Source organism: Ciconia boyciana, chromosome 1, assembly GCF_034638445.1.
Source record: "Ciconia boyciana chromosome 1, ASM3463844v1, whole genome shotgun sequence".
NCBI classification, from domain to species: domain Eukaryota; kingdom Metazoa; phylum Chordata; class Aves; order Ciconiiformes; family Ciconiidae; genus Ciconia; species Ciconia boyciana.
The window spans coordinates 84,033,770-84,105,071 of record NC_132934.1 but is presented as its reverse complement, the minus strand read 5'-3'; the positions used below and the strand labels follow the sequence as shown (position 1 = coordinate 84,105,071).

Genomic DNA, 71,302 nt, shown 5'->3' with positions numbered 1-71,302 from the left:
CAAAATAAGGCCCCCTGTGTTTCTTGCTTTCATTGAAATTGTTCTGGAGTTAGCGCAAGGTCTGTCCTGCTGACAGCATTTAAAATAATCTTTTTTTTCCTATATATGTATATATACACAATATCTCTTTATCTACAACGTCCAAGTTGTTATGTTAGAAAAGTCATAGGGCCTGATTCTGCTGTTAGAATAGTTTTCCTACGTGGAGTGATTCCTAATTCATGTAAGTTCTTAGGAGCACAGGACAAGCCAAATGATTAGGATTAGACCAGGAGTTCTGTCTCATAATTTGTTGGTTTTCATCCTCTAAACTCATCATGTTTTTGATTAGTTTCAAAAGGAAAGGAGTGATTCTATGGGATTTAGGAGAATTGCAGGGTGGTCGGATAGTTGTGTATTTTCTTGCTTATTCAAAATACAGCAAGATTTTTTACCTTGCTGCCTATACAGTGGAGAGGTGTGATTTTATTTATATGTTCTAGTTTAATAATTTTACTTGATTCCTACACAATTCTTCTTGGCTTTTGCTCCTTGAGAACTCTGGACTGCAATTACAAAAACAAAGTTCTCATTTTGCATAAATTGTTGTAAGCTCCACAGAGCTCTCTAGGACCCTGAGTCAATGGACCTACAACAATTTGAATCATGAAAAGTTCTGTCTCGATCCGTATCAAACTTTGATGAGAAATGTCAGTGGGGTTAAATCTCTATACCATCTCTATATTCATACATTAGAACAAAGTAAGAAGGGCTGCTCACTCCATCAGATTTAGTCCCTAAGCTAAGAGTGAATGCTCAGTGGATTTTGCATCAAAAAACATATTTGTAACTATAGAGAACTGTATTGAAATGTCAAAAGAATTAATTCTTCAAAGGAGATGCTGGCCATCACTAGCTAGTAAGAAAGCATTACTTATTTATATTGCAATATTTATTTATTTATTTGAGTGGGTCTCAAGTCCCACAGAATATTTATAAATATTTATAACAATGTATTATAGAAGCTGTTTCCTTTTATAAAAGTACCAATAAACTTTTCCTTCTCTCCAAATGGTGGATTCTGCATCATCTGTTCAAACTCCCCATTCCAGAAAAACTTGAGTGAACAAATGGTACTAGCTGTGTCTGAAAATGTTTGTGTCCCACTATCCCCTGTGATTTTCAGCCTCATGGGTTGCAGCTTCCTGGGTGTTTCATGCACCACAACCAAGAAAGTTCTGTGAAAGACAATGAGCAAAACAAAGTCTTAGTAGGTCTAGACTGACCATGAAGCGATTATCACCTCTACTGGGAAACTTATTCCGCAACCCAAAAGGAATGGAAAATCATTGGTCTAGCAGTTCAGTCCTGCTAGGAAGTATTTGTGATCCTGGGTCCAAGATCTTAGGGTAAAAGATACTTGGTAAATAACCATTACTGCTCGCTTATTGCTGCTGTCACAAAATATTCTAACTCCATTCCTAGGGCTATACTAAGCTCTGTTTTGCAGCGGACAGGTCAGAGATTGAATAAATAGCAGATACCATCCTCATAGTTCTTTCCTGCAATGGTGCCCAGGCCCACCAGGACCCATCAGAGAGCTGCAACATGGCAAGTGCCCATGGGTCTGACAGATTATCTCCCGGCAGTGCTTCCCCTCACCGCAGATACTCTGTGGAGCTCTGTCATAGTCAGTAGCATCATTGGCATCTGCTATGGTGCCAATACCAAGAGAAGCATCATATTACCACCAGGTACCACAGTACTGTTGCACTTTGTCAGCAAGAGGACAGTGGTCTTCAGTGGGAGGGTGGTCAGATAGGTGGGGAACTCTCCTCTCTTCTCCAAGATCTCTTTCTCCTCCCATTGCTAAAGTTTAGGTCCATGGACTTCAAAGGGGGAAGAGGCACAGCAGGAATGTGCAACAGAATTGAAGCATATGAGAAACTTAATAGATGCCAAGGTATCATTAAAAAAATCAGCTGTTATCTTTTAGTCTCCCACACACTTGAATTCTCAGTACTGCCTTGGGACTGTTCAAACTCATTCACAGTAAGCTGTGCACCGTGAAATAAGAAGAAAGCATGCTGCAGAGCAACCGTGGCCCCAGAAACCATCTCTGACACCTCTCTCTTTCCAAGAGCAGGAAAAACACGAAGGTTTGTTCAGTTGTTGTCTCTCCTTGTCCAGGAAGCTTGCTCTGTTGTGAACTGAAACTGCAACTGGATCTTAAAGCAAGGAAAAAATGCTGAGAAAGAAGAACAATCCAAAGACTGTCATTTTATGAATCATTAGGTGTTGTTAGAAATAATTTCTGAGACCGTTTTCTCCATGGAGTAACCCAGATAAAACACCAAGCATCTGCAAGGTACTTTAGCACAGCACTGAAGGCGACAGCACGGATGATAATGGTAAAGGACCATCAATGAAATCCAGACTGCCTGTTCCTGGTGTCCTTCTAAAAGCAGACGCTTCCTAAAAAAACCCCTTGATCCCCATCTCTAGGCCAAACAAATTCTGGGAAATGCAACTGAAAAGTGAAGCGACTTTTTCTAGAAGTGTCTGTAAATGGTGACATTAAAGAACAGTACTTGGACAGCAGTGTGAATGGAGATTCTTGAAGGGCATCTCAACAGATTTAACTGGGCCTTGTTTATTTATTTGCTAAATACAGAAAGCTTTATCATCTAACTCTTTAAGCCTACATTGCTACAAAGGACCAGCAGAAAGCTGGACTGCATGTAAACTAGTCCATGTATGTACACATTTGAAACATTTTTTTGTAAAGACATTTTTCAATTTTCTTTTTTCAGGTAAAACCAAATTAAAGAGTCAGCAGAATCAGGTGCGTTGGCCTTTTTGTGGCTAACATGTGCCTGCAAAGTGAGGGGAGCAAAACAACCACAAAGCGTGCATTTCTCACGACTGAGAACAAAGTGCCAGGTAGATGTCACCTGTCTGTGTTTCATCCCTGCTTCTTTTGCCTGGGTGGGGTTTTGGAATGACAGTAGCTTGTTGCCCTGATGTAACCTTCTACTTTCCCTCCAGAGATCCTCACATTGCCTTTGGCCAGTGCTTTCTCCTTCCAGAGCTGCTGAAGATGCAAGGACAAGGGGCAGAGGGGACTGATCTGGCCACTTCAAGAGCCCCCAGCTATTCCTTCTCTTGCTAGATTTTATGTCCTTGCAAACTGTGTAATTTTACAAACTGCCCTTCAGTAATAATCCTGTTTGATAACAGTACCAGACAGTAGTGGTGTCCAAAGCCCAGAACAAAAGGCTTTTGCAAAACACTGATCAGCCCGCAGGATTTCCTGTGGCATGGGCTAGGCTGTTGGTGGACTTGCAGCACAAGCTCAAAGGTTATTAGTGCCTTAGGCGTAACAGGGAAGCACTAAGTACCTTCTAGCACAAGCCACACCTGCTGAGCATAACACAGGATCATGCAGTCACTGGTTCTGCTCTCCTGCCTGCTGCGCGGGCTGTTGCTAAGCTCTTTTCATCATCCACCATCCTGTCTTCCCCTACCCTTGTCTTCATCCCTTAGCTTGATTTAACAGGGATTCATCCTCTTTTTGTATTTCTTACCTGATTCTGTGTTTTTTAGAAAGTCAGAGACATTCAGAGAAAGTCCATGGCTAGGAAAGAAAGGGGTTCATATGGAGGATTTATGCTGAAGTTGAAAGACAAAAACCATTTCTGTACCCTTTTCACCCAAATGCCCATGTTTTTCACAAAGATGAATGAAGTTTTATTTTTATAAGTCATGTATGCTTGCAAAAGAAGCATGAAAAAACAGCAGGGTGCTAGTCACACACAGGTCTCAGACACTACCAGGAGATGAAGATTATGAGGCATATTTGGCTACTCAAAGAAATAAGAGACCCCTTAAGTTTTTTTACCTGAAGTTGTCGTTCTAACAGAGGAAGACAGGACATGAAGGGTCACACCTGGTCCAGACTCCTGTTCCTGACAGTGACCAGTACCAGCCAACTGAAAAGGACAGTCCCAATAACAATACCATAGCACCTGTTTTTTTCCAAGCCTTGTGACACTGTTTTAGATCCCAAAGCATGAGGATTCATGCATCTTCCAGCACTCTTGTACTTCCTTTTAATCTTTACTCCTTTAAATCTGCAAATCTTCATTAACCTACCACGCATCCCATTCTACTTTGTGTCCTGTTAAATGCTTGATCTGGATAATATCTCACAGAAATCTGAGTATTTTGCTTAGTAACTTAGTTGAGGGCTATGTGGTTTTGCTGAAGCAAGGGAAAGCTGCACACTGCGGACAGCAGGTTGAATAAGACCACAAACCCGTTCCAGAACTCTGGGTGGTAAATCCTCATCCCCAACAATTCTCTGCATTCGAACAACCTCTGGTGCATAAGCCAGGAGTCTATTTGCTGAGGCAAAGGCACAATCCTAGACATAGCTCAAATGTTTTCAGAAGGGAGAAGAACTGATTTTAAGACTCAGGAAGTAGTAAGATTGGCAAGTTAACTAAATTTAACCTCAATTTCTATGATTATTTGGTGGTTTACTGAGCTTGAAATCCTTCTGTAAAGTAGGTTGCCCCTTCTCTTGCCCTACTCTGAGCATTTAAATGAGATGCAGGAATTGTACCATTCATCTGCCCAAGAGCGAACTTAATTTCTATCTATCTGTTAGCTTTCAGGGTAAGCAACATGCCTAGGAAGGCGCAGGTTAGAAAGAGCAACTTTCTCAAGTGAAATATTGCCTACTCGTTCCCCCAGAACTAACCATGCATTAAACAGCAACTCCTGGATCTATTGGTAAGAGGAAATCTTTTACAAAATGCTGTTGGTGCTTACCTGAATAACTCAAGGTTTTCAATTTATTTAACTCAGGTCATTGTCTTCCATTTTCAAGGTAGAGTTACATCTCCCAGCTCCTCCTTGAAAGTGGCAAGAATTACACATAGTGCTGCAGGTGAGATCTCATCAGTGCTCGTACAACAGCATTAATGACTCCTTACCTTGACCAGAGACACCTTTCAGGATCAGGCTTGTCTTTCTAAATGCAATACCACCAACTACCCATAGTAAGTCAAAACTTAATATTACCCCAGGTTATTCTCTTCCTTTGTTGTTTTCAACAATTATCTTCCAGCTTGTAGTGGACATTATTGTCATTAGTAGCAAAGTGCCTGAGCTTGCAGTCTGTAGTAGCTGGTTTCATGCCATGTCTTTAATTTCACTCCTCAAATTCATCATTTCTTCCTCTGCATTGTATTCTGACCCACATAATTATTGATGATGCTTCCTCACTAACATTTCCACATTCCTATATTTTTATTCGGAGTCTTTACCGAAAAATTGCCCCATGAGGAACTTAAATATTAACTTTACTCCCGCTCGGTGCTTGACCTCGGACACTACTACCTACTCATATGCCCATAAATTGCTTGCATACCTACTTCACCTTTTTTTTTTCCCTAGTAACTTTTATCTTTTCCAGTTGAGTTGATGGTTTCCATCATGGCATTGTACCAAGTGTTCAATTAAAATTCACCTAGATCATATTCCATCATTTTTCCCTTGCCTAGACGTCAGTTATTTCCTCAAAGAACTATCAGTTTAGTCTAGTGTAAACCCTCATTTAATTATATTCCAGGTTTCATTTACCTCTCTTGTCTGTAACTACATTCTCCTTCAGAATTTATTCTAAAGCCCTGAATGTTATTAAGGTCAAACTAACAGTTCTGTAAGACTACTTTGTCCTCTCTTCTCAAATAAAAAATATTTTATTTCCTATTCTCTAGTCACACGGTTCCACACCCAACTTGACAGATCTATTTAAAATACTTGCTTACGGATGTGTAATTTTAGATGTGCTTTCAGAATTCTGGGATAAAGATTAGTCATTTCCCCTGACAGAAGCATATTAAATTCTTTAATTCTTGGCTTTAAATGTGGTATTTTCCCTATCCTCATTCCCATTATCCATCCTCTTTTACCCTTATGTTCAATACTGCTGTAAATGAAGTAATTAATTTTGGGGATATAATTTAAGACTATCTAATCTCTATTCCATCCACACACTGCAACATTTCTGATACTCCTTTCCTTGCTCGCTATTTTGATATACACATATCTCAAGATCTTTTCGCTACTTGTTTTAATTTATTTTGCAAATTCTCATCATTTCATATCTAAGATACAATGTTCTATATGATATAACTTTCTTTCTACTCCTTATAGGCTCTCTTCCCAGAATCAGTAACTTGGTCTGAGACTGTTATTGAACTAATTGGGCCTAGAGACCTTCCCTGTAATTTTTGGGATGTAACTTCTAGATAATTTTTACATCTCTGATTTAAACAAGCAAAGTTTCCTCCCCTTTCTTCCATATTAAGTCCATTTATGGCTCTTAAGTATAGCTGACCTTACTAACTAATTTTGTGATTCTTGCCCTTCTGAAATAAAACCTTCTTTTTTACCTCATCTTTTAACTTAAATTCACTTTTCAATAGCTAGCTCTTCCAAAATATATTCATGATTTATCACAGTCAAGTCTAGTGCATCACCCCTCTTCAGTTTAGCTATGGCTTGATCAACCAACTGGGCGTCAGAGGAGAAGAATATCACATCAAATTATGCCCCAAAAGGGCTTCTGCCTGGACCTCAAGTGCATTCCTTTGGTGACCACTAATTGCCTATTCATGATTTGTGTTTTCATCCTGGTATCCTCCTGTGCCCAGATTCTTGAGGCCTCTGCTGTTGTTCTCTGATTGTGCTCTCAGGGGCCCCACTACAGGCTCCTGGTGTTCAGGTAGGACATTCGTAGACTCACATAGGGCTTCCTGCATTCCAGGAAGTCCCAGAGATGTTTGCAAGTGACACTAGAGCTGTCTCAGCACTGAAGACCTGCCCGAACAGCACTGGATTTACCACGCACAAACAGATCATCCACACAGCAGGTTTGCCATATCCACAGATGTCAGGGAAACAGCTCACATACTGTGCAGTTGATTTGTGCTCATGCAGCTGCCATTTGCCTGGGATTACTATATATCCAAAAACCTCAGGCTCATGGCCAAGGCTCTCACAAGAGGGACACATCTGGGGAAAATCTGACATATATTAAATCCAGGCATGTGGGCTGTGGATCTGAGGCAGTCTCATGAAATACCAAAAGCTTGGACAGAGAATTCATCTGATCTAAATTCTGTACTTAAAAAAAAAAAAGGGGGGGGGGGAATAAAACCCCATCTCCTCCTATTGCAAAGGCAGGGCTACGTCTGGAAAACATAAACCCAACAGAGAACTGTGGGAGTAGAGCAAATATCTTGAAAAAGGGCTGATACTTTAGAGGAAGGAAACTGTGATACTACCAGAGCACTCTGCCAACATGCATGCCCGATGACTGCTAGACATTTAGCAGATCTGCCAGGAGATGATGTTGGTGGAGTCAAAACTGAGGAACAAGTGTGCTACCATGCAGGGAGCTTCGAACTCCTCTTTGTCTCTCCTGTCACCTTTTCCAAATCAAGCCCGGCCTGGTAAAGCCCTACTTAAACACGAATAACGACTTTACCAAAGGAGGTCACAACTCCTGTACCTTTTGCAGCATCACTTTTTTTGGGAGCAGCATACCACTGGACTCTTCAGCAAAAGAAAACATTAGCTTAGAAAGGAGGGGACCGAGTTTCCTTTTGATCTTGGTGTTCTCCAGTCACCTTTTCTTCTCCTATTGTTCAGCTGAAAGCCTGCCAAGACAGCTTTTGTTTTAACCTTCACCAGTTTAAAAGATAATTTTAAAGTATGCATTGGTTCCCTCAGATTGACTACAGGCCATCACATGGGCAAGCTGACATGTTTCTAACATTTATTTCAGCACTATTTTTCTACAAAGGTATTGAAAAGGAATGTACCTTTTTCTTACCACTTGAAATTCTTATCATCCTCGTAATATGGTTAACAGCTTGATCTGCTTTCACAGCCTCTCTTACATCTTGGCAGCTACTGCTGAAAATCCACCCTGTAGTTAAGGCCTTGTCTCCTGCTGCTAATTACAGACTGGCATTTCACAAGGATAAAACATTCATTGCCCACTACTGAGTAATCCCTCAAATATTTATGTTCTGCTACTATTCCTAACAGAACCATCTATAACTGCAGCTCTCCTTTCCCATGATCCCAATAAACTGTACGGAATTGCTGTAGAAATGTGCAAGAGTCACTTTATTAGAAGAGCAAGAAGACAGATTTAATCTCAGTGTCGATTCAAAGACTTAAAGAGACCAGTGCTATACAGAGGCCTAAAGAAAAAAAGGGTTACAATTAACTTCAGAAGTTTCCAAAATTACTGATTTACTTTTTAATGCATAGAGAAGCTTACATCTGATATAACAAAGGTGAAATTAAAAGTGTAACTATATTAGGACAGGATATAAGATCACCTAAGCCAGTATCCTGTCTCCAACAATGTCAAGCGCAGATACATCGGGAAAGAATATAACAGGGCAACTGCAGAACGCACTTGACTGCTTATACTCCCCCGGCCACTGGCAGATGTGTTTGCACCGACTTAGTGCGTTTTACAAAGTCTTAATTAGGAGATTCTGGCTCATAAGTTTGTCATTGAAAAATGTTACCTCATTAACATAGAAGCTGTTTAGAAAACTTGAATGGTTTCACCCTTTGATATTTTTCATGGTTAGACACTATCATACCTGCTGCTAGCCCTATGTAAGAGTTAACACAAGATGAAAGAATCTGTTAACAATAACTTAAAGAAAACAATCATAAAGACAGGTTTCTCAGGATGGGTCTAAATTTTAACCACCTACAAATACATTAAAGAAGGTAAAGCATATTATAGAGGAAGAGTCAAAAATCCCTATGGGAAGAGTATTACCCAAGAAGTGGCAAAGCATTTGACAAATAAATAGATGTTCCCATAAGATATTTACCTCATCAGCAAGAATAAAATGTTAATTAACTTGCTTGAGGGTAGGCAAGGAAGAAAAAGAAGCCTTTTAAACCAAGGGAAGCACAGAAATCACTAGTGTGTTTTGAAATATTTGACAAAAGTTACTGACTTAGGAAGGAAAATGTATTAGGTCTCCACTCATGTTCTAGCTGATGAAGGATGCACATTTTCAACTTGGTTACTCTGGTTCCAAGAAGTATTAATGGAATGACTGACCAAATTCAGGACACAGCAAGTACAGAAAAGTTCAAGCTATTTAAAGCACCAACAGGATAGTCTCCTGTGATCTAACTAGCCTTCCTGAAATAAACAGGCAGTACCAGTGACAAGCAAATTAAGAATGAACTCCCATCCCACCCTCTGCCATTAACTCTGTTAGCAGTCATAATGAAAACTTTTTTACCGTCTTTGGCTGTGATCATCAATTTAGTATTCAGGAGCCCTCTAGGAAAATGCATTTCACAAGAAGCTCGAGAAGCCTGTGCAAAAGCCCACATTCCCTTTTTTACTTCCTGTGTACACAACTTATTTCTTTTAGTATATTAAGAATGAATTCTCTTATTTGTGAAAAATCTATGGACACTTTTAAACAAAAGTCTTGCGCAGTTCCTCAAGCTACCAATGTCACCTCTGTACCTTTGAGCTGAAACAGACCCTTTTTAATTTCACAAACACAAACTTACTGTTTGGGTGGTAATCATGCATAATGTCAATAACGGTTGGCTACCAAGGATTTTTCCAGCTGGCTGGCTTTCTCAAAAAAAAAATTTTACTAATTTTCTAAACATTTTATTGTGACTATTTGAATTCAGAAATTTTTGCTTCTCAGTAACACTGAAACACTTTGCTTAAGAATACCTCTGTTTTGAACAAAGACTGCTTTTATAAAATTAAACTTGAAATAGAGCCATTTTGACCAAAGCTTGTTTTTATGTTATCGAGAAATCTTAAGTTTCCCAGGATTCTGTATTATGAAGATTTCATGTTTGCTGGAAAATCCTGAGTCACAAAACTTTGCCCAGATACACTGTACATTTATGACTTGCCTCATATGGGGAAAGAGGAACCATAATGAAGCTGCTTTCCTCTGTATCTGTAAAGAAATGAAAGGAAGCCAGCTGATCAATAAGTAACAAGTTTAGCCTATCAATGCAGAAGTTCAGTTTAAAACTCTAATTTAAATTTGCCAACCCAACTTAAGAGCATCCAGTTCTTCATGTTATATAACATTAGAGGTTGAAAGACCAATCTTTGCTGACACCAGTTACTAGTATCCATCTTTACACATCAGGTAAGCTGCTTTACTCTCTATGGACTAGTCTTCAGACACAGCAGCAGATGATTTCATGGTCATCTGCTAGATAAATAAGCCCCGCTGCAAGTAAAAAGCCTTAGACTCTTTTCCAGGTTCTGGAGAGCACTACCTTAGAAGCCTACCTCTGGTCACCACAGGGCTGAACACTTCCAACTTCATCCTCTACATTCTAGCAGTATTAGCATTGGGCAAACAGCACAGAGAAAGGAGGAGATCCCTGTTCTGTGTTCAAGTAGGAATCATGAGAACTTTCCTACTGAATCACAGTTACAGGAACGGAAGAAGCAAAGTACAGTCACTAGAGTCAGATTAAATAATTCTGTTGCTGTTTTTTAGTAGGGCCACAGTTAAGTATAGGTACCCACCTCTTCAAGGAAACAATAGCAACCTCTTTTTCCTCCTCAAAATTCAAGTCTCTGCTTCAAGGCAAAGAAGCCAAGTAGTTTAAAGTACACAGGACAGCATATTTCTTAAAATTACAAAAAATTAAAACTTCAGTCAAACAGTTAATTTGGTACAGCTGCAAGCAATTTAAGTATGTCCGTAACATTTTAACATCAGCAGTTCTTCCAGGTAAGAGTGAGGATAGCACTGATCCATCAGCCCTAAAAAGGGTTCTTTTTCACAGTAAAAGACCAGCCTGGGTTTTTCAGGAAAAAAAAAAAAAAAAAAAAAAAGAAGTTATATGATCTGAGCAAAGCTTCATAGAGTAATATTAATAAAGATTTCTACCTCAAAAGAGATACACATGACACTGAGTTCTATTCAGGAACCTTTAATTTTTTTTTTTAAACAGGCTTAAAATATGCAAATGAAGAAAAAGTATGTGGATATTATAAATAACATCAGTCAGATAAGCTTACACAGTAACACTACAAACACCCCAGTGGGGAAAGAATGCAGTACTAACAGCAACTATAAGCAATCATCAAGCAAACTTGCCTAATTCTAGGCAAAAATATTCATCCATCAAGTGTATGACTGCAATTGACAACCGGATTCTAGTTGGGTACAACTCACCCTATTGAGAAGGTTCCTTTTCAGAAGAGAGACCATTATTTCAACTATGTGCACATGAGGTTCCTCATCCTGCTTACAGTTAAAAATAAATACTTTATGTCTGTGTACAGTGCTCTTCAACAGAGGTCTCAACAACACTAACAATTTCTTACAAAACACTCCTGCGAGGTAGGTATATCATCATCCCCATTTTACAAGCAGAAAAGAGATTTGCCCAGAGTCTCACAGTTACTTAGTATCAGAGCCAGGAACTTGTCCCCTGACTCTGTACCAAACCTTTTCCACCAGGCAATGCTCCTTTTTAGGTTATACTATTGCATTCAAAAAAGTTATTTTAAGACAACGTATATGTTTAATATTACAATATAGCATTTTGTAATAAACCAAGAATACAGTATAGCTCATCTTTGAGGTACCATTCCTGTCCCCTCCTCAACTCTTTTACCTGGAGATAACCAAAATAATTATGGACTAATCAAAAGAAGTTTTTAAAAATACGCACTCTAGGAGCAGATATGCAAGTGACTGAAGTATGTTTCTGTTCATAAAACACATTTGTGTTATTTCTCTAGTGCCAACTTATATTGTGCACTAGAACCATGCAAATTGTGTTATTTTAAGATGGTAAGCAGTTGCATGTCTTCAACTTTGCAGTTTAGTGTCAATAACTCCAGTCAATCTCAGTAATTACTACAGATACTTTTCCCAAGCTTAGTATAATGGTGATCTAAAACCACTTCCCCCTACAAAGAATCTTAAAACACTTTTGAAGCTACACATTCAGCTCCCACATCCACTAAGTGAGAGTCTTGATTAAGACAAACACATGTGATTTCAGGTGTTAACAAATTTCCATTTTCAAGTTTTATAATGAAGTGACTAACTCCTGTATTGGGACTGACAGAAGACAACTGAGACTTTGTTAAATTTGTTGGTAAAGTACAGTTGAGATCTGAAACAAAATAACCAATCCAGTTCCTCATGTAGGCTCCATGACTCACCACTAATATATTGGCATCTAACATGTTAGAAGCTCCACCATTACCAGAGCTAAGCTCTGATTCACTGCAGTGGTTTGTCCAAGGGAAAACTAACTGTTCTCCAGATGTTCCTGAGCTTCTGTTCGCTGCACCATGCATGTCTTGCTCTTTCTGTTCCAATTCAACAGCTAGCCGACACAGAAACTCAAAAAAATCCCTTGCACGTTCTCTTACCTAAAGAGAAAGGTCAGAAGAGTACATTGTGAAGAATGCAAGAGACACTGGCTTTCAGAAACCTGAGCTATAACTACTTCAGTTAAAAGATAAACATTTATCACAGACAAGTCTCAGAAATCAATGATAAGTTACTGCATGCTGTAAAAACTCCTCTGCCCTCCAAAGCCAAGGCTGAGAGTAACTGCCACCATCCTTCTGCAAATGAGAGCTTCATGAGGAGTCAGTCTCAGAATCAATATTTTAGTTCTAAAGAGGTTCACTACTCAGCAGCCACTGCAATCACATCAGGTAGCATTTTTAGCTTGGAAAATTAACTACCTTTGGTTGGGCTAAGCTCTCAATAAGATGTTCCTAAGCATGCAATAGCTGCATCTGCACTGATGAAATGGCCTAGAAACTAGAGCACAAATAAATAAATACCATACTTCATCCAGTGTTTCTCCTCCAGAAGGTGTGAATGAAGGACATTGCTCTCCAGCAGCCTTTGCCATAGCCTTGAGGTCAGTCAAAGGCCTTCCTTCTGCAACACCATATTTCTGTAAGAGGCAAGTTACAAAGAGCGGGTTTAGCAAGATACATCAAGTCTCCAGTACTGCTTCCAATGCGAACATCTCTTAACAGCTTCGTTTTCTTGGATCCTCAAGTGTAATGTGCAGGCTTAAGTACCTTTTACATTTTATTCCAATGTTGGGGAGGAGGTATCTTTATATCTGCTATTTAAGTTAAAGTGTACATATATATTGCTGGGTAGAGAAATACATTAAGAGCAGCATCTCATTTAAAGTACTAAGATTCAAAACCTGACTTTTGCCTTGAGATTTTTTCCTACATTCTTGACACTCATTCTTAGCATACAAAATTCAAGTGTCTTTGTAACTGAGGTTACATTGCAAACACCTGTGTATGTAGCTGTTCACACAAGGATAAACTCAATTTACTTTTCATTTGCAGAAAGACTACAGGGAATTATTTTTCACAAGTAAGAAAAAAATATTTTCTCTACAGACCTCTGAAATCTCCACAACAGAGGAGGAGTCCATTTTAAAATCAGAATTTTTTAAAAACAAAACAACAACAACAAAAAAAGTAAAAAAACCACAAGTACTCTACCTATTAATAAACAATAAGGCCTCCCTCCACTTTTTCAGGACGTACATTATTGCTGTGGACAGTGTTTTCAGAAAACAAAAAAAGGCAAAAAAAGATCTTAAAAACATATGCTAATGGACTCAGAGAACATGCAATTAATTATCTTCAGTGACATGCTTACTCCTGAGACCTCCAAATACACGGCCCATATGAGAAACAGTAGTAAGAACCCATATATACCAGCTAGTTATTCTGGATCACTAGAAGTCCCATTATAAAACATGATATTTATCATCTGTAATGTATTTTACAAGATAGATATACTTGGATGTACATTACCATTTTTGACCTTGAAGATCTTTCCAAGGCACATCTCTAACAATGGTAAAACAGATTAATACTTCTCCCTCTGAAGATGAATACTTCACTACCACTAACAGATGAAAAATATATTCAAGTGGAAAGCTTCGGTCCTTCCTTGGAACGTCCGAAGACAGTGAAAACGCTGCAGTTATGATGAGTATTTTGAGAAAGTAAGAGCTGATGCTATACTGTCAAACACTCAGTTATACACATTACAGAAATCCAGATGTTGATGACTAGGATACAGACACATACTCATACTGAGGCTTTTTTGACTTCTATGTCACTATCCACTTGCTGTGGATATGCTATTACATGCCGTAATAATTAAATTACAGTCTTCAGAATTGAAATGTACTGAAACACATTTACTTCAGCCTCTCAATCCCTTTCTATAAAGCAAAATATTGGCAGTTTAAGAACACTAAGAAAGACATGAAGAAATAAGTGCTCTGAAGCCACTGAAAATGAAATCCTAATCTTAAAGATTTTTCCAGACTTTTCTCATGAAAGCAAGGCAGGAGAGAATAAACCTGCTTAATAGGGTCAGTGACATAGGTTCTTTTAAAGGACTTTGCTTCTATTCATGCAATTCAAACTTTATTCCAGTTATCCAGAGTAGTGAATTATAACCTGTGGCCTGCAGACACTGTATTGGCATTTCTATACATCCATACAAACACCATGAAAGGGAAAAAAAAAGTGTAACAGAGACTTAAGATTATTCTTTCTAAAATTCTGTATCATGAACTGTAATATTTTTAAAAACGTCAGGTGGTAAAGCAACTAAAGAAGTTTGGGAGGCATTTAACTTGCTGATTTCAGGGAATTCCAGAAGAACTGGAATTTCAGACAGAAAAAGAGGATCCAAATAGGAAATGCTACAATCATGTTCAGCTCCTTAAACACTTATTTGCCTGCTGGCAATATGCCATCCCACTTTTGGTTTTGTAACATTTCCTTATTTAAAATTCAGCTGACACTCTCAGTGTAGCATCTGAAGGGTGTTTCATACTAGCAGAAACAGCCAGCATCCGAGTTTATTCTGATCAAGACATATTTAAAAACAGACAGGAGGTACAATAATGCCTGTTATCAGGCAGAGAGGCTAATCAGGAAAGCAGATTGTTCCATGGACAGCAGAAAGCTTTCCAGTAGTCTTTATGCAAATGAAAAGGTATGAACAGCTAAAAAGTCAACATTGAGTTGTGCCAGCAGGCTAGAGAAGGTAGGCAGAGGGAGTATATTTAACACTTTGCATATGGGGTTAGAAAACAGAGCTAAGCTGTTTATTACATTTAAGATAATTCCCTCTACATGTAAATCTCACCTTACTTAAATCATTAAAGCATCACAATTACAGCACTAATCACTAAACTTTGGCTTTGCTTCACAATTCTGCAAACCATTTATAGTACCTGATGTGAAGAGTTCAGTTTTCAGTGATTAAAAACACAGCAAATAGTGCTTCCCCACTGTTAAATATACCATTTAAGAAGCCAAGATATCCATCAGCAGTAAGTTACATTTTCAAATTGTTCAATGTTCAATATTAAAACAAACTCTTTTGGCACTTACTCTCTCTCGAAGTCTTGCATCATACTTGATTTCCAAGTCTTTGCAAAACTTATTTTTTCCTAGAATTGTGGCAGCAGTCTAAAAAGTGAATATACAGTCACATCAATAAGCTGTTTTCTCATGGGACAGCTAGAGCACCTTACACCACCGCAGCCAATGTGAATCACATTAGTAGTACCCAACAACCCAAACAAACAAGAAGTTTTTCAGCTAGTAGTGCCTGCCAGAATCGGATATATGGCCTGCGTCAGGCCACAAAAGGCAGAAAAGCTGCAATCTTCTGAAAGTTCTTTCACAATTCAAAGTCCAGAACAGTTGAACACACTTAGCACCCATGAAAGGTGGGCAGCAAGACGCACGGCAGCAGCAGGATTTACCGGGATAAAAGCCACATATCTTGAGTATACTGCCACTCACAAAGCAATCATGCCAACACATTCTTTACATGTAGCACGTGGGTCAGACTCACAAGCAGCACATTCCTAAAAACTGATGAGTTAATCTGACTGCAAAAAACATTGCATCTAACAAATGAAATTACTTTCTGGCAAGTGGCTACTTAATGCACCTCAGAAATCAAATACTCTTGAAGCAGTTAAGAGGCAGGAGAGTGTTGCTGGCAACATACTGAAGTGTCAGCCTCAATGTTATGAGGGAAATGCACTGGATGATACACTTGGGAAAAAAAAAATAATCTAGCTTATTGTATTCACCTGCCTTTTAATAGCATGGCCAAGAGACAGAGAAAACCCAAAGGGCTTAGTTTGCTTTTAACAATAGTCTGGATGTCTTGATTTTTGTGCTATGTATCTCTTTTTCTTCCAAGGAAGCATGTGATTTTGGGGGTGCAGGGAGGGCAAGACAACTGATCAAGAGGAAATTCTGATACCACTTTGGAAAAAGCATTGCCTAATACAGGCTCTAGCGTGTTGGATATTATACACCTGTCTGACTGCCACAGCCAATAATGGGAACTAAAGGATGGCTAACCTGCTCCTGCTCTTATATGCACCAAAGTGTGAAGGCTGTACTGGATTCACATGCAGTTTTGACTGGTAATATCAGCTGGAAGTCTTGTGCAGATGTCCACATCCAATCGAACTGACATTGAAAGAACTCATTTTGAAAAGGCTCCTTGGATTCTGACAAATAATAAGCAGCCTTGCTGTACTAACAAGATTTTACGACTTATTTAATGTATTGCTTAGGAAAGGCTTTATGTTGCAACTTTAAATTTCTGTCACAGAATAATGTCAAAATTCAGATAGGGTTGAATCAACTTCCTTGTATATATGAATAAGCATAGTTAATTGTATGATTATATCCTGAAATTTCTCCAGGACTGAGATCTCGTTCAGTACATAGAATAGACAACATTCACCTACTGAGCACTAATTCATAGTCTGAACTGTAAATATTAAACATGAAGCCTCATTTACTGTGCTGAAACCAAAATCTGCTCTGAAGAAGAGATTAACTTCCTCATACTTTTCCTACACTATCCATTACTAGAATACCAGCATGCTTCAGAAATGTTCCTGAATCTTCACAGTACCACAGTGAGAGAAGGGATATTAGCCTCACTTTACATATGGAAAAGACTCAAAAAAGATTTTCTCTCGTCCTTCTCAGGGCCCAGCCTGTCCCAGTCCTGAACCCACCTTGACTGCTACAGAGTTCTTGTCCCAACAGCATGAGCATCTCACAGTAGGCCCCATGTCCCCCTGCAGACTTTGCTCTGTTAAGCTTACAAGTCTTACAGAGTTATGCTCTGTTCACACCACATCCCGGTCTGCCCAACCAGTCTTTTTTTTATTTTCACATTGCAGGTCTGCCTGCTCTCTTCTACACTGCTAATTTCTGGAGCTAGTCTTTGACTCTCCCTCCTAGGCTCATTCTCTCAAACAGGCTTCCCTGCAAAGCCTCTCTCTGCATTTCCTATGCCTGCTCACTTTGCATCTCCTGTAGCTCTCAGAATTCCTACCCAGCTACTACAACTCTCTTTGCACACATCCCTGTTTTCTCTTATCCTGCTCAGGCCTGAACATTCAGCTGTCAGCCACGGGCAGTAGACAGAGGACTGCGCACCACTCCCGGTTCCAGTAACCAGTACACACCCTGACCACAGCTGATGCAGGAGACATTGCAAGGAAAACTAAACTTTACCGCTAACAGTTTCTTTAGAAAACATTTTTTCTCTTTGGCAAGGAAACTTGCACATTCCTCTCATACTTGAGTTATGAAGTGACAGCATAGTAAAAGACACTTCTTCATAGATTTGCAGCTGCCAAAAAAGGGAGTTCCAAGCAAATGGGAACTGCAGCTTTACACATCTTTGGAAAAGCTTCCACAAAGTCTGGATAGTTTGTCAAACAAATGGCAAAACACAAAGGACAAATTCACGTCTGTCTTCTACATTATGAGAGTGCAAACGCTTCTCATGGAAAAGGCTGTCTCTAATATAAGGAAAATAATAGCAACCTCACTCTCAAGTGGCTGAGCACTCAAAAACAATTCCCCTAAGGCAGGCACATAGCACAGTCAGTCTTATGAACCTTATAAAGCACTGTTAATGTTTTTACATATAATCACTGCCATTCACACGCTTAACGGAAGTGACTTTGTCAGGCAGTTATTATACATTTTCAAAACATCTAATTATTGCAGTCCTCCCTCCCTGTCTCTCTGGTTTGTTTTCTGCCTAAGTTGTACTGCTACAGCACACTCAGTAACTGGGATTACACTCAGTAATCCCACTCAGTAAGTAACATTTTTTCCTCTTTAATTAACCTATTAAAATAGTGCATCAAGGTGAGAGATGTGCTATTATGTTCCTGCCAAAATCCAACCTCTCTGCACATTTAATGATCCTTGTACTGACTTTACAGCAAAACTTGAACTTGCCTATATTGTTCTGCATTCCTCAGAAAAACACAGTATACAGCCGCAATGCATAAGACAGTACAACAATATCACAGGCAATTTGTTTTTCTTCTTCAAAGAAAAACTGACTTCAGTCTGTGTTACCTCTAAGTCCCGATTACTCCTTTAGCAAGAACCTATGCACATAGAAAATAACGCCAAACCCATAACAACAACACTGCGTGACATCCTGCAAAGCAAGCTGGCCTTCATCGTTTCCTAACCGTGGGCTTTCTTGAATTCTACATAACTTAAACTGCAGTTCTAAGTCCATCAAAATAGCTTTTGGCTCTCTGTCACTGTATTATTTTTGCATCATCAATAGCAAATAAATGTCAAATTCTGAAGCTAATATTTACATTCAGTTGTTTCAAGAAGCACTTGCCTGCTTTGCTCGAAGGAGGTCACTTGAAAAGACATGAGTAAACTTCACGTTACTGAGAAATAAACCAGCAGCATCTGCTTGTCTGAAACCGGTTGCAGAGAGCGGCTCATCCACTCCTTGACCTACAAAATAAAAACCCATCAACATTAAGACACGCAAATTTTAGATCATTTAGCAGCTGAACAAGCACAGCAGCAATAAAGAATCTGCTCAGTCATAATAAAATACTTCTCCTTCAGTAAAGCCAACCATTAGTAACTAAGTCACTGTTCCTCTGGTCTTCCCTAAACTCAGTCACACATACTGTATGAAAAAAGGGAGTACAGGCTAGGAAGACAGAAGGATCGTTATCAATGATATTTATATTAATGTATACATAAGACAAATTTAAACGTAAACCAGAGGCCTGTATTTTCTAAATGTGAGTAGTCATTTCAAATCACTTGTTCTTTTTAGAATGGTCAGTGGTAGGCTGCCTGCAGGAGGAATCTCACACTGAAACTGAAACTCTATGAACAGGTTTGCTGATTGTAAATAAGAAAAAGGACAATAGAATTGAGATAATGTTGTTGATACTAAAATACATATATAGAAAAAACATGCACATCAGGAGAGTCAAGTTCTGACAAATATGAAATGCCTGGTCCTCCCTCTTCCCTAACGTTAACAATGCCTTGAAGAAATGAGACAACAAGAAGGGATTCTGTGTAATATGGAAAGCAGCATGCACTCTTTGCCAAAGACACAGTTTCACAAGAATTTTATAGCTGATGTAAACACAATCTGTTGCGGTCTCTTCCTCTCCCCTACTCCACCTTGCACATTGACACTAATGCTCATGCAGCTGCATAGTGAGCGTGTTGATGGAACAAACCTAGCTGAAAAGCAGCAACACTTCCAAAAATTGTTTTCAGCCAGAGTAGTCTGTGAAACTAGCTGGTCACAGAGCTCTAGGACAGCGTTGAGAGAACCAGCACTGTGGTAATCCAACTTGAATGAAATAGGTGTGCTCCTGTCACGGCTCAGAGAGTCTGTAGGAGAACCAAGAACTGTAGCAGAGGGACAAACCTGTAACAAATTGCTATGCCCACACTTGTATCACCTATTTCACTTTTGTAGGAAGTCAAAGCAGAGAGTGTGCAATTCTCATCAGATCCAGAACAACAACAAAAACAATTCTCACCAAGCAAGTGCACAGTCATTTATATGCTTCCAATAGCAAAAGACAGGACACCAGAAGTGCAGAACTTGAGTTCCAAGCACCTCGTCTGTAATTCAGCCATGTGAGACCTCACACCCCACCATGCTGGTATAGGTCTTACACCTCTCAAAACACAAGGCAATGTTCACTTTCTACACTGGAGACGGGAGAGGAACCTACTACATGTCAGTTGACACAGAAGGCTAGGAATTTAAAAGACATCATTGGTACTTTTAAGAACATAAAGCAGGAGAATATTCTTTATTCCCTTTATTAGGAGCACAAAGCCATGTTGCAAGAACTGTAAATTGCAATGTCAAAACAGAAGTAGGAAAATCTGGAAGCACAATTCTTCCTCACAGCACATAGCATCGTATAAAGTTTATTTATTCGGAGTACAACCCCACTAGGTTCCTTGCAGTGGCGAGCCTCAGTTTTCCTACAGCAGATATCCAAGCAGCTCAGCATTTTCAGTTCTGGGTGTACAAGTCAGCAGTCACTAAGGAGAAGTCTGGTTTTAAATGTTTTGTCTAAAGACTGCCGTCCTAGAAAGAGCTGGGACTGAACAATTCAAGCATTTAAACAATCTTTTCTTTTCATTCTTCCTTCTCTACCATAGGCTTTTTTTGCAAGTGACAGATTACTTTCTTAAGGCAATAGCCTCCTTTACAACATGACCTTTACCCATCCTTCTGCAGCTCCTTACCAACTCCATCATACAAACGTGCACCTGGCTGGTTTTTCACCAGGGCTGCAGCTCTCACTTCTCATCTGAGCCCCACAAGCCCCTTTGCAAGGCTTCATACTACTGAGATTTAACACAGTGCTATGGGACATTCTGGCATCCTTAGTAACAGGTGCTGCTATCGCTTTATTTCATTACAGGTAACATTTTTTTCCCCCGTTTAGAAAAAGGAACTATTCTAATACTCCCGTTGATATCACAAATGCATCACTACTTGTTGATATTCTGTGGAGACTGACTTAGAATCTTCATAGTTCTGTAAAGCTATTGAGCTAACATCCTGGCTTACAAATGAAGTCTCTTAAGGTTTACAATATTATGCTGTAATAATACTTAACATTTCAGCTGTTGGTTACAGGACTTCACATTTTTCAGGGATGAATAATTTTCCATCTCTAACAAGCTAGCAGAGTAACTGATACTAACCTTGCAGTATCTTGTCTTTGTTGTATCTTGTTTCTCCACTGAAAGAGATTATAAACAAAAAAAGTTAACTCACAATAATTTTACTGAATGTTCCAAAACATTATTATGCTAGAAACCAACAGGAGACAGCAGAGTCTGAATATGAAAAATTAAAATGAAATACAGTACAGCACAGCGTCTTTGCAAAAAGACGTATCTGAAGACTTTACAATTAAAAAAAAAAAAAACACCAAACATTTTCAAGTAGTCAGCCCCAGTCATGCCGACAATATTTACTAAGACAAACCTACCTGGGATAAAAGGAAGGGAAGTAATTTCTTAAATGTATCATAAATGCAGCATAATTTATCTAGTAGAATAACACCTCTATGCTGGAGAGAGGGAAGATGCAGGAAGACTCCGGAGTCCTCTTATGAAAAGCATGTGCCAGCCAACTGGACCTCTGTGCTTTAAAGGGAAGCCAATTCAAGAGCTTATCAAAGATAGCAGCAGAGCACGCTGCACACCTTGAAGTAACACAGCATAAGGAAGCCAGAGCTATAGAAAAACTACTAGCATGAACATCAGCTTCTTTAAGAATTAGAATATTCTACCTTGAAAACCCTAACTGACAGTATTTCAAGAGAAGAGTGACTAAAACCGTGTGCAGATTTATTCAGGAGGGAAAATCTAACAACTAAACTTGACATGAACAAAGTTAAGCATGCTAACTTTGTTGAAACTCCTCACCTGACTGAAATGTCATGTGCTTAAGTTTTTTGCAGTACTAAGGACAAGTGTACTGCTTGGTTTTTACACAGAGACCTATCAACACTGCTGTGCAGAAGTTCTCAAGATGAGCCCCAAACAGGTAACTGATCACAGAAGGCCAGTACTTTTAAGAGAAAACACTGTATCTTAGTACACTTTAAACTCTTTCCTGCACAGGGGGCAGCAACTTAATTCTTCAGGCTCACCCCATGTCCTGACAGCTACTTCCAGCCTCCTGAAGAAAATGCAGCAGGCTGGATGGAGTCCATCCTGCTGGTCATCAGTGGGGGTGCAGGTGGGGGAAGAGCAGAATGTACAGTGTTCCAAGTAGCACTAAGATAGCACAGCATATGCAAGCACAGTGTGATGGATGATCTCCCATCCACTTGCTGGTGAATGAACTGAGATCTTTCTTAAGTGTCTGCAAGAGTCCCACCTGAAGATTTCAAGTTCAACAAATTATTTCAGGCTCACATGTTTTCTAGGTGATGTAAAAGTTAGGCTGCAACTGCAGCACCAAGTCAGCAGATCCAGGCCTTTAAGGGAAGTCAAGAGTAACTCTTAACAGGAAGAAAATCAGACGGCAAAAAAAAAAGACGTCATTGCTCCAGTTGCACTGATCAAGTATTAAACTGTATTATGCCAAAGGGGAAAAAATATTTCATTAATTTCATAAAAATTAAACAGTTAACTACTGTCAGTTGCAGGAAGCTGGATCTACTTAATCTAGTTAATGACAAATCTTTGTCAGTATCTACTGTAGCTTGAAAGAAAAACTCACTGTAACAGTTTTAACTAAGACACAAATGCCAATTCTTTAACATTTCACAGTAGAAATGTTAGACTACCATCCCTACACGAGCTCTTTGCCCCACCAGAGAGCTTTTGGCAGAAGAAAGGTCTTATAAGCAGTCGCCTAGGAGTTCACAAATAGCGCTTACCAAGGTTATGTATAACCCCGTACTTCCATCAGTACCAAACTATACCGATATGGCTTGGCTTATCTGGTTAACTAAAGTACAGTAGGCTCTACTAAAGTATAACAGGCTCACGTACTCAGCCAGACCTAGTAACACCAGAGGGAGTAACTACACAGCCCCTCCAGGCCAAGCGCCTCCCTGCCCAGCCCGCAGCGATACCTCCGAGGCGCAGAGCCTCCCTCAAGGGCCGGGCCAGCCCAGCGCTCACGCCGCCCGCGGGCTACCTCAAGGCGCACCTCCACCCGCCACGCCTGACTGACTGACTGACTGGAGCCGCGCGCACCTAACGGACCGCCCCGGGGGGGGGGGCGGGGCGCGGAACTCCGCTGACGTCACAGCCCGTCCGGCACCAGCGGGGGGGGCGGGGGGAGGGCAGCGGGAAGATGGGGGAAGGGCAAGGCCCGGCGGGGGCGGGGGGGTCCTGCGGTACTCACTGCCGGACGACGGTCAGCCCGAAGCGAACCATAGCGCGGCCGCACAGGTGCGCGCAGGCCCAGCCTCCCCCCGCCGCCGCTGGCGCCTCCTGCCCGCACTGCGGCGCCCGGCCGCCCCGCGCCCGGCGGTGACGTCACGGCCCCGCCTCCCGCCGTCCCGTCGCGGCGGTGGGAGGAGGCGGGGGGGGCGGGCCCGCGCCGGCAGCCGGCGGCAGCGCGTCCCCCCCCTCCCGTCCCCCCTCCCCGGGGCGGCTCTGGTCGCGGTGCGGTGGGCGGCGGCTCCCGGGGGACACCCGTAAGAACAGGTCCCGGGGCCGGCCGTTCGCGGACCTGCCGCTCGTGCGCGTGGAAGCGTCGCTGCGGCGGGTTGGCGGGAGCTCACGTCCAGCGCAAAAGGGCCCGGTTTGTTTCAGACCCCCCAAAAATAAAGAGGTTTGTGCCATGCAGCTGCAAAACCGCCTGCTGCAGGGAGTTTCTCTTCTCAAAAGCTTCGCTGCGTCCACTCCGAGAGCTCATCGCGACGACACGCGGATGTTCAGAAGCGCGATTACGTGCCCGCTTTCCTAAAGGATGACCTTTTTCCACGTTAAATACGTTTGAAGCTGCAGCGCACGCGTTCGTCGTCTCAATATTTGGCAGAGACTGTGGGGAGAGATGCAAGTTCAGTCTGCGTTTGGCAGAAGGATGTGTGGGGGGGGGAACTGCAGCTCTGTGTGGCTGCAGGTGTGGGCAGTGTGCACCAAACAGACCTAAAAATCTCTGTATTTAGAATATGCATTTTTAAAAATTAAAGGGAAGGTATGTCCGGTCTGAAGCATTTTTTAAGGTCTCGAGGCACATGTTGAGAACAAGTCCTGTGAGGAGCGGCTGAGGGAACTGGGGTTGTTTAGCCTGGAGAAAAGGAGGCTGAGGGGAGACCTTATTGCTCTCTACAACTACCTGAAAGGAGGGTGTAGAGAGGTGGGGGTCGGTCTCTCCTTCCAAGTAACAAGCGATAGGACAAGAGGAAGCGGCCTCAAGTTGTGCCAGGGGAGGTTTAGATTGGATATTAGGAAATATCTCTTCACCGAAAGGGTTGCCAAGCATTGGAACAGGCTGCCCAGGGAAGTGGTTGAGTCACCATCCCTGGAGGTATTTAAAAGATGTGTAGATGTGGTGCTTAGGGACATGGTGTAGTGGTGGACTTGGCAGTGTTAGGTTTATGGTTGGACTTGATGATCTTAAAGGTCCTTTCCAACCTAAATGATTCTATGATTCTGTGTTCCTACTTTACAATTATAATCAGATGACTTTCACCTTAAAACTCTAGTTTTCACATAATCTCATGATTCTGGGACCAGAGAGAATCACATAGAATTTTAGAATCACATAGAATTTTATTTACCACATAGAATCATAGAATCATTAAGGTTGGAAAAGACCTCTAAGATCATCTGGTCCAACCATCAACCCAACACCTCCATGCCTACGTTGCAGAAGATGTAATATTTGATGATGTTCAGTCGTGTTATGTCAACTGAATTAAGAACACTAATCGGCAACAGGACTTTGCTCAGAGTAATATCAGTAGTTGGATAAATTATGCTAGTTGGATAAATTATGCTAATTACAAGTCAATTAGAAGTCTTGGAAGCCAAATCGTACCTCTGAGTGATCATCAGCAAAGATGGGAGCCATTTCACAGCAACAGTTTCAGACCAGCAATTTACAAGGCAAAGCAGTGTGTGGTGTAGGCATCCACAATGCAGATATCCACAACGAGCTGGGGCCATGCTGGCCTCGTGTGGCAGAAATCCAGAGCCTCCATGTATTTTCTGAAAAATGGGACAGATTGTCATCTTCTTCTTCAGGTCCTGTTTACCCACATCATTTCAGCTCTTGGGATCTAGATGGGAGATCGGTGGAATGCAATTTTGGGATCCAGTGGGTGAATGTAATTTTTTGATCCAAATTGGATCCGATGGGTGAGCTTCGTATTAAGACTGTTGCAGATTGATTTGTTGGACAGAGGCCACTTTTGGTCCACAGCCACCATCATACTTGCGAAATAACAGAGAGAGGAATTAGGGCAGTTGGGGGGAGTGAGAAAAGCAAACCTACACCTACACTCTCTCTGTATCACAGTGATGTTTTCAAACTCAGGAGTAAAGCTGACGTTTGAGCTAGATACAATAAATCACTTCTCTTTTGCATAGCAGTGTTCTTTCTGGGCCAACTGACAGCATTTGTGGAAAGATACAAGACACATCTGCATTTTGTAGTTCACACTCTTGTTGCCTATGCATTACTTGCTGTGTGAGTAAGGGGATTCTTCCTTCAGTTGCTAGGGTTTGACATTCAGACTCTCACTTTCCCTAGTGAGAGTGAAAAAGCAAAGCAAAAAAAAAAAGTCTTACAAAAGTAGAAATTTATTTTGCTGTTCCTTCCCCACTTCCCGCTTTTGAAGATTCATGAAAAAACACACGTACATCTTGGCAAACTGCAAGGATATGGCATAGAAGATGTTTTCCTCAACACAGAAATGCAACATTCACCTCAGGAAAGGTCCTGCTGGCCAGAAGTATTAAGGATTCAAAATGGTTGATATTTTAGGAAATTAACCATAAAAATTTGGTAAAATCATCACTGTGTTATTGATGTAGAGTACAATAACAGGTAATACCTATTTTACGGTTGCAAAAAGCAAGGAAAGAAATAGGAAAGTCACTTAAGGGTGAACAAAAGTATCCAAGGAGCTATAATAGCACACAAGAACTAAGAAAATAGCATTTAAAATTAATATTTTAATCATTTTGCTAATGGTGATTTCTAATAGGCAATGAGAGCAATGACCCAATTGCTATTATTAAATAACAGCATTATGAAATTACTGCTGGTAAAATAGACAAAGTAACAGAAGAAGCAACCACAAATCATCCTTTTCCCCTCAGAAAGCTGAAGTTTTATGAATTATAGACAATCTGATTAACCAACATATTAGTTGGTCAGATAGCTGAGCATACTTCCTTTAGGATTTCACAACCAGACAGAATAAATGCTATCTATCTAAAAATCAGTAATTTGAGAAATTCTTCTGGGTTGCCCAGAGATCTGACCTAACTTTGAAACTGGTTTGTGCTTTAACACCAAACAAATTCTAAATGAAGACTAAAACATAATTTGTTTCATTTGATAGCAGTTTAAAACAGATGCTAAATTAAAGATTTAATGCAATGGCAGGTCTGTTTTGTTCCCTTTTTATCTTGCTTTGGCAGTGTGGCACAACCCTGTATTTCTGCAGTGCCTCTCCTCCACAGATTTCAGAACTGACATTTTCAAAGGGTGAGACTAGTGACATGTCTAGCCTCTAAATGAGCCAGTGCCAAATGACTCAGTTCTGACCTATTTCTATTGTATCACCATTAAAAACAACTGTGTTTTGCTACAATGATAAGACACCAGCTGTGTTTCAAGCATGTTTTAGAAGGACAAGAAACAAATATGAGCCAACACTGGTAGCGTCTATAATCTTATAAGTGCATGGTTTGATACGAGTCCCTTTGCAAAAGTGACAGCCCTTCAGGCAAAGTTTGAAAGAGACTTTGTCTGAAGTCACACAGTTTGGGTTTGTGAGGAAACAACTCAAAAGGCCTGCAGCTTCTGACTTACAGCCTCATGGTCTGACTACTAGATCATGTTTCCCTTTTCCATTGTTTAGTCCTCTTATCTTTGCTCCTGTCTCCTTTATCTTTACAGCATGTGCATATTTTTTCCTGAGCATTAAAATTCTGATTTTTCATTTCTTCCTCCTCAGCAATTTCTCTGATCTGCTGTAGCACATCATGTCAGTCTGTGTTCATGAGCCTATTTTTTTAAATTGTCCCATTGAAACAAAGTGTTTATAAAGCACAACTGCTAACACAAGCGCTATTCCCTCATCAGATGATGAATAGTATTTTGAGGAAGTCATCTTAGGAAGAAAAAGCTTTTGTGGAGCTGGAAATTAAACATTTTTTAATGAGAAGGTTTTATTCTAATATATTTTAAACTCGAATCTAGTAAATTCAGCATCATATGGATTGCATATCACAAACATCAGACAATATCATCAATCCAGGGAGAGTTATCTAGTCAGAAACAACAGTCAGCAATTAGGAACGCAAAACTGAAATCATCAGCTGGGCTATATTCCTGGCAGCCCACTTGTCATTTGGGATCTGATCTTGCTTCCTGCTCTTAAAAGTACACCAGCCCAGCAGAAACCTGAGCTGAGTTTCTTCACGGATTGTTCCTCCCCCAATCCTCTCCCTGTGTAATATGCCTGTAAAGGATGTACTGGCGCGAAGAAATTCGTAACTTGGTCAAACCCAAGCACAGAGATCGTGCTGTGGCCAGTTCTCTAACTGGACAGGCTGGAGAACACGGCTGTGCAGTACCTTTGCAGCAACTACATCAATCGCTTTCATGGAAAAGTAACTTTAGACAAGTGTTTAATTATTTTTAAGATGATTTTCAGGGTGGTGTACTGGTTGCAAACAGGGAGCAGAGTCAGGCCCTTGTGACTGTCCCGCTGAACAGAAACCTTCCATGCTCCTGCAACAGCACTTCACACCAATATGCCCAAACCCCCAAGTGTAAAAGTTCAAGTCACGGCTGCAGGCTTTCAGGTTGATGAAGGCGTTCAGGTGAGCTGTCGGAGAAGTGAGAAGGTTCAGTTAAACCTTTTACTTTCCAGAAGGCTGGGAAACCCCAGGCAGCTCTTAGAGGAACTCCAGGAATAGCTGCAGCTGTAGGAGTTACGTTACCGTCATCTAGTGGTCCTCCTGCAGTCTGCACCCTCGGGTTTTACAGTCCAGTTTTAGTCAGTGCCCATTCAACAAGCTTTGCATTTCGCTCAGATTACATATTTAATCTTTTGCTCTGGTGCTGCTAGCCATCAAGGAGAATCACATCCAAATTTTATGCATTTCTGTTGCAAATTTCTGTAACGTTAGGCCAAGCCTTAATACCTAAACTTGGGAAACTAAATAATACCATCAGGGCACTCCAGAAAGATCAATACTTTGTTGTATGTAAGAAGCAAATCCAAAGAAACTGAATAAAAAACTTCTTGGAGAAGCAAAGAGGTTGAACTTGAGGAAGCTGGAAAAATTGAGGGAAATTTTTGTTCAGGGGTGCTGGATAACAATCCTGAATTCATTCCTCATCCTCCAGCCAGTTATGTCCCACTGACAGTTTTGTTCAAGTTCTGAAAACCATAGTCATCAGAAAGGTCAATCTATTGCTCTTCAGCGATGCTTGCTAGTCTCCTGCCAGATGAACCAGAGTTTTTGCTCTAAGAAGCATTACCAAGTAATCTGAGGAGCCGCAGCCACAAACGCAGCCAGTCTGCTGACCTTTCTCTCTCTCCTTCACCGCTCTGTCCTAATTCTTCTTGTAGTTTCTGCATGTTACATTTTGGAAGAGCTCAAATAACATCCCAGTTTATTTTTAGAGAAAACTCAATAGCAAGACAGAGCTATCACCACATCATTTCCACAGAAGGACAGACATTTAAGGAGACAGACATTTTCCCCTTTTAATTTTCCTTTTCTTTTCTTACTGTGGTTTGCGTCAGGTCCTTCATCTCTCTAGCAGGTTGCAGCAGAACTCAGAGCAGTCCTTCATGCCAGACATATTGCATATGGAGCTCATACCTAAGCATAAATACCTCAGCTTTACTCACCTTAACTTGTAAGCCTAACAAACAGGTCTTCATTTAACATCTCCGCTACTGAGGACCCTTCCCCACAGTGCACCTGAAGCCCATGCTGAGCGCTCGCCTGATGTTCTCCCTGACAAGCGTCCCTACTAAGAACCCCACGATTTTCACTGTTGTCCCCTGGCAGCATCAGCAGTAACATCAGCTGCCATGCACTCTTTTTGGTGTGAAAATATTGTGGTACCTGTGCCCCTGCGGCCGCACACAGCTGAAACGCAAATCACCTTTGAGAACCCTTTTAAATATACCCTTATATTAAGAAAAATGAAAGAGTGTGGTTTGGTTTTTTTTTAAGATTTCAAGGAGGTACAAAGTAAACGTGGTACAGCCAGCTTTCTCCAAAGATCTAAAGGGATCCCCAAAGTCTTTTTAAAATAAACTTTCCCTTAATTGGGAGAAATGATTCAGTGTGCTGTGGGGAGCAAAGAAGTAGAGCATAGCCTGTTTCCCTTCGTGCCAGCTGGCTGGCTTCAATTTGCAAACAGCGCAGAGAAGTCTCTAATATAAGTCTCTAAAAACTGAATGCAACTACTCTGTGTTTATGCCTGCAAGTGACTACAGAAGGGTGTGAAAGTATCTCAGCAATAGTTGCCTGCATGAGCAAAGCCATACTCTTTCCTGGCCTGTTTCTTCCCTTTGAAATGTAAGATTAAAATACACCTTTTCTACCTTATTATCTACATTGCCATTAAGCAGTCTATGTGTTTGATAGTGCATGCGAGGTGCCCTTCGTCTCTCTTGCTTTTTACCCATGGGATGTTCAAGTTACAGTATGTTTGAAAATGCTTGTCATTTTTGCATCCTCCTGTGCATCCTTCCAGGCAGAGCATGGATGACTGATGAGCTGTAACTGCAGACAGCAGGCTTCAGCGACCTAGGGAGTCCCGTGTGCTGATTTTAATAGGATAAAGCATCGATGTAATGCTCAAGGGTTAACATCATATTGAGAAAGATAGACTCCACGCCTCTCATACCTCTTGGCAGCTAAATCCTGACTTTTTCTGCTGAAAAAAAGGAAATTACTTGGCCAGACTTAGAAATTCTACCTGCCTTTACATCAGCTTCACATTTATTGATGTGCCTGGTAATTTACCGTACGAGGCAAGAATGAACTGGAGTTGGTGGGAAAATTATTAAACCTATTAAAAGCCAACAGCGGAGTTCCCACTGTCTTCAGCAGGGAAAGAATTTCATTCTGCTTGTGCTGGTTGCATTAGATGTGTAGCGCTTTCTGCTTCTTTACAGCAGCACAGAATGAAGACTGGCTACATAGTTCATGGATAAATTAAAAAATACAGCAGTTGCAATAGAAGTTTTTGAAAAGACTCCTGAAACAAGCAGTAAGGATGCCTTATTTGAAATGCAAAGGAAAATTCCCTGCTTAGAAGGATAAACTGCATTTCCAGTCCCTACAGAAAGATTTGGGGAAATATAAAATAAAACATGATCTAACTCTTATACTGAGATTGGAAACACTGAGGAATTGTGTGGTGGTTTTCTCTTCTGAAATCTCAATGCTAAAGCTTTCTTTCTCTTTGCCTCCACAGTCTTCTTAAACACAAAAGTCAGTCCAGCATGCAGTTGTTTTAAAGAATGATTTTGCTAAGTTGTCCCTCCTTAAAATCCTCAGGCTGTCCTTATGTAAAGTATAGGATCATGATGGGCAGAAATTGTTTGCAGATGGTAAGAAGATGACAATATAAAACAGTTTCACAGGCCACATAATAATGGAACTTAACCCTATTGTATGTGGCTTCTCAGCATTGAGCCAGCTTTCTTTAAAGGAAGGGAACAACAATTAATTGTTGTCCAATTAATTTCAATTTTAGCTTCTGCGCCCTATATCCACTAATTCTGAAAATACACATTTACTTAAATGACAACAGAAAATGTCTTTTCTGCCAAATCTAGATTTAGTAAAACCTCTTAAAACACAAAACTGCAGAGCACATCCCTGCAGGACTATTGGTGACACTGTGGTGGGAAAGGAATTAATGCCCTGAAACCTGAAATTAGGCCAGAGAGCACCACTTTGAGCTTTAAACCACAAATGGAAGGTGTAAGAACCCTCACAAGGTCCAGTTCTTTATAGGCTCTAAGTTACACCTATGAAATGCTGCAGATTGCTGGCCATGTTGTTAAATGGTGGCCAGAGGAACATGAGGACTCGTGATGCTGTAAAATCTCTACCTTTGCTGCAGACAACCTGTGAAATGAGGCTCACAGGTCACTTTCCAGGGTAGTTTTGAGAGCCTTTGCCTAAAGCCACAGCTCCCAAGTTTGTGTGATTATGACTAGAAAGATCTGTATCTCCTGACTCACAAACTGAAGATTTAGTTCATATCTCCTAATCCATCCATGATTTTTTTTCTGTTTGTTCATATCTATTTATTTTTGCTTGTATATTTCTTCACTTTAGCAACACGTTTTTCCTTTTGAATATTTTTCCTTCTCCCTGTTCATTACATCTTTTTTCCTTTTTTTTTCATTTCTCTTCTCTGTTTTCGGTTGTGTTATTCACTTCATGATGGTGTTACTTTTTCCTTGGTGTGTCTGCCCAAATACCTCTTCTTCATTCTTCAGTACCTCTTTGCTCTCCCCAGGGGTGCCCAAAGGCCTGAAATTCAGTAGGAGAAGACTGCTGCTGGATGGCAGTGGAGGAGAGAGCCTGAAGTCAGGCCAAGCACGTCACGAGAGGTTGGTCAATTCACAGCAAGCATCCACGAGCGACAGACGTGGAAGAGGGCGAGGGCGAGCGTCCCACCTCCGGGGCGCGGGCTGAGAAGGAGACTTGGTGCAAGGAGGCTCATTTCTTCCCACTGGCTTCACCACAAAGCCCTCTCCTTTTACTCACAGTTCGCCCAAAGCTGATTGATAGAAAAAAAAACAACAGAATTTTTGCAGTAGCCTTTAAATGCAACAAGTAACTGAGTGGAGGTTTAAATAATATTTCAATTAGTTGCAAAAGTGTGCACTCTGTGTACTTACGAGGACTTCTCCACCAGCTCCATTTAATTTCCACAAAATGTTTTGATCCAGCAACTTACCATTTTTAGGATTTTGTTCTCCTTAAATCTCACAGGACCGTTTCACAGAAGAAACATGCCAGAATTTGCCTACCCAGTAGGCAATGAGCTACGTTTTAGAGGAAAACTTGTTCTGTGACTGTAACATTCAATAGTTCATGTTTTATATGCCTGCTAACACCATCTGCCTAGAATCACAGAATCACGTCTCCTTTTGCACCATCTTCACACTGAATGAATAAAACCAAGACAGGCAAATTTAGGTCAAGGTGAGTTTATTGTCCGTACAGCATACCTAATCCCGCCAAAACACTTTTCTTAGAACCATCTTTAAACTAGTCAAAACAACAGGTTATTAATAAAAATGACAACACTGAACAAAGACGACCTTTTAAAAGGTAATCAAGACTACACTGTATCAGAGTCTTATCCATCAAAAACAACCTCGCATACTTTCTAAATACTTTTGTTTACACTGATCATGTCTACTACCGCACTTTCTAGCATCCCCTGACCATATAAACATCCACACCTCTTAAAGAGCACGTTGTGAGAGAATAACGTTGACTTGATATGGCATCACACTCGATAAAGCAAAAAAAAAAAAAAAAAAAAAGAAGTTTGAGAACAGAAACTGTGCAACCGAGAGTGATTTCTGAGGTACATGAGAACATGGTAATAAACACAGTGGAAAAAATCCAGTGGCCAGGTGGTTTGCTGAGTAATTAAGAGCCGTCCGATTATTCAAGCATAAATCAACATTGAAATGGGATTAATAGTATATTTCTCTTTCACAAGCATGTTGGGAATATAAATAAATTGATTACGAGGTGCTCCTACACTACAGTAACGGGAAGGAGGGGAAGATCATCGAAGTACCATCAACAGGAAGCTGAGAGAGAAAGGCTTTTAGCAATTGTGCCAATCCTGTGGCACTTGTGAATCAATGACGTGGGTTTTTTTAATTAATCAATAGGAAGGTTTATGATTTCTGCAATTCAGGGGGGAAAAAAATCTTACACCTCATCTACAATAATTGTATTAACTTTTTAAACGTCTGTTAAAAAGGCGTACTATGCAGTATTTTAATTTTGAATGCTACTGTGAAAATGCTCAAGTTCTAGGTTTTCCAGACTTCAAATACAGTACGTTTCTGGGTGTAACCAGATGGTTAGTATTTTTTGAGTACGTCACTGCAGCCGAAGACACTCTTACCCCCGGCGGTGACATGCGCAGACCTGCCAGGTCCTGCGAGGGACCGGGGCTGCTGAATGGCGCTGCTACTCCCACGCCCGCTCCTCGCCCCTCCGACCGCCGCGCGAGGAGCAAACCTCCGTGGGGGACCTCACCCCTCTTCTCCGTCAGCACTGTGGAGCCCTGGGGGGATGATACTGCAGGAGGGGATCCCTGCATGGGACTGGGGCACCACAGGAGGTGGGATGAAGAGCAGGGGCAGGCACCCTAAATACTACTCCTGCCTACACTCGACCGACAGCACGGAGGGGAGCAAACCAAGCAAATGCAATGGACGCAGTGTCTACGGTCACTGCGGGCAGCCGTGCTACAGCCCACCATGCGGAGAGGGCATCCCACCATCTGGGGACCCTCTGGCATGCCTCCCCGTGAAGCCAAGTTTGCTAACGTAGGACGGCTGTCACGGAATGATCTGATCTGTCACGTATATGCATGTGCTCCAGAGTCTTGCTTCCACAAAATTAACTATTTTTTTTCCTCCAGGAGAGACACCATCGCTGAACTTCAGGTGCTCCCAACGTGGAACATCAAGGCGGGAGGTGACGGGTGTGAGAACAAGGCTGTCCCCACCACCGGTTTTGGGAAACACGGACCTGCTCTGGCGAAGCCGCCAGCAGAGAGTCAATGCATTTTTTCCACTATGAAAAGGATACCGAAGACCAAAAGGGAGCCAGCGCCCCGGCTGCCTGCAACCTCTCCCCGGTGCGGCCGGAGCGCGGGCCCCGGGGAAAAACCAAACTGTCACGTTGTGAGGTATTGTGAAAATGGGAACCATTTCTGTTTTGTCCAGTAAACCTGAGGTAAGTATACCGTCTTTGCAGGATGTGATCAGGAAGGAAGAAAAAAAAAAAACGAAAGAAGGAAAAAATAAAATAAAATAAAAAAAATAATCATGAACACGCTATTAGGAAAAAAAAAACTGTACAGGGCATTTCCAGTAAATCAAAGAACTCATCATATCTCCACTTAACCATCTACTTCAGGATTTGAAATTTAAGCAGTAAAATAATATATTATAAAAATGTTTATAAAATAGCAGCACACTCAGTGAAACAATACAGCTAAGTACTGTTAATGTGAATAAGAATGAAACAAATCATAGCTTCTTAGCAGCGCAAAAAAAAAAAACAAACCAAAACCAAAAAACCCCCCAAAACCAAAAAAACAACAAAACCTTAGAATCTTACTCCATTTTCTACCCTCATCTAGCCAAATACGGCTGAGTCCATTCATATAATATTCTTCGAAGTAGCATGTTCTTTCTGGATTTTTGTCTTAAAAATGCAAACATTAACATTTCAACCAACAGCTTCATACTGTATATTTGCAAACTGTTAATACAATTGTGCAAAAAAAAAAAAAAAAGTTGCTCCAACTCCTTTGCCATCTAAATGCCTCTTCGTTACAGATGGAGCAGAAAAATAAATTCAAGTACACTGAATACACCTTTGTAATAAAACTCCAAGTCACACACCTTGATGTTACCACTCGTGTCTTTTGCACCAGCAATTTTCTTTCGTTGTCCATAGATAAGCATGCAGGTGGTATTAAGATCCTTCTGTGACACTGAACAATACAAATCGTCCGGAATGTCATGACAGGAATGTCATCTGAAGCAGGTGTTGGTATTTCCAGCAACACCGCAACTAACCAAGTACACCAGATACTGGAAAATATTGACTATAAAAAGCTATATGCTTTGCTTTTGTGACTTTTTCTTTTTTTTCCTTTTTTTTCTTTTCTTTTTTTTTCTCTTTTTTTTTTTTTTTTTCTCGGCAAAATCGTCATAAACCATCTCATTTAATCCCTTAGGAACAATTTTCAAAGTGCTTTTCGAATGAAATGGTTTAAAAAAACGCTCACTGTGGATCAAGAAAGTTAATGAAATGCTGAAAAAGTGTGCGGGGGCGGTGGGGGAAGATGGGTAGGTAGAAGAGGGATCAAACCAAAGCTCATCTTCTTTAACACACTGAGGATACGTTAAAAAGGAAGATGGACAGAGCATCATTTAAATGTCTTTATGGCCAAGCTATGGAGCTGCCAAAAGTTAACACTGACGTGAAGCATTAGCGCTGTAAAGGAATATAATGCTTTTCACAGATGATCCACCGCATCTTGCAATCCAAAGGTCGGAGGCAGTCTGATTAGCCGACTGGTCGGAATTAATTGGTGCACTTCCCCCATCTAATGTGAACACTCGATAACTTTGGCTTGGCCCACAGTTGGGTAAACGGAATTGCCCTTATGCCAAAGATGCTGCTGTGTTTAGAATGAACCATTTCTGAAGGAAAAGTAGAAAAAGTCAAGAGGGGAGAGGGGAATTTGAAAAAGAAAAAGAAAAATAAACAAAAAAACCCCAAAAAAACCACCTGCTCTTCTGGCTGGCAAAATAAAGCATCTTCTTTCTTAGGTAGCAGCTACCACAGACAGCAAGAGTAAACAAAACTAACATACAGAGATCCAACAAACACTTCTGACTAATAACAGAGGTGACATATCAGCAAATCTCTTCTGCATTCAAAATGGTTCAATTGCTTCAGGGATCTTTTCCCACTTTGCCCTAAACCCCTTATTCTATTGCTTTGCAATCTAGTCAAGCCATAAAATCGCACACACGATTCCTTTCTTAAATCTAAAAAAGGGGTGTATGCACTAGGTCATAATACACAGACAAGTATACTCTACTTTGTTCCCACAAATGCAGGCTTACATTTATCTAGCTACTTTGTATGCTTTTATAAGCATTTAATATCACTGATACATAATCAAATAGCAGTTATCAAATATATTGTGGGATTCCCTTCTGTAGAACATCACAGGCACCAAATGCTTTTTTTTTTCATTATTCAGTTTTTGTATTTTTTTTTTTTTTACCTAAAAGAGCTTTAAATACGTTCTATGTGGGAGCAGATTAAAAAAAAAAATCACTCTAAAAATAATAACAAAAATAAAAGGGCTGAGGGAGCAAGCGTGACTTTCTGTGCTGATGTCCTCACAGGTTGATATCTCTCACATCTGTGGGAGTGCTGGCCTGGTCCAGTTCGTCCACCGTCTTAGAAGGATTGCTTTGCTGTTGCTGCTGCCGGACTTGCCTAAGGCTGTTCACTAGCACCGCCTCGATCTGTTCTTGACAAGCTTTAAGGCAGTCCTAGAGGACAGAAAGCAAATTGAGCTGTTAGTGGAGATGAGAGGTTTTTTTTCTTTACTGAGCTAGTAGAAGTTGGAAGGGTATCAGCCTGGTATTCCTGAGGAGCGTTTGCTGTGACAGAAAATGACCTTGAATTCTCACAGGTAATCACTGTCTACAAACTCCCTGGGTTAAACAATGCTAATGCTGTATTTATTAGACTCTCCAAATCTTAGTATTTTACCTGTTCTTGCTCATTTGTGTGGTCTTCTTGAGCAGGAACCCAAAGTGTTGCAAAAAACGAAGGGCGGGGTATATGAATTTTTGCATTCTCCTATGCAGGGGTAAGTGACTTGGATAGGTCTTCACTACAAAAAAGCTGCATTTTTCTCCTGAAATAACCAACATGTGTTATACCAACGTCACACAAGACAGAGTCACTTCAGTTTTACTGTCAAGCAAATTTATGGTAAATCAAAGTGAAGGAGGAGTTTTGAGGTCCCCAAAACAGTGCAGTGCTCTGTTGCCGAGTTGTTATCCATCATGCATTTGGGTCCCCAAGGCAAAGGCAAAAGAAGGGTCTGTTTATCTGTGAAAATTCACGCAAGGGGAACGAATGACGCAGCCCCAAACACGCAGCCACGTTATCATTCTCTGAGCGCATTCCAGAGAAGAAAAGTCATTTCAGCAGCAGAGGAGGAGGAGGAGGTGTAGGGTACACTCCCACATCTTCACTCTGAGATCAGGACTATTTCAACAGCCCCGGGAATAGTTATTGGCAATAATTCACAGAAGACATTAAAGCAAGGACAGCTACTAGAAAAAGATGTAAGTCAAAAATGCACAGCCAAGCCTCAGAGACAACTACAGTATAAATTATACTACGCAACACCTGGAGAAAGCGCAGGGTACAGTACACCAACACAATTTCGGGAGCCCTGTACACCAGGAGTCCCGCAATGAACATGATGTATAAATAAATAAGTGAGAAGGATTCACCACACTTAAACCAGACACAGCGACAAAGAAGACTATTAAAATATTACAGCATGTTCCACATTCTTGATAATATGCTGGAAGACCAAATATGGATATTTAAAAAAAAAAAAGAAGTGTGAGAAAACATTGACAAACACTTGGTTATAGCAGAAACTGAAAAATAAAACCCAAGCCATGACTGTATAAACACAATGCCAGTTATGTGCAGCGTGCTGCGACTGTGAGAGTATCAATATGACACTGTGTAGGTGGGCAGGTGGTGCTAGGATAAATGGGTTTTTCTAAAAGCAGCTCTGTGGAGTCCTACCATACTGGAAAAGGTACCGATACTGTAAACTCACTGAAGCCTCGGCCTGCCTAAGAGCTGGGTCTCTCCCAAAGACTTCAGGCAGTAGAGAAATTAAGGTTTTGGTAGCAGGAGTTTTACAGTAGAGTATTTTAACCAGAGCCCTGGCAGCATCTGGCAGGAGCGGTGAGACTTGGTATCACCATCCCCACTTTCAGGCAGGGGAGCTGAAGAACAGACCTGGGCACTGACCCCCACGGCGTCCCACAGGCGCTTGTGTCAGCCCAGGAACCGAGCATGGGATGCAAATGCAATGCTGGGGAGCTGGGCTCTGACCAACAACGCCCACTTTCTCCACACAATACCAGGTTATTCAGGAGAGTTTGAAATATTCATGGATGGAGGTTTAATTTGTCATCCTAACCAGACTGGGAAAACACGTCAAATGCAGAGTATCTGTTCTGCTGACGACATTTACATTCGTGATGGGTGCAATTAGCTCTGGTGGGTCATGAACACCCGTTTTTCTTGGCTACTAGCCAGCAGCTGCTAGCTGCAAAATCATGTCCTCTCCTTGTCATGAAACTGTCCTGCTTAATATAATGAAGCATCACAACCTTTCTCTGAAGGTGCATCTGCCAAGGAGAGGCTGTGAGGGACGGCTTTTCAAACTGACCCAGGAAAAAGGGGTTGGATGAAATGCTGGCTGTATTAGAGACAAAAATATTCACAGTGATGTGGATCACATCAGCTAAAGACAGAGTGAGATGTCATCGAAATCTCACGAGTATCTGCGCTACCTGTGTGCAATCTGACTCAGGAGTTTCCCTCAGCACGGTGAGTAACACCACGGTGAAACAGAGTACGGGGCACGGCGACACGAGAAGCCTCTGCTGCAACATCGTCTGCGTGCGGCGGGCAGACCGAGCCTTCCCCATGGTCACCTTTTGTCCCGAGAGCCAGGGACTCCGGGACTGCCCCTGAAAAAGGACCTGTGGTCAAGTTAACTGGCTTGCAGCCGTACTGTGCCTACCCCAGTGAAGGTCCACTATAAGCAATGCTTCTCACTGCTAGCAACTTTCCCAAGTCTCAGTCACTGGAGCTAAACTTTACCCTCTGCCTCAGGCTAACCTGTTTACGGAAGGGGAGAAACCACACCAAAAAAAGTGCTGCTATGTCCAAGGAAAAGGTTAAGGAAAGCAGGTATTTAAATTTTACCAACATTAGCCAGCTCTTCACCAAAGTTTCCAATTGTATATTTTGAGAAGATTAAGTATAATTAGGACTTGGCATAGCACATGGAGGGGGGGTCAGATACCTTTTGATATCCGCAAGAAATGCAGCCCAAGGTCAGCCAAGATACATTGCTCAGAAAACTGCATATTGCATTCATTCAGAGCCCTTACAATCCAGGAGGTCTGTGCTCTGGAGGAAGGCAACTGCCATCCCTGTTTGCATCTAAGCCCAGCTGACCACAGGAGGGTCCCTGCAGGGGTGCACGGAAGTTCCCTGCCAGCCCAGGCACCCATGTTTCCCTCCTCTGGAAACCAGGTTATAGGAAAAATGGTACGTATGTGCCATACCACTGGCGCAGAGTCAGAATACAAATGAAGCATGATGCCAAAGGAAGCTGGGACACAGCTGTTTAAGATGGCCTGGGCAGCACTGAACACCGAATTCTGGTGACTGGCAGTAGGCTCCTCATCTCACGGAGCACAGCACTCTGCTCCTGAGCTCCAGCAGGCACCAGTGTAGCCCACAGTACAGCAAGGGAGTGCTGCAACCTGCTCTTGGTCACACCAGTCCTTGCCTGTACATTGGAACAACTCCTGCATCGGATGTATTGCAGAGATCACCCCAAGCTCTTTGTAGCCTCCTCTGGGACATGCCCTGATTTCCATCACTCCTGTAATTCATCCTGACACTCTGTGAGCAGGAATGATGCTCTTGGCAGATCAGAGGTATCACGTGGGGACCACCACCGCATTGCCACAGCCAGTGCATAATCACAATCATTTGCAACTGGTGAATAACCGCGGGGCTCAGAACCACGGAGCACCTGAAATGTCAAGTGAACTCAGTGGGATGCAGGGAGAATCAGGATACTAGTCTCCGTGTGCCTGGTCACTGCTTCCCCTGCCCTGAGACAGGACACCAGCTCTCCCCAGTGCCTGGGCTGCGGCCCTGGGTAAATGCACGCTAGGCTGCATCCCTATCTCCATCCCACACCAGCACCTGCCGTCTTTCCCAGCACCTCACGCTGCCAAGCTCCTCATGTGGCAAAAAACCTGCAGAGCTACCAAACACATGGTTCATGCATCAGCTTCGTTACAGCCAGGGTTTGATGGAGGAGGGTACGCCTTAACCCAGGCCTCCCAGAGCTGCCTGGCAGGCAGAGCACTGGGCAGCTGCCCATCCCCGCTTGCACTCCCATCGGCTGGGGACTGCTGTCTGCTACCCCCTGCTACCCCCCGCTCCCGGAGAGAAGGGAAGCTTTAGTGTCTGAACTTGCTCAGAGCAGAGCAGGAAGCCTCGGAAGTGAAAGAACGAGACAAATGCCTTTGAAGATGCAATAAAATGTGAGCACAGTGGATCTTCTGGTGATGAGATCCAGGACAGATAAGCAAGTTTTTGAGCATGCCTCACCTCATGGGGTTCTTCCTTTCCTTTTAGCAAAAGGTAAGGAGAAGGGCTTCTCTGTCTGTCGCCACTTTCCTGCTGCTGCTGGCAAAGCTAATTTTTTAAGGTAAGAATATGTACTTTTGCTTAATCAGGTAAACATTTTCTTATAGCTGGGGCTTGCTCTTGTATTATTGGGGGCTTACTAATTTCCTAATTCTGGAATTGCTTATTTAACGATGGGAGCTGGACAAATTCCTTGGCCTTTCTTCTGAAGTACCTATCTGCCAAAAGCTATCGGAAACCCAGATAAAGAAAATCCCCCGTTATTAGCTTGGGTGGAATTTAGGTCTGTTGTAAGCATTCACCTGTTTGTGAGAGAGCAGTGGCAACAAGTCACTTCAAGGGTCAAGGCATTTCCAAATGGAAGAAAGAGCAGGGGCACCAGTTTGGAGATGCTTGTAACAGACTACGCTCATAATGCCTTTTTTTTTTGGTATAAGAATCTCTTCTTTTAAAGCACAGTGGTGCACAATTTCAAAATAGTATGTCCTTCTGAAAATAGAATAGATTTTTTACAAGCAGCTTCAGACTGGAGAGCTTAATGAGGCAATTTCCTTGCAGCCAGGCTTGAGGAAAGAAGGGTGGTGACACACGGAACATAAGGCTTGAGCATTTGGAGCCAACTTCGTTTGTTTCTAAACACCCTTATATATGATCATTTACACCATTATTACACAAACTTCTGCTGGTCAATATGACGTTTCATTTAATGTACGAAGAGGCTAAAATCTCTGGGTAATTCTATAGAGAAATGGGTCATTTCTGATGTCTTCATTTTGTACATAAAACCAATGAAGAGGCCCAGACTGGAATTGTCACAGTTTGCATAGATTTTATTCAATATGGGGATCCACAGGCCACTGATGTATTTTTTCTGTCATGTGTTAGCTCTGGTCTACACTTATGTTTCGAACTTAAAATAATGTACCACTGAATTATTTAAAACATAGAACACTATGGTAAAATGACCAGCATGTTGCATTCAGCATGAAAGAGCTTCCCAAAAAAGTGTTGCTATTTGCATACTAAAACTCAGTTTTTTATTAGTCTGAGTAATACATTCTGTTTAATTAGTCTTGTCTATGAAGCATCCATCCAGGAGCTGAAATTGCCTGGCCAGCAGAAACCAAAAATGGTGAAACCTTTATTTTGCAGGTTGTCAAGTTCTACAATCAAAATCTAGTAAGGAAAAAAACCCCAATGCCAGATTCATGAGTGAACCTCAGTCATACAGCAAAATGAGCTGGAACACACCAGCAGATGCAGCCCAAACTCTCCAGTACTGATGATGAAGATACAACAAACTCGTCCACCTGAGGCTGTGGCTGTGCAATCGTTAATCCTGGCTCTGTGCACTACCCCATCAGCCAGCCATCCTGGTTTGCTGAAGACCACGCACAGGCCCACACCACCGCTTCTGCCGAAGTATTCAGGTCACACGATGGGTTTTTACTCACTGCGGTAGCTGTGGGACAACAGATACCTGGAACAGCACAATGTCAGAGTGCTGTGGACAGATTTGAGCAACGTGTTTTATGCCAGATGAGATGCCAACTAAACCTGTCAATGGCTTTTTTAATAAGCTGGAATTCGAAGAAGAATTTTACACCTGGCCAATGCAACATGTGAGCAAAGTGCTTCTACTGTTATATGAAAAATCCTAAAACCACATTTGCTGTGCACTTGAACCACTGTCTTAGTCCGCAACTAGCTTTAGGACGTATGAAGTACACCAGCTGGATGGTAATCTCACGTGTGAAAGGAAAAAAAATGAATTTATTGTGAGTATCTTATCAGCCCAGCTGTCATAGTGTGATACAGCAAGTCGCTTATTTTATAGATGAGGCTACCACTTCTGTTTGATGCACTGGAACTTTCTGTCAGTCCAAAGTTAAGTGACACAATACAAAAAATACAAAAAACCTATCAGGACAAACAGCCTGGCCTTCCCACGATACACTGTTTTTAACCCCTCCAAATTTCATGTGGATTTACTGCGTGTGTACATATTTTACTGGTGGACTTCCATTTTGCAAGCTCTAGATAGCGCTCACAAGAGAAAATTAAAGCTTTTAAGAAACATATCAAAGAAAAAAGACATGAATTGCACTATTTTCAGAAAATCTTCCTTGAAAGAACACTATAATGCTCTGAAGTAATGGCCCTAGATTTTTCAATACAGGGACTGGGGCATTCCTTCAGAATATAGTAAGGTTGCCTTTGTTGTTTTTATAAAAAAGTTTTTTAAGTGTGTGTCACATGGATCAACTTCCCCATTCTTCTATATGGTCTAGTAGTTTTAATGATTAAAATAGTTCAGGTACTTTCCATTCCATAGTTTTATTTTTACTTCAGCATGTACAGAACTAAAAAGACAATTAACTTTTGCGTTTCTTTTTTTTTCTGAAACTTTTTCATCCCTGGCTGATTTTACTAGCACACTTGAAATGCATTTGAAGGAAAAGAAATGCTTTTCTGTGTCCGATGAGGAGTACCCTCGTGGCTGTGATGGAAATGCTGGCAGTGAAAATGACTAGAAGGAGGAATCAGCAGTGCTATGGCAGGATCTACTTATTCAAGTCAATAATAATTGAGGATTTCAGTTTCCATTCATGACAATCTTGAAAGAAAGCACAAGCACTAGGAAAGATCCTGCAGAATATTATACATAATTCATTTTCTTGAACTTTTCAACACCTCTGTAATATGTATGTCCTACACTGCCCCCAGCTTCCAGTTTTAAACTGATGTTTATAGCGCACTGGCAAGCTATTAGGGGAGGCATCCCACTCAGCTCAACCAACAGGCTCTCGCTTTGCATTGGTAATTAGTGGGATTTTCAGTCCTGGCTGCTCCGGGCTGCAGGACTACCTCATCGTGACCCACGCAGCCTGTCGCCCTAGCTTTACCGAGTTAAACAGGTGCAATACATCCTCTCCATCTTGCAAGATCGTGACTGGACTGATAAATTAAAAAAAAAAAAAAAAGGCGAGGGTGTTGAAAAGACATTTTATAGCTCTTTTAGTAACTCGGCTTGGGTTTCTGCCATAGACTTTATCCAGCCATTTTCAAGTCTTCCTTGGCACCCCATCCAAACTGAAGCTGATAGATGGTACCTTTCGGATAACACTGGTCTCTGCATCAGATCCCGCAGCAACTGAGTAGCAGTACACCACCTTCTCCACAAAGAAAAAGATCACTCCTCTCAAATGCTGACAGCGGAGGGCTATCACAAGAAGGCAAACTATTTCAGCCACGCATCTTTTCTCTCTCTCTCCATTTTGAATCAATTCAGAGCTTCTGTGACCGCAAGGGGACTGCGGCTGTGTATTTATTGCACCTACTCCCACGATGACAACCACTCTAAAACAGATTTAAACCACCAGATTAATTTCACAGCCAGGCTGAGAAACGATAGCACACCCCTGGATCCGTACTGGTCATGTAACACCCAGGTCTGCCAGACCATGCGCTTCTTGTGCCAGCAACCACCACAGCTTCGCCGCTCATTGACTCCGGCAGGCAGGGAGGCATGCCGTGCAGAAGTGATGAGCTCTGGTCTCCTCCACAGTGCCTCAGGACACAGCGCTTTTTGTATTGTGATTTTTAGATTCCTCTTTTGCATCTCAGTTTTGGTCTTGCCTGGGAGAAGAAATAAGAAAGCTTACCCCAGCAAGCCTCCTAATGTTTGTTTGTTTATCAAAAACTAAATTTAGGGAAACATTTGGGTACGTGAAACTGATCTGAGCCTTGCAGCCACCAGCTTTTGCCCATCCAAGATGGCACTCATTTGGGAATACCAGTGTCTAGAGAAAATGCGTTATGGCAGCATTTAAGGAAGAAACCAAAGACTGCAAAACTACTGTTTAACAAGGTTCCATTTTAATTCTGTTAAATTTAAGTATCACTTAACACTTGACAAGATCTTAGCTTTATGGTGAGGTATTGTGCATCAGCAACCACAGAATAAATAAGGCCAGCACCAGCCAAAGCCTGAGCCAGTTAAACAGCTTTGATCAGACCAGTGAGAAACGACTGAAGAGAAGTGACACTGTATCTCAGAGCCCTACCTGGGATGTACAGACATCCAGCTGCCAAGAGCATGGCGTGGTAACCCCAGGGAAGTCGGCAGGGATCGGCACGCCTGCCATCGCTACCACAGCCCAAGCTGCGCCACGCTCAGGCCAACGGCAAGGCAGAGTCATGAAATCCTTTGCAATGCCAAGGCTGAGGACAATCCCACTCAGATTTGCAGCAGCAGCAGAAGAGGGCTGTTGTTATATATAACATATGCATACAAACGATGCAAAATACTGAGCTATAACTCTACCAGATACTTCTTGATGCTCCTGCATTTCCTGACCACATTTAGGAGCCCAGATCCAAACCCTGGGTGCTTTGCTGAGTGCTCAGAGTCCCAAACCTGGGAACGCTGCCAAAGCCTTCTGGCATTTTTGTGTTAAAGGGAGGTTGGTTTTCCACATATACATTAATTACTTCATAAATAACTGTTAATGCCCCGATCTCTTCCTCTTTCTTAAAACTAATTGCAAAAGGGAAACTGGAAAAGGACTCTTTTTAGGCGTAGGACCTGGTATGATAAATTGAAAGGATGCTGGAGATATCTGAAATGACAATACTGTTCACCAGTCATGTATGCATTGCTTGGATAAACTAAGAAAGCAGCAATCAGACATGCATTAAAGAGTTGGGATTTACATAAATTCCAGCATGGAATGTGTCATTTGTACTCCTAAATACAAAAGATGGCTGGATTCCTCCTCTGGTTCACATTTAGGCCCCAATTCAAACCCCTCCAAAGCACATGCTTCATTGTTGACATGAACAGGGATTCCTTCCCAAAGCGGGGCCTTCGTGTGCCGAGCACTGGCCTTTAGCTTGCCGATGTTCTCCAAAACAAGAGCCTGAAAAGATGCTGTGGGAATATCATGCCCATTTACTACATTTACTGTATCTATCTATCTCAGTGATCTCACATCTAATGGATGCAGTTTAAAAACAGAAATATTTTCCCTCCTAAACATGTCTATTTTTGCTACTGTAACAAAGAGCATAAATTACAGATAAGTGTCTATGTCTCTGTTTTTCCATCTGCAAGTACAGAAAATAGTAATTTGCTGTTCCAAAGGGCATTTCATGCAGACTAACGAGGACATCTCACTAAAAAAAAAAAAAATCCCATCTATGCCAGAGTTTCTCCACTTACTATTGCTACATTATCGTAGTAATGCAATATATAAAATGACTAACATTAAGTATCTGAAAGACGGCACATTTTTCTCTGCAATTTTTCAGTCTTTTCAGCACACTCAACAGTGTATGTTCTAGATTCAGTTCCACTGTTTGCTTCAACAGTCAGTTTGTTGGTTTCCTGTTGCTCGTGTGGGTATTTCTCATAGCAACAGGAGAGAACAATGTTTTCAGAACTGGAAAAAGTGAGAGTAAAGCCAAAACACTGGCAGGGTGATCCAGGGGCAGATGCCATGCCTGAAATTATACTCCCTGCTTAATGTGACTTGGGATTTCAAGCTGATAATCTCTGTCTAACAGGTATACTTTGCAACTGTGAAAAGCTGCGAATTTACCCTGCTGTAATAACTGCCACGAGCGTTTATTGAAAAACGGGATTTTATAAAAGCTGTGACAGCTCACCTGCGTTACACAAAGCTGTATGAGCTGAGCAAGGACTCCCCACCAGAGTTCGGGGGCAAGTCTCCGACCTGACTATCGCCAGCCCGTGAGCTCCTCCGGCGGCGATGCTTGGGCTGCGGAGCCGGTTCCTCGGGGGGCCTGGCTTCCTCAGCACGCTGGCCGAGGCTGTATTTATGAATGGATCTGACGGAACTCCGCCATGAGCCCGCAGTGTAACTGCATCACCCCATTGTTGCTACACACGCACAGCACTCACTGGGGAACAAAAAGCTGAATGAAGCGGAGCAGCTGCCAACTCAGGCAAAGACAACTTAGGAAACTATCTCATTCTTCCTTTCTTTTGGAGGCTATTTTGTCTGTTGTTTCCTTGCATACAAAATGTGGTCTGCAACAAATAAGGCAGGATAAGATACAGCGAGTCCTGTTACTTGGTTCCAAAACCACAGGCCCTAAACACTACAAAGGAGGGGATAAATGGTGTATGTGCTGAAGGGACAATGTTCAAATGCTATCCATTCAAGATAGATTTCCATGATTTTATACTGTGGCTCAACAGAAACTGAATTCTTGAGCGTGGTGGTTCTGAACATCGTTTCTGTGCAGAAATTTGCTGGGATCTTTATGAAGGGACTTTTCAGACCTTGGGGGAAAAAAAAAAATCCCAGCACTGACATATGTAGCACATTTAAGTAGAGATATTTTAAATGCCATTTATTATGGATCCAGTCTTCAAAACAGCCTGACTCCACATTTTCAAGGGCTCACAGCCAGCCGTTTCGACAAGACTTCAAGAAAAGCTTGGTTCCTTTTTTCTTTCTACCTCAGACCCTTAAATATGCTTTGGATTTTCAAAACCACTCAGTACACACCAGTTCCCATCTGGGAACAGACTTTTAGAAGGGACTTGTGCCCACGTACAACCCCACATGTTGGCTCTGCCTGAAAACCCTTCCCCTGCTGCTGATGCTGGGGAGGACAAGTCCTTTTGTCATCCGGATGCAACCTTGAGAGCTGGGCTCTAGGAAGAAGATGCTCCTTATGTGCGCATATAACCCTCATTATCACACAGAGTGAACCTGTCCAGCCCTTCTGGCAGCTATGGTGCTACAGAGTTTGTTACACAAACAACTACTAACCAGCTTAATTTGGGATCTAACCTTGCCAGCTTTTGTCAATGATGTAAGCCCAAATGCATTTTTAGTATGAGATAATCGTTTCTACGTTTCAGTGCACTCAGCCTCATAGGAAGAGGTTGGAAGGGACCTCTGGAGGTCACTTAACACAGCCTTCTGCTCAGAGTAGGGTTATCTTTAAAACTTAGTTGCGTGCCTAATTCTCACTGACTTTAGCCTACAAAATTCTGGTCCAAGGTGCTTTGTAACAGATGAAGACCTCATCTACCTACCCCTGAAGTAGTTTCTTGAGCTCCTCAGAAACCTTAATGTATTTCTCCTCCATGAGGAGATCTGGGGTACCAGAGAATGGAAGGGCTCAGGACAGACTAAAGGGAGATGCAAGCAGTAACCAGGCCAGGGCATGCATGCCCTGCACATGATTTATAAGAATGCTCCCAGGCATGGCCAGAGAGGCTGTTTCCAGACCCATGGCTAGCGAGCTGACACACCGGATTGACAGCTGCTCTTCCAGGAGGTGAGGAGAGAGATTCGCGCAAGGCAGGTCTGTGGCAAAGCAGACTATTGATTGCAAGGTCTTAAAACGTGCCCCACCTATGCAGCTATCCTTCCTCACATCCCGTAATTGTATCCAGCGGGGATGCTCGTATCCTCCTCTGAAGCATCTGGCTCCCCCAGGGACAGGATACTGCGCGCACTGGAGTGCTGGTCTGGGATGCTATGGAAATTCCTGACTTCCCGAGTTGTTTATTTTTCCATTGCAATGACCCACCAAGAGATGCACAGGGAGCTCGGCGCTTCCTGTGAGTAGGTCTGTTAACTCTTTGCCCACCAGCATCTCCTCTCCTTTTCAAGAAACAGCAAAGGAAATGTTCCCACTCTCTGGCAGCAAAACAGATCAGAACATGCAATCTCTGTCCTGCAGAGCTGTGTGAAGCTGTGTGGGACTAGCTCTTATCGATTCTTTGGGACAATAATGATCAGAAAAGGCAATTCAGATATAATATACAGAGCTACTTTCGCTACCCATAAGGCTGCTGAGCTTCTCTGCTTCTCCAAGAGTAGCTCCCTGGTGTATATTTTGGTAGATGGAAGGAGTAACGAAACTGAGGTTTGCATGGCCTCGTTGCCACTGTCTCTTCAAACTGTGATTCAACCTTCACCAAATGGCCCAGGGCAGCTATTTATCAGAAATAACCGTTATCCCTAGAATGACACTGTCATGATGCCTTCCTTGTACTATCTTGTCTAAAGTCTGGAGCACTGCTTTGGATTCATACAAGGATAGCCAATACCAATGTGTTTTTGAAAGAAACACTCATGTATTGGTTGTTTGCTTACCCAACAGCTGGGCTGTAAATTAAATGCTGTTTATTAATAACATACTTTTGGTCTAATTCTTAATGAAACATCCATTAAAAACATTATAGCTCTAAATGCCAAACTCCGGTCTCAGTTACACGAGTGTAAATCTAAAATAACTCCATTGACTTCAGCCTCTTGGTTTATGCTTCTATTTCCTGGCAAACAGGTATCACCCTCAAATTACCATTATAAAACAGTAAAAGTTCAGAAAAGCTCATTGCAGTTAAGTTGCATCAGGATTTCATTATCATTATTTTCATATGCTTGCAACTTTGAAGCTGAAATTCATGCTTCACCTCAGACGGTGGCATTTTTTGGAAAGCCAATGAGAAAGTCTCATCATTTGTTTCGATGCTAAGCAATCACACACACCAAAAGAAAAAGAAGCAGAAGGCCTCAGGACCCTCCGGTCGGGAAGGACTCTGCCCCCAGCTCTCTACTGTTTCCTATGGGCTACCAGGAGCAGGAGGGGCAAAAAGTTTCTCCTCTGCAGAACTGTAATTTCTGTGAGTTCCCTCGCTTTTCCACCACGTGATGCTCCTGAAGCCTAGGAGCTCTCATTTCTTCCTCTTCCCTAACCTCCCCTTTGAAAACAAAATCATTCACACAGTGACGATGAATTAGTTGTGTCGCTGCAGGAAGAGCTCTCAGGCATCAGAAATTAGGAAATGAGAGAACTGAAGCTGTTCATTCAACTTCAATTAAGTCTCAGCGTAAAATATATTACAATAGTCTTTACTCTTCATTAACACAGCCTTGGGCTACCTCTTACACAATCTAGCCAGTACATTTTTTCCAACAATACATTTTACAGATGAGGCTGGTATTACTACCTATTACTAAGATTGCCCGATACGTCTCTGAGACACTGTTTTCAGTTGCTTATCTCTCTCTCAAGCTTTAACATGTGGGATGAAATTTTCCAGTCCTGGGCCCTTTTGCATTTTTCTAATGCAAAAGTCACAGAGAAAGTTTCTAACAAAATATTTCTTCCATTTCCAAACATCTGGCAAATGAAAAATACACTGTTTTGCCCAAGTTAAAAATTCTGGCCGCCTTTGGTTGGACTGAGACTTCAAAGCTTGCAGGAGACAGACTTTGAGTTAAGGCCACCTCTGCCACAACAACGGAAACATCTTGAAAAATGACAGCACCTCTAACTTCTGCAAAGCCTTACATTTTTTATCAATTAAATTATCCAGACGCTCCTTTTGTCCCGAGTGTGCCCTGACTCGGGGGGTGAGTGAGACTCTCCTCAGCAGTCTGTGCTGCTGTGGGCTGAGACCAGGAGCAAAGGGAAGAAAGCTGGTCTCTACCCAGTGCCGACAGACTCTTGGAGAGAACGTGACCAGCAAAATGTTAGGAGTTCTTTGTTATTTGGGAAGAGTGATTTTTTTTTTTCCCAAAGGCATATATGCTCAGCCAAATTTGGGAAGATTTTCACCAGGATGGTAAAAAGCACATTTCTGACAAAAACCCATCTGCTAAATTTCAAAGAAAAGGCGTGAAGAAATTTTCAATGCAAAAAATCCCCATCTTCGTTTCTTCTAACCACTTAAGAACTGCTAAGCTGTTTTGGCAGGTATTTTCTTTCAGACTGGAACAATCAGGATAGAAAAATTCAGCATGAGAGATAAAGTTTGTCCAATCTGCAAGATGCTGCAAAAGGGCCTTACATTAAGAAGTGTTGGGATGCCTGAGAAAGCTTCAAGTATCTCCTATAATAAAGAACATGAGCTTTAAGTGCATATTAATAAATACCAAATTAAGAGAATCGAGAAAAACTCCCAAGAGAGCAAAAAAAGCCACGTATTCCCCCTTAAATGTGGTTGTGCATAATACGCTCGCAACATGCTCAGAAAGTCAATTAACATGGGCTCTACCAGGCCAAGGAGAAAGAAAATTCCACCAGAAAGACACCCTACTGTGACTTTTCTTCTGTCCCTATAAGCCTTTCACAAACATCCCCAGTGCACAGACTGAGCATGGGAAGAGTCAGCTGGGATCCTGATTCAAGCAGGGCTTCACAGGTGAAACAACAAGGCACCAGTGAGCAACCAGAAAGAAACACATGGAGAGGTGCAGCAGGAAAACCCATGGGTGTAATTCCCCCCATGAGGAGCAGCTCTGCAAGCGAGCAGCTGCATCTAGCCTTGCGGGACCTTCTGAACATGAGCCCATGCACGAAGGTGACTAAGGAATAGATTACTGAAGCAAGGGCTGCATCAGAAAGGCATGATCAAAATCTCTTTGGTGGCAAAAATGACGGGTAAGGGAGGGAAATGCTCTTCCCTGTGACCAGGGAATCGAGGCACAGCTAAGTATCTTGCAAGGTCCCAGTGTTGTAGCCCTTGTGGCCCATGTGTTGAGCCCACTTGCCCTCATTAAGAGCTGAGTATTGTCAGCACCGTGCTGTCACTGCAACCCAAACCTCCTGTCCATGCTGAAAAAGAGCAAGAAGGGAAAAGGTCCTTGTGACTGCACAGGGAAACTCTTTGAGGAAATTAAGAACTACCCTGAACAACTCCCTGGCATCTCCAGAAAGACAGAACCCAGCTACTCAATGGTTGATCAAAACCCACCAAACACCTCAAATATGAATACACCAGCAGGGGCTACCTTGGCATCTCCCTTCTGACAAGTGCTAAAATACTGTGGAAACAACATCAGAAGTTTATCTGCAGCTTACCGATATGGGGAACATGGTCCAGTGATGGAAGACTGCATCGTTAATCAGATGGCACAGGAACAAAGTGATGAACTCTGCTGAGGGTATCTGTTCTAGGTCTGGGTTTTGGTGGTACCTGAGCACCACCTGCTTCTGCCTTCAAAAAGACTTCCGAAGGACCACCCAGCGATTTCTGCAGGCAGTGATGTGCTCTGTTCTGCTTCACAGCAGAAGCAGGCACCAAGCTTGTGAAGGCTCCCCCTAAACTTCCCATTTACTCTCTTCTTCACTCTGCATGCCTCCCTGTCCCTCCCTTGCCACCGTAAGGTCTATTTGTGTTCCCATTCCTCACCCCACGCTGTCATTCCCTCACTCTCATTCTGCTGATTACCAAGTTGGTCCGTCAGGCTGTAATTTCTATAGCTGTAGTACAGGAAGCTCACGGACAATGATGGTTACAGAAATTCCTCTCACCCCCATCTTCCCCTACAGTTCTACCCTGTGCCACTGTGCTCAGCTCTCCCAGCTGTTTGTGAGGCTATTCTTGGAAATCTATCAGTTAACTGATCCGGTTTACAAACCAAGCAAGCCCTCTGACCCCTCAGCTCCAAAACAAAAACAAGTGGTCTTTCCTCCCCTTCTTTAAGCTGGATTAGGTCCAGGATGGGGTTTGAAACACAAGGATATGAGCAGCTGTGTGGGCATACATCAGCAAAAACAAGCATGAAAATAAGCAGCAGCCAAGCAGGAACAACTTCACCCGGCATTGTCATGTAACAAGGAAAATCACAGCAGAGGGGCATCAGCCTTTCAGACACTCTGTGGAGTTAAGACATGGAGTTACACAAGAAGCTCTTAGGGGCTAGCATCAACCGCTTTCCTTATTCTGTGGATATTGACGACCTTGGCTGAAGACAGCACCTTTGCTAACAAGATGTCAGTCTCTCCCTAAATCCTTGTCTTTCTCTGACTGGTTTTCTAATGTCCCTCTCACCTCTGCCCACTTGTCTTAAGAGTCTTCCTGGACATTTGCTGGATGCAGCATCCAAAACTTACCGGGTTACATCCAATCAGACAAACATCCCAGGAGAAAATTTCATTCAGCCAGTAACTACAAATATCAGTACCAATAATGGATAATTCTTGTTATCCACATAAATGAAGTAAACTTAATGGATTTGCCCAGTCTAAATGTACAAATGAGCTTTGTGCATTACTTGCACCAGGCTATGCAATCTGAATTGTTATACAGGATTCTTCTTGCACGCTCCTGCTGCTTACTGTAATGCATCACCACTCTGTTTCTCCATACTTAAAAAACAGAAACAAAAGAGCAATTACCTGTGTAAAATTTTCATTTTCGTTGAAATGAATGTATGTTAAATTTCTGCAGCTAGTTGATTTACATTATAAGCATTCAGAATTGGAAATGTTCCTTTCTCTGTGCAAAACCCAGTTCCAATCAAAATAAATGGGAAGCCCCAGAACTGCACTTCAAAATTAGGCTCAATCTGATTGAAATAAAAAAAGAAATAGTGAAATTCTTCCCTTTTTGTTAAACTGCACTATTCCTTTTTAACCAAAATGCAAAATATTTGTGGAAAAAACAAACCTTCTCTTGACAATGTTATAACAGATCTAATAACTGCATAGTGTATTACTCTGCAAAGTAAAAGCAATAAAAAGTTTTATAGTTAGCACATGTTAAGGACGATGCATTGGAAACTGATACTTTTACGGTTAAAAAAAGCATTATCTTATTAGTGGCCTGAATTTCAGAAAGCCTCACTCATTTTCTTTCCTTTTGAGTGAATTTCATCACAGCAAAACATGTCAGCTTCGCAAGAGATTAAACTCCTGTTTATCCACAGACCAAGCAGTTTGGTCTTGCAGGAGTGTAAGCTCTCCCCGCAGTGTCCCACCAGCACGGGAGGACAGCAGGAGAGGCACCACCCGTCAGGGAAGGCACCCGAGTGCTCCTTTCAGCCCTCCCAGCTTTCTGCTGAGACTGCCAAGCAGAGCTGTCAGGTTTGGGTTTTTCTGATGTCTCCACTAGAAGCTGACCCCAGACCAGCAAACTCACTTTTGAGTGAGTTTGAGCACCACTGAACCATCAGATTCACCTCTCCTACTGACGACAGGACATTCTGACAAGCCAAGAAATGCCCTTCATGGGGCGAGCTTAGTGAAGTGACAGACAAAAACTCAGACAGCCTGGGTTGCACCTGCCTCACACCGTGCCAGTGCCGGAGGATTAGCTCATTATTCACTTCCCTTAAGTCAAGGATTTTTAGACGATACATCAATGAGGGCAAGAAGAGCAGTTTCAAGGTTGCGAACACAGGACCGGCGCACATACTGGGTTACCTTATGCCCCAGGGGATGCTGTCTGCCTGCTCGCTCCATCGTGCGGGGTGGTACCCAAGGCGGCTCCCCCTTATAGCAAGGCTGGCCATCAGCCAGGGCAGGCAGAGCAGGCTCTCCCCACCAAGCTGCTGAACAAAGCGTCAATGAATAATGATCCCGGGAGGCCAAGGAGCTTTGGACATCCAAAGCACTGCAACTAAGGTGCTGGGTCCATGCCTGCAACCTGCTCGCTCCAGGAGCACTCCCTTCCTTTGTTCCACTGGGCTTTCAAGATCAGGACAGGTTTGATGGCCCAGTTCTCCACCATGCCCTCAGAAGTGAAAGGAGAAGAGGAATGCGGGACACTCACCACATCTGTGTTTGTGATCTTGGCCAGGAGGTCCGTGAGGCTGTCTCCGTCATCAAGCTGAAGGCCACAGATGGCTGCTCCCACACTTCCAGTTGCTATCATTGACGGTGGGTACATGGCAAAGTTAAAATCTGCAAGAACAGATCTGGGAATTAGTCCAAGCCCAGACCAGAAAAGCTGCAAAACATCAGAGGCAAGCAACATAAAAAAACCACACCCAAGAATAAAAAACAGGGAAGTAGAAGAAAGGGAAAAGTGCCACTCTTTTTGGTCCAGCAAGCTCATTAGTCACACTGCTCATCACAAGCAGTCAAAGGAGGGGTAACAGATCTGCAAATTAAAATGGAAATGCGGTTCGGTCTTTTATTCTCACTGATGCATAAAGTAAACCTGGACAATTTTTAATAGTCTTTCCTTAGTTTTAAAGAAAAGGAAAGAAAAGAAGGAGGCTTTCTGTAATTTATGTCAGAAATTTGGGTCTCGGTCACGTTAGAGCTCTCTGTATAACCGGAAAACTAACTGGAATAAGGTATCACAAAGGACCAAACTGAGATTTTTAGTCACGTCAATTTTTAAAGACTTAATTAACTCGAGCATTTAAAGACCTGTCCGGGAAAGAGATTTTAATTAACAATTCATCTTTAGCACCTTTGCAATTAGGCAGTGAGAACACTTACAGCCCATAGCTATGTAATCAAAGAAACAACAAAGATCACATTTGTCATTACTACTATCTCTTAATAAACAGTTGAAAATACGTTTCAAAACTTCCTCTCACACATCTGTGGAGATCAGGAGAGAAATGAAAATAACACTAAATGTTCTTGTGACCTTTATAAGGCCATTTTATGGTTTACGATACCGCCATAGGCAGTGGCTTATCAGCATATCTTACTAAATACCATTTCCAGGAGATCTTCTTGGTTACTGATATCTTCCTAAAATGAAACTTGGTTTGCAAGTTGTTTGGTTCAACAATAACTCATAAACAAACCCTTCTCTACCAGTTTTCAGTTGGGGTGACTGGAGGAGAAGGAAGGGGTAACCCAAGTAATACTTAGTATGAAATAACCACACTCAATATATTATATATAGAAACAGATTGTTACAGAAAACTGCCCTTCAATTAAGGGCAGATCCCAAGTCCTCTCTGTTCAGCTAGCACAAATTCTGTAACCCTGTTGATGTCTGTGTAACCGCTCAAGTTTTAGACACACGGAGAGGTGTTCTCGGCCTCCCAGACGCTGAGCTGGCAGATACTGCAATAGCTGTGCAGACGGCATGTTCTTCTCCAGGCTGGAATATGTCCCTGGGACCCACGAGGAATGAAGCAGTCAGGTAAGGCTGGGACTCGGGTCACAACATTCATCCAGACGGACTGGAGGGTGGATGTTAGAAGTGGGGAGAGAAAAGGAGGAGCTGAAACCCTGACATGGATTTATCTGTCTCTCGAAGCCACCAGGAGATGACCACCTGCAAGCCCACCACTGCATGCTGCTGAAATCCACTGCCCTTCCTACCAGGAGAGCTCAGCAGACATTTGATAAACACTTCTGAAAGGAGCACAGTCCCACCCACAGAAGCAAGGAATACGGACTGCCATTACTATAAAAATAATTATCCACTATTGTAATAGTAAGAACCCACTGTACACAGGAAAGCTGATGATCTTGGAAATTAAGCTATATTGCCCCCACTAATGAGTAAGTCAACAGGAGAGCCTTGACTTCTACTTGTCAGTGAAGGACACAGCCCTGAGGATGCTGATCTCAGCACGTGCCGAGGTAACAGGAATTGCACTTTCATGATCAAAATCGCTTTCACATTTACCTCGTGGATTTATACACACGTGTGCAAGGGCTAGCCCCATCCAGCCTGTAAAAGGATGATGAGGGAAAATAGTTAAGGCTACCTGACACACAGCACATGCACTCCCCACAGAGCCTGCTCTATCCCCAGTGCCTCAGCCTGTGGTTGCACTTATCATCGGGCCAGACCTTCAGAGCAGACCATAAACAGAGTGGGATTTTAAGCCCTCGAAACGGCCCTCATTTTATGCTGTTCTGCCTCTCTTCTTACTCATTGCTACTGACGGGGGGCCCCGGGACTCGGCTTCTGGGTGACTGTTGCAGAAGCTCGTTCCTGTGGGTTGATCTGCTAGCTAGTGGCTCCACGGAGTAAGTGTGATCGCTGGGCCACCAGTTCACAAAGTCCAATGGGCAACCAGTTTACAAAGTTCAATATGAAATCCAGGAATGGTTAAAGGACTCCGATAATGAGAGGTTTTTATAAAGGTCGTAAATGTTTATGTGCTTGTGTGACTGTCCAGAGTGTCCTCCTGGTCCATGGAGCAAATAACAGATGTCTATAAAATTTCAGAACGTTCAAACATTTATGGAAGAGACCTAGCGTTCCCAACATCTGCCGTCAACTACATAGAGCAATTCTTCAGCAATCCCACTAATTTCTTTAGAAAAGGGATAAATTAAAGCAGATTACAACTCCACAGGTCTGTTTCTCCTTTTGTACACACTGCATTTTTGTGGGTTTGCGAATCCCGTGTGCTTGCATTGGTGTGAATGAGACCGCACTTGGTCAACGTGGCCCTAAGTTGGGATGCGACTCCCGCATTTAAATCTAAACAGTACCAAACAGACAGTACCAAACTGTCTCCTAGTTATGCATGGGAACTACAGGTGGCAATGGACTTTCCATAATTTACCCCTCCTTGTCTCGATTTTCGGGGAAGATGTAGTAAAAAGATGATGTGAAACCTCTCCAACTCTGCCGGTATTTGGACAGTCCCTATGGAAGCTATGATGCAGTGGGTGAGAACGAAAACCCACCCCCTCCCACCCATCATTTGAGCCAGCAGCAGGGAGAAACGGACCCACTCGGAGGCCTGGATGGACCCACACCCTCATGCGTGGTCACTGAGCCCCCACAGAGCAGCTTCACCCAGCCCCGGGCGGCTGCTGGGGAGACCCAGGCAACAGGGAGCTCCCATGTCTTGCACTGAACGCTCAGCACCGACCAGGCATGGCGGGCTGAGTGAAGGACACAGCTCCAGCCTGCCCTCTGAACTTCCTTGCCTCCTAGGGGCTTGCATCAGGACCTTCACATTATCCAAATGCCGGTTTTCTCGTGGTTGATTTTATATCTACTCCCAGAAACCGTCTTCCTAGGAAGCTGAATAAAGAGCCACAGTGCCCCTGCCAACTAGCACTGCTGTAGGTCTGCTTCCACGTGGGGTCACATGAGAACATTTCTATGCCCAATAACCTTGTTAGTTCCCTTAATGTCATTCGTAATGCAAATGAGACAGCGAGCAAATGGCCAGAGGCCCAGAGTGACTAAAGCTCAGCATCCAGAAAGTCTTACATTGCCTCTAGCTCTAAACTAACTTCCCTCCATAACAAGCACCATAAACTTGGCTATCAAAGCTACACATGCCCAGTCTTTGTTGTACAACAGGCAGCGATTTGTATCACTGGCTTCTATTTTTAGCATATTAATTAACTACTGCAACTGGTGAGGCAAGTGTCTCCAACTGGAGAGTGTGGCGCCATTGTCTGAAGTCATCACCTCATCTCGCGCTATTGAAAATCATGGCAGTGACCCTCCTGCTGATATGAATTTAACCTGACATACCCACAAAGGGATGGGGGGTGGTGCACCAATTTTGTGCACATGGTTCTCCACATCACCCTGGACCCTATTAGTGTGGAAAGAGCTCATTGAAAGAAAAGAAGCCACATTGTGCTGGGCCACCTAGAGGGTTGAATAGAAAAGGCTGAGGAAAAGAGCAGGCAGCGGAATAAAGGCTGTAATTAACATATTTCCATATTCAAGCAAAGCAATAACTACGTGAAATGTTTGTCAAGGTGCAATAAAAGCATAAATATTAAGTACCGTATCTGAGGGGATGCAGAACCCCCCTCGAGTCCCTTACATTCCATCAAGAAATTCAAAACAAGCTTTTTACACATTATTTTCAATTATAAACCTCTATCCCTCTTCCCCCATGATAACAAGCCAAGTCCCGCCATCCTTACTCAGTTTTCACTCAGGTAAAATTGCCCCCAGAATTAAGTCAAAAGCTTGCCCTGAGATTTAAAAAAAAAAAAAACAAAAAAAAAACCAAAACAAAAAATCAAACTAAAAGGGGGAGAGACAGGATTTAAACATTAGACTCTGAAACATATGCTTTTACTTTAAATTCTTGTTGGAGATGATGAACCCTGAATTACAGAGGGAATCTTAGAAAAATCACTTCTTACTGGACACCTGAAGCAAGGCTATGGGCTAAATCCTTCTTTTGGACCTATGTGCAACCTTGGTTAATGGGCACCCAGAGCCTGCACAGAAGACATGGCTCTGCCTCTAACTTTGTTGTGATTTATGCAATTCCACTGCAAATTATGAAAGAGTCTCATTAAAATCAGAGGAGTAGTGCAACAACGTGTAGTCTACAACAATCTGAGCACACGAGCATTTCAAGGGAAGAACTAAGTAGTCAGAAAGCAAGACTTGTTTCATCTATTTACCCAGGCAATAAACACCAGAAACTGTCCTATCCCCATTTTGGTACCAACTTTTTCCCAAAGGACCTTAAAAACAAGGGACCAACCTTGCACAACCCCAGTGACTTCAGTGTTGGAAATAAAAAAAGCCAATACAAGAAACAGTGCCCTTTGAAATACAGCCACCTCTGGACAGCCAGCTGGAGTCATCAAGCAAATTCAGGGTACCCTGAATCCATGCCCCGCTTTCAGACTGAAGCTCACACTGACAGCCAGGGCATGAACATATGCACGTGCCCAGGACGTTTTTCTGCCCGCACGGCACACATAACCTATGGTTAGGTTCTAGGACTCTGCACACCGTGGCCAAGCTGTTTTGCTGGCTCTCTCCTGATCCAGTGGACTTCACTACCTCCGAGCCAGGAAAATGCAAGGTTGACAGTCAGTCTAAAGCAGGAGGGAACTGGAGGCAGGAACCCAGAGAGGTCCTGCAAGGGGAAGCCCTAACTCGCAGCCAATAAATGAAAACTGCCGGAAGGAAAAGAGCACTGACAAATATCCAGGCTGAATGTGCTCGGTGTGCCAAAGCCAGGTGGGAACTCTACCTTCTTACAATGACCCTTGTTACTGCTCTGGCCGCAGGTTGGTTTTTTTAACAGCCAGTTTTTATCTCTATAATTTGACAGAGGTTTATTTTCAGAGTTGCAAATGGAGAATTGGAAACTGCTGTCTTGAGGAAGACAACGCTCTCATGGGGGGACGGCAGGGGGTAAAGAAAAGGCATGTTACCTCCATCGGGAGAACAGAATCACAACAGTCATCAATATCAGTTTATAAAACGATACAGATAATGGTCAAATTTCACCCAGCCTCAAACTTCACCCAACCAATGACTTTACTATGAAGACAAGCACGGATCTATATTTTACCAGGTAAGTTTAAAAGAAAGGTCTAAGGGAAGCAATGTAAGTAGTGAATTTAATTCTTGCCTGTTTTGATCCAAATGCAATTCCAGCATCAGTGCGCTACTTTTTTTTCAAATGCAGTTGGTTTTAACTGCATTGGCCATTTTTTTCTCTTGCTCTCGTATTTCCACAAGACACAGCAATTTTTCCCCATGTTAACTATTTCTGCTTTTAAAGGCAAAACCAGATGACTCTTCAGCCCTTCAAAAAAGGGCATGACAGTGCCAAGTACAACGAAACAAAAAACTGTCAAGTAAAATAGAATGCAGATCTGCTTCTGTTCTTTGAGTAGGCAGGAGGGCAGACACCTAGTTCTGTTCCTTGGGCTACAGTAAGGCAAAAAGTATTTGGCCTTTATACAAATGGGTCTAAAGTATCCTAAATGCTAATGCTACACCCACAAGCATCCAAGTGAGGTAGAGACAGGGAAACACGTTGAGCAGTCTATGTAAAGTATATGAGCACTCAGTACAACATGCTTATTAGCTGATCATAAACTCTACTTCTGCACAACTGTTCATACTGATTATTATTTTCACTTGTTATACACCTTTAGTAAGGAAGCCTAACCACGGATCAGGATTATGTTAGCGCTTGAACCACCAGAAGGTCAGATCTGCAGCTGGTAGGAAGGAGGGCAACTTATCTGGCAGCACAGGAATTACCCCAGCTTGTATCAGCAAAGTCTCTTTTCCTCCATTTCCTTCCACCTCATCTTCCCAGATTCGATGGGTCGTACAGTTTAAGGAGTGAGTCTGCTCATACGAAACACTCCCAAGGCCCTGCTTACTTGTTGATGGAGCTTCCACGGTTCTTGTGGCTTCATTTTGCTGGGGAGCTCAATATACTGATATGAGCTGCCTCTCCCAGGAACAAGCAAGAGCCTTCTTTTGTATGGCAGCAAATTCATGTGGATTATTCTTTCTTCTGTCATGCAAGAAGTCTTCATGCAACCACTGCCACTTTGCAACATGTATTTCCTTTCTAAGAGATTAATCCACACAACAAAGGCTCTGTGGACTTCTTTCTTTCCCTCTGCAAACAGGTCCCGGCTAAAACTCGTATCACACTTTTATCCTCTGCAGGGACAGAGCCCAGTAACTTACATTGGCTGAGAGGGGAAGGATGCACAGTAGACTTGCCCAGCAGGAGTCCTGAGGACCAAACATGCCTCTTGGTGTTACAAAGCATTCTGTGTGGTTACCCTCCAGATCGCTATGGTTTATGGGCCTCATCTTGCAGTCTTTGCTCAGACAACACTCCCATTGACTTCCACAGAACTTCTGTCTGAGTAAGGACCCAGCATTTGGCCCAGAAGTTAAAAAAAAGCCTTCTCAGCTTTCAAATGTAGATGATTAATGTCCCAGAGACAGTGGGCAGAGGTTTGGCACACTGTAAAAAACTGACTTAAAGCTGAAATTTTCCTCCTCTTTCTTAGCCTCTTTGCAGACACAGGCTTTGAAAGTCACCAGCCTATGAGATGCTGCATTGTACCCATCACGGGTACATCTCACCTGCCATAGGACTGGGCTGAAGCACAGAAAAGACCATGCAAAGGGCTGCGATTAGGGATCCATACAAGTTGCCTCCTGTCTCTGCAAGTCTGCAAAGCTTTTTGCTTCCAAGTTTTGCATGCCACTTAAATCAAACACCGAAAACCTCCTCACTGAGATTAGTCTCTCCATTACAGCTTGTGTTCAGAGATGCACAGCTCCTCTTTCTGAAGGCCTGACTTGCACAGCCTGTCCTCCCCCAAAACCCATTCCCTTATAGGTGCTGACATAAAAAGGGGTATCCTGCGCCAAAACAAACAGTGGCATGTACAGCTTCCAACAAGACAGCGTAATGCAAGGAAGCAGCTGGGCATCTGTGACTCTGAACAGCCTGGAAGAAGACGAAATGAAGGGCACGCTGAAGTCAAGGAAATAACGCACAGTCTTCTTCTGCTCTGCATGCAGCTCTGTAACCGGTGCCCTTTCCCGCTCCTCCAGGAGCGATTCCCTGGCTTGGAGCATGGCATGTACAAGCAAAAAGGCAACCCCAGAGAAAACATTCCCAAACTGTGGAGTGCTGTGCAAAGAGACAGAGGAGGGACAAAGGGTGCAAAGCAATGAACAGATGGAGGTGGGGTCAGAGCGGCAAAGCAACGGGATCCCAGAGAGCAGAAGGATGATCTCCATTGGGCTCACAGATAAACAGGATCCTCCTGTGCTGAAAAAGCAGCAAGCATTAATTTTGCCAAGCTATATTGTAAGGACAAGGGGTCCAGATGCATTCTCTTAGTGCTTTTAAAATTCAGAAGACTCCTAAAGATTTTTGCTTACATGGGGAGCCACCAGCCGCATGAGAAAACAAATGACATCATGATAGACTAGGCTATGCCACTGCGTGTCAATCTATATGCTCTTACTGCACAGCAAGTGAGGCAGCCTGAAGAAAGCTGGCCTACGCATCGGCAATTCCCAGCCAACAGATTGAGCTCTTGCTTAATGACAGTACCCTGTCTGCATGGCCACGGCGCTGGGAGCACAGCCAGGGACGGGCTGTGGGCAGACACCACTTTCGGCCCCTTCCAGTGGAGAAGGAGGCTACTGAAAGAGTTGCGAGTGCAGGGCACGGTAAAGAGAAAACTTTTTATTCAGGGAGTAAGGTTCTGTCTTGCTCAGCAGCCGTATGTTCAGATGGGACTAAGGGCAAAGAGGGATACGTTCCAGTTTCAGTCATGCTCATGTGAATCATTAATCACTGCAAGGACTGGGGAGAGGCTGTGGATTTATATCCATGCAGCTTGTTTCAGAAACTGGGCTTAAAATAAAGACAGAGAAACAAAGAGAGCATCAAAATGATAAAATATGACTGAGAGGAATATACAAAAGAACCAAGTATCATCTCCTTTTGCATAACATTCAAATGGAAAGGAGAACAGAGATGAATACCAAAGTGATCCTACACATCCAGCACAACATCCAGGACTGTTAATGGTTGCTTCCCTCTCCGTTTGCTGACACAAAGTATTGCAGGACCGAGATCACAACCAGCTCTGGAAAGGCAGGCAACGCTCGGGAATTTCCAGTGTAACGATTTCACTGGGAAATTAAAATGGTGCAGTTGCTGAAGAAGAACTCGAGCTAAAGGAAACAAGTTCAAAATATGCCAGATTTTGCACAATACACTAAAGAAGAAGAAGAAGAAGTACTTGAAACCAGAGAAAACTGCACTGAGATGGAAATAAAAAGAGATTCATTGCTGTGCTCCAGACCAGCGCCGTCAGCTAGCCAGCAAGGTCAGGTCTGGTAAAAGAGTCAAAGCCAGGCTAAAAACATGCATGGAGGGAGCAAGGGAAGAGGCAACCACATGTCAAAGGAGGTCATCCTGCTGAAAGAAGGCAAATGGGGAAATGAAACACCAGGCTTAACCTGAGCTGGTGGAGAGCAGAAGCTTTGAGGGAGAAACACAGCGGCTGATGAGAGCTCTGCAACAAATAGGACGAGAAAAGGAAATGGCAACTGGATCTGGAAGGAAGTCTGATGAGAAGGGGCTTTTCTTCGCCGAGGAGGGTAAGAACGACTTCGAGAAGAGTGGCAGTGAAAGGGAAATACAGTAGCAATAACATGACATTTCTATAATGCAAATGGGGGTAGTAGCTTGCTAGTAAACTGGGAATGAGGGCTTGGGTAAGATCTCAGCTTTTGAAACTGCAAGGGGTTGTGGGTCCTCCTCAAAACTAAATGCCAACACAGTGGTTTGTGGAAAATGGGATAAGAAGAAAAGAAAATCTACAGCCAGCACCATGGTGCCCTGTCTTTCGGGAAGCTCCGTACGCAGGCAATTATGTCTTTCATTTGCAAGAAAAGAAACTCTGACTTGTTGCCTCTTTAAACTCTATGTAAAGGACTTCACTTCATGCATTGGAGACATGTAACATGAGAAGCAGATCACATGAGGGAAACACATGAGAGAAGTGCATGACTGGGCTAAGGGTTGGAAAGGGGATGCTGTTTTGGATCTCAGTAATTGGACTAGTAAAGCATGAAGCTAACCATCAAAGAATTCATGGAGAAAGAAGCTACGGACTTTGGAAACTCCTTCATGGCCCACAGTCCTGTAATGTTTTGGTTACACGGAAAACTTCAAGGGCAAAGGATTACAGACCAGAATCTGAGAACTTAAATCATAATGAAATCTACATCACTCAAGAAAATGTCCTCTTGGATAAAACAAAACAAACCAAAACACTATTGTAGGAGGTGAAAGCAACAAAAGAGAGGGAAGATTGGTTTGGTTTGGAAGACAACATCCAGGTATGTTGGAGGCTGATGGTGTTGCGAGGATCCAGAGAAATGTCCATGGGAAAGACCATCTTTTTCAGAAGAAAAGGGTAGTGTGAATGAATCCTTGGTAAGGGGAGAAGGCAAAGAAAGAAGGCAAAGCTGACGGAACAGATTAATCCTGAAGTAAAAAGCTAATTAGTCCAGAAATGTCTGATGAATTACCAAGAGTGATCCTGCAGACTTTGAGCATATTTCTACTGAGTCCTGTGGTCTTTTTTCATGAAAACGATCACACAGCAGTGGGAAAAGAAGCACAAGCTTGAGCATCTTGGTAACCAAAAGGTCAATTACCCTAACACAGCCCATATAAGATTCTCTAAAACAGATCGACTGAGGTAGCAAGAACGGGCCTACATTGTAAAAGCAGTCACTACATCTCAAGTATCGAGAAGCAGGCAGTAGACATTTACACCCAAAAGCTGCACCCCGTGTTCCTTTCCCCTTTGCAAACATGCAGGCAGAACAGTTCCTATCACAAAGGACTAGGTATGTCAAACTGTAGTGAATTCAAACATTGAGCCATATATTACTTTATAATAACCCTGGAAAACACTGCATGCTGTTTATTTGTTCCAAGTCTAGCTTCTAAGAAGTGGTCTAACCATTAAGCCTTTGGATGACAATTAGAGTACGCTTATTTTCTAAAAGTCACTGGGGGGAAAAAAAAAACCAAACCAACCAAAAAAAGTGTTTTGCAGACAGGTGTAAATTAAAAGCCTCTCTTCCACAGAAGCAATTATTCTCATCTAAATCTTCAGAAACTGTATTTAGCCAAACATATGACAAAAGGGGAGTGTAATGGTTCCCTATGAAACAGACTAGTTTCACTGCTTTCTTGGAGTGAAGTTTGAAAAAGAATCCAAATGTTTAAAAAAAAAGTAATTACTTTTAAAATTGTCGTTCCCTCTGCTTCAGTAATGTGGTAGCATCATGTATGTGTTAAAATACAATTTTTACCTTTTATCTGGACAGCATCCAGTTAATGAAAAATTTAAGAACACATTAATTTAATGCATTAGCCCAATGCATTTTGGGCTAATGGGCCATAACAGCTTCTAGTATTTTGGCTGTCCCACATCTGTCCTTACAAATGATCTGCGGCCTTTTAAAAAAGTTAGTGAACGGGCAAAGTACAAAATCGTATGGTCTAATCCAGTCTTACTGACTTCACTGCAAAACCACTGCACGCCTTAGTAGGAGCAGGACTTGCAACTGCACTACAGCTCCCGATCGCAAGAATTCTGTTTATACACAGTTTCGGGGCCCAATTCACGATGCCCTTTGCAAACAATCCCACTGGCTTCAGACGCTCTTCTCCCATCACGTAAAGATGGAGGGGATGAAAAGCCCTTGTACCGCCAGTGACCAATCTGCCTTTTCAACCACACGGCAAGCAGCAGGTGCACCCCGAGCACCTTGGCCTACCTGTGGCACAAAGGGCAATGAACGTTTGTGCATGCTTCCGGATCAAAAGCAACTTGTCTTTAGGTAGAGGCAGCTTCCTTAGGATGTGTTCAATGAAATCATGCGGGGTGACGGCTGCGAGGTTCCACTTCAACTTCCCCAGCACCACCAGCTCCCATTCCTGCAGAGGGGGACGGGGAGGGGAGAAGAGAAGAAAAGCCATAAGCAAGGTTGAAAAAAACCCCACTTCGCTTATTTCTCTGACTGTAATTATATCACTGCTAAATTGGTTTTGCTCAAACATTTTTTTCCTTATGCCCCTACTGCTTTGAAGTTGTTGACTTTATTCTTTTTATTCCTTTTTTTTTTTTAAACACTGGAAATGTCAAGCTCTACTGAAAATAATGAGACCTGGCAGCTCCTGCCAAGATTTTACTTTTTTTGTATCCAGTGCTGAATGCCCACCCAGAAAGTTTAGCCTGCAATTAGATATTGCCAAGGTCACTGTGGTCCTTTCCTAGTAACTTCTTTTAAATGGCTATAGTCCTTACTTTATAGCCATTTAAAGCCCTAGGGATAACCATGCACAAAAATAACCCAGATATACATTCTTTTTTTCAAAACTGGGGAAGTTAGCTTGATGGCATTCTCTCCCAAAACTGTATTCAAAAGCTCCTGCAGATAAATCTGATGGTGCTTAAACTACTCCAAGACAGGCTTTGCAGAAAGGAAATGCACGTTAACACAGCCAAGAAGTAGCCTCTGTAAATTATCTGCCAATAAATCATGTAGGATCCATTCCCACATTCTTTGCACGCCCAAAACTCACAGTGAAATCAAAGGAAAGCTTGGGCGGGTATGTAACTACTGGCCATTCCCTGCAATGTGATTACATGTAGAAATGGTACCTAATCAACAGATCCAGCCATGGGGTTCAAGCAGGGGCTAGACCTGCATGCTGCAACATTTAAAATAAATTTTCAATACCTTACAGTGCCCTGCAGAGTGAACAAAACTCAGGCCTTGGACTCGTTTCTGTCTCATGCATCAACTATTAGCTGTTAACTAAATTCCATGCACTGATTCTTGAGTCCTGATGATGCGTGAGCCTGATGGAGCCCAGCGTGGCGGGGAGCCCCAGCTAAGCTTGTAGAGCTGGCAAGTCGAAAAAAAAGTCCTTTAATTTTGCAGCCGAGGAGACGTCAACCAGCGTTGCTGAGAAACCATAAACATGGACCCCACAATGCCATTTCTGCAGTCGTTTCTCTGAATAGATGCCCGCTTTAACAGCAAGTTACTTTCCTACGGACATTCCTACTGGATTATGACAGAGCCCTCCATAGCTTGAAAAATCTCATGTTCACGTATGTAACCGGCCCCAGAAACTAGATGGGGGTTTTTTTCTTTCTCAAGAAAAACCTGTGAAATGTTTGAACATAACGGCAATTATGTTAACTAAGGACTGATCTTCCCAACTTTACTAATGCGACAGAACTCGATATAGAAGAGCACTTAATCTAGAGAACTGAACACAGGGAAGCACTTAAAACACATGCTTAAATCCACGTGGCACAAAAAGGTAGGCACATCGTTCCACGTCTTCTTGTGTGGGGGCCATGGCACTTCCCCTAACAGTCCATACCACCAGTGGGACACCTCATCTCTGTGACAGCCACGGCAGGGTTTGCAGTGCAAAGCTCTTTACTCTGCAGAAGCATGAGCTCCCAACCCCTCCCCGGGGGGAATTCCCACTGCCTTCACCCAGTGATTCATAGGAGAAATTCTCCTGGGATTTGGCTGGCTGCGTGCATTCACCAGGATCTGCGAGAACAAAGCTATCTGGCGGAATATACATCTCACTGAAAGGCTTAAATACTTGTCTAGTGCTCTATACCATGAAGCGCTTTGCAAATATTAATTATTCCACTTAATGATCTTGATTCTTTTTGTTTCTGCTTTCACTGCGTCTGCATCGATCTTGAACTCCCCCAGAAGTACTAGACATGGCCTTTTACTCACAGGGTCGTTTAACCGAGCTGAACTGTCATCTCGCCACCTGCCCCGGTGACAACCTACGCGGAACCACGTTCGCAAAAGCCGCGGGAACAAGGCCGCAGCTTCCCGAGTTACAAACCCAGCCATCTACCCGCTGGCACCTAAGCCTTCCTAGGCGCCCCCCGACAGCGAAAGTCCCCCTGGGCTTCGGCAAGCAGGGGCACCCGCGCTGTCCTGCGACCCCGCCGGGCACCGACAGCAGCCCAACCGGCGGGGGCCCCCCGGGGCGGCTCCCCCCGCCCCCGCCCCCGCCGCCGCCGCCGCCGCCGCCTGGCAGCCGTTCAAGGGGTGAAGTCACGCCCGGCGCCGCGTGTCTGCCGCCAGGTGGCGCCGCCGCCCCGCGCCGCCCGCCCCGCGCACGTGCGCCCGGCGCCTCCCTCCCGGCGAGGTCCCCTGCGGGGACACCCGCACCCACGGGGGGACAGGCGGCGTGGGGCTGCGGGGGGCGGCCCCCTGGCAAGCCCAGCCCCCGCGGGCTGCCGCCGGCAGCGCCGTGCCCGCGCACGAGGCGGGGAGCGGGTCCGAGTGCCGCGCGGTGGGGCGGCCTCGGAGGAGGCAGAACCGACGGGGAGGTCGCCGGTGCCCGCCCTGCGCCGGCACCGTGCGCCCGCGGTTTCGGGCCGACTCCGCTCCGAGTCTTTGGCACGTTTTGACAGTTCACAGAGTGCGTAAAAACCCGTGAAAAGCGTGATTTTTTTAAAAGGCTGGGGGGTGGGTGGCAAAAGCGATGGCTTGCCCTGCAAGAGAGGGAGAGGGAAGGGGAAGGCCGCAGTGGGGAGCTGACGGAGAGAAGGTGGAAGGGGGCTGCTTACCAGCAGCTCTTGGGGTTTGATGGAATTGTCCGTATATATGCACAGCTTCTCGGCTGTGAGGGGGATTGTCTCTTTCAGCTTGGAGGCCAGGAACATGCACACTGCCCCCAGCAGTTGCAGATGGCACTTTCGAGTGGGCACCACAGCTAAGAATCTGTCCAAGTAATTCATGGCCAGAGGGAAAACTTCTTCTTCGCACTTCTGCTCTTCACAGACCTGCAAGCGAGGAGCGTGGGGAGGGGAAGGTGGGGCGGCGGGGTTGAGGGGGGGAGGAAGAGAGAAAGAGACAAGAAGGAAAAAATAAATAAATGAGTGATCCCACGAAATAGACCACTGCCTCCCTGCTATGGCTCCTGCTATTTTTGTTTCCCGGGGAGCTAAATTTTGGGGGAGGGGGAGATCTCTGGAGAGGCTGGGAAGGCTGTCAATCGGCTTTCACATTCCTTTAGTTCATTCAGTAAGAAACGAATTCAAGACACTGTGTGGGAGAGCCGAAAAGCCCCATCCAGCAGCAAGCGAGCAGCCTCCGACTTTTTTTTTTTTTGACCCAATTTTTTTCCTTTTTTTTTTTTTATTTCGTCATATTTTCAAAAAATCGATAAAAATATCAAAACTTCCCCGGGGGTCCCGGTTTTGGTGCCAGTGGCATCCCGGGACGGTCCCCTATCGTTTCCGACAATTGCAAAAATTCCCCCGGGGGGTGTCCCCCAGCCCTGCGCCCCCGATCCGGCGGGGGGGGGGGGGGGAGGACGGGAGACAGAGCGAGGACGAGGTGGGGTGGGGAGAGCCCGAGCAGCCTGGATCCTTTTAGCAGGAGCGAGCGAAAAAATAATTTCAAAAATTTACAAAAAATCGGAGCTGGGGAGAAAAAGCACAAATCGCACATGAAAACCAAGCGGGGAGTCTGGTCTTTCCAACCCAGAGGGTTTGGTCCGGGAAAGCCCCCCCCCAAAGGAGATCCGAAGGGGCAAATGATGGGTGGTGGGGCCAGGGCAAGGCAGGCGAGTCTGCGGGGATCCGGGCCCGCTGCCGCCCCGCCTGAAGTATCGGGGCAAAGGGGGGGGTTCGCCGCCCGCTCGGGCTTCCCGACAGCCCCCCGCCAGGCCGGGGGGTCCGGGGCGCAGTGGCGGGGCGCATTTTCGAGCCCCTTCTTGGAAAGGAGGGGGGAAGACGGGCTCGGCGCCTCCGACCAGAGTTGCATGCAACGCAACATGGCGAAAAAAGGCACGTCCTCACCACTGCATACGTGGGCATGAAATCCTCGCTGGGCAAAACGCGGGGGGCACCGGGCACCCCCCGTCCCTCGCCCTGCCCCGGGCGCATCCCCTTTTCCCAGAAAAGCCTCAATCTCAAGCGCTCCCGGCCGCCCGCAGCCGGAGGCGGCTTTTCTTTGCTTTTTAATTGCAAATGACTTTTCCACCACCACCACCCCCCCCGCTTCCTCCCCTCCTGCACCCCGCTTTGCGGCAGCCCCCCGGCCGGGGCGATTCCCACCGCGGGCTGCCGATGCTCCCCGCGCCCCTTCCCCCACCGCACCGGGTGAGCTCAGGAGGGGGAGGAGAAGGGGGGGGACGACAAGAAGAACCCCCACGGCGACCGGAGGGGCGAGAGGCTGCAAGGGGAGAGGGGGCGAGGCGAGGCGGAGGTGCTGCCCGCGGCGGGGAGCCCGCAGCCGGCCGCCCTGCTTCCCCCCCGCCCCGGCCGGCACCGCTCCGAGGGGCCGGGGGAAGGCGCCGGGATACAAACCTCCAGCATCCAAGTGGCCACCATCCTCCTCATGAAGGGCTGGATGTCCTTCTGGACGCACTTGAAGTAGGAGCATTGGGGCAGATACCTCTCCTCTATGGTTAGTAAGTTGTGCAAAACGCGGTCATCGTAGAGCAAGTTTGGGTCAGGCAGAGCTCTCCTCATGGGATCCACCTCGCAGCACAGCAGCTCCATGTTTCCAAAGAGATCTCCCTCTTTCTCTGATGGAAAAGTTTTTTTTTGGAGGGGGGAAAGGGGGTGGGGAAAGGAGGGGTAGGTGGGTGGGAGGAAGACGGCAGGGCTTTCCAGCTCGCTCCTGCCTCCCTTGAAACTCGTCTCTCCCTCTCTCTTGATTTCTAGCCTAAAGTTGAAGCAAAGTGACGCAACTCGCCAGGGCAGGCAGTTCTCTCTCTCTTGTTATTATGGAGAACAGCAGCTGGTCAGACGTAACATCAAACGCGTTGTGTGTGTTTTTTTTTTTTTTCCTCTCTATAAGCTAACAAGGAACCAGGAGGCCCTCGTATAGGGACACACACACACAAATGACAGCTTCTCTTTTTCTTCCTTCCAGCGACCAAATGAAATCCGCTCCACACTTTCCTTCTGCGGGAGTCCGTCTGAATCTATTCCCCCCCCCCCCCCCCCCATTATTGCAAGAAACTACGGGCTCCCCCTTGGTACCCACCGAGGCGATGGGGGCGAAGGATGCAATGTCCTGCCTCGGCAGGGTGCCAGGTCCACATCCCGTCCCCCTCCTCAAGCCCTTGACCCACTCCCCCCTCCGGTACCCCCTTAGTCTGCAGCCGGGAGGGGGGACACAGAGCTCCGTGCTAACTGCAGCCTAGCAGCAAACCCGAAAAAGACCCCAAAGCTCCTTGAGGGCTGCGGGTGCGGCGGCGTTTTCGGGGTGAAATCTAACAATAATCACCGCGCTACTTCCTCCGGCACACATACGTGTTTCTAGCAGGCGAACCGTTTTAGCTCTGCATGGCCACACTGATACAACTTTCTAGGAAACGCAGCGGGGGAGGGCGGGAGGAGGGAGAGAGGTTGGCGGGGGGGGGGGGAGAGGAGCCTGTCCCGCACCGGGTGACTTCCACCCTCCTCGCACTTCGCCGGCGTCGCGGTCGCTCCGCGCCTGCAAAATGTGTCAACTTTGCGAAGTCTCTGCCGCTGCCTGCTACGGTAGAGCAGAGGCTCCCGAGGGGGAAGGAGCTGCCCGGGGCCGGCCGGGGATGAGCTGCCCGGGCGGGCGCAGAGCGGCGGCTGCCGCGGCCCCGCGGGGCATGCGAGGAGCTCTCCCCCCGGAACGGCGGTCCTCCCCCCGGGCGCCGCGGAGGTGGGCTCCGCAAGGGGGGGGGAAATACCGCCTTAAAAGAGTGAGTGGGGAGTTTGGGGCGCCGCTTCCCCTCCCTACATTTGCATAGCCAATAG

General features: G+C 43.7%; 2 protein-coding genes across 11 annotated transcripts; both read right to left on the bottom strand.

Annotated features, from left to right (window-relative positions):
- Window positions 1-8,342: 8,342 nt before the first annotated feature.
- Window positions 8,343-23,518, bottom strand: TIGAR (TP53 induced glycolysis regulatory phosphatase). Of its 6 annotated transcripts, XR_012044881.1 has the most exons (9): window positions 23,364-23,493; window positions 21,490-21,646; window positions 21,200-21,237; window positions 18,828-18,949; window positions 15,521-15,598; window positions 12,916-13,026; window positions 11,274-12,487; window positions 10,619-10,893; window positions 8,373-10,031 (listed from the first exon to the last, which is right to left on the bottom strand). XR_012044881.1 is itself a non-coding variant. In XM_072877715.1 (7 exons), exons 2-7 carry the CDS (start codon window positions 21,528-21,530, stop codon window positions 12,029-12,031), a joined length of 849 nt encoding a protein of 282 aa, XP_072733816.1. In that variant the 5' UTR covers window positions 21,531-21,646; window positions 23,364-23,493; the 3' UTR covers window positions 11,006-12,028. The 6 variants fall into 6 exon arrangements, 4 of the variants coding, with proteins under 4 accessions (XP_072733816.1, XP_072733826.1, XP_072733836.1 ...); XR_012044880.1 differs by having other exon boundaries at window positions 8,343-10,893; XM_072877715.1 differs by lacking the exons at window positions 8,373-10,031; window positions 10,619-10,893 and having other exon boundaries at window positions 11,006-12,487.
- Window positions 23,519-36,233: 12,715 nt separating this feature from the next.
- CCND2 (cyclin D2) lies at window positions 36,234-70,228 on the bottom strand. 5 transcript variants are annotated; one of them, XM_072877672.1, is made up of 6 exons: window positions 69,869-70,228; window positions 68,123-68,338; window positions 65,277-65,436; window positions 54,033-54,163; window positions 53,684-53,808; window positions 43,862-44,119 (listed from the first exon to the last, which is right to left on the bottom strand). In XM_072877672.1, exons 1-6 carry the CDS (start codon window positions 70,061-70,063, stop codon window positions 44,104-44,106), a joined length of 843 nt encoding a protein of 280 aa, XP_072733773.1. In that variant the 5' UTR covers window positions 70,064-70,228; the 3' UTR covers window positions 43,862-44,103. The 5 variants fall into 5 exon arrangements, with proteins under 5 accessions (XP_072733764.1, XP_072733804.1, XP_072733783.1 ...); XM_072877663.1 differs by lacking the exons at window positions 43,862-44,119; window positions 53,684-53,808 and adding an exon at window positions 36,234-36,531 and having other exon boundaries at window positions 69,869-70,211; XM_072877703.1 differs by lacking the exons at window positions 43,862-44,119; window positions 53,684-53,808 and adding an exon at window positions 41,321-41,960 and having other exon boundaries at window positions 69,869-70,220.
- Between the last annotated feature and the right edge of the window lie 1,074 nt (window positions 70,229-71,302).

Excerpts from the sequence above, each read along its gene's own strand:
- TIGAR (XM_072877715.1), bottom strand. The coding sequence starts at position 21,530 with ATGATACATTTAAGAAATTACTTCCCTTCCTTTTATCCCAG. Across the intron at positions 13,027-15,520 it reads ATGCAAGACTTCGAGAGAGA|AAATATGGTGTTGCAGAAGG; the intron begins GTAAGTGCCAAA and ends TGCCTCTTACAG. Across the intron at positions 12,488-12,915 it reads GAGGAGAAACACTGGATGAA|GTAAGAGAACGTGCAAGGGA; the intron begins GTATGGTATTTA and ends CTTTCTCTTTAG.
- CCND2 (XM_072877663.1), bottom strand. The coding sequence starts at position 70,063 with ATGGAGCTGCTGTGCTGCGAGGTGGATCCCATGAGGAGAGCTCTGCCT. Across the intron at positions 65,437-68,122 it reads TCAAACCCCAAGAGCTGCTG|GAATGGGAGCTGGTGGTGCT; the intron begins GTAAGCAGCCCC and ends CCCCCTCTGCAG. Across the intron at positions 36,532-54,032 it reads AGATCACAAACACAGATGTG|GACTGCCTTAAAGCTTGTCA; the intron begins GTGAGTGTCCCG and ends TCTGTCCTCTAG.